The sequence below is a fragment of the Nuphar pumila genome, chromosome 12, assembly GCF_984573655.1.
Source record: "Nuphar pumila chromosome 12, dmNupPumi1.hap1.1, whole genome shotgun sequence".
Classification (NCBI taxonomy): domain Eukaryota; kingdom Viridiplantae; phylum Streptophyta; class Magnoliopsida; order Nymphaeales; family Nymphaeaceae; genus Nuphar; species Nuphar pumila.
Window position 1 is genome coordinate 16,072,654 of NC_143260.1, and position 72,089 is coordinate 16,144,742.

At 36.7% G+C, this 72,089-nt stretch overlaps 3 protein-coding genes and 2 pseudogenes across 4 annotated transcripts in view; 4 read left to right on the plus strand and 1 right to left on the minus strand.

Annotated features, from left to right (window-relative positions):
- Window positions 1-7,635, minus strand: part of LOC149820120 (Phosphoglycerate mutase family protein) — an 11,000-nt gene extending 3,365 nt beyond the window's left edge. The window contains exons 1-3 of the mRNA XM_089983121.1: window positions 7,197-7,635; window positions 6,841-7,086; window positions 6,466-6,547 (exon numbers count right to left, since the gene is read on the minus strand). Coding sequence (XP_089839247.1) covers window positions 6,466-6,547; window positions 6,841-7,086; window positions 7,197-7,498 — 630 coding nt within the window. The 5' untranslated portion in view covers window positions 7,499-7,635. The remainder of the gene's footprint in view (window positions 1-6,465; window positions 6,548-6,840; window positions 7,087-7,196) is intronic.
- A 10,075-nt stretch (window positions 7,636-17,710) lies between these two features.
- On the plus strand, window positions 17,711-18,106 carry LOC149820121 (xanthotoxin 5-hydroxylase CYP82C2 pseudogene; annotated as a pseudogene).
- An 8,742-nt stretch (window positions 18,107-26,848) lies between these two features.
- Window positions 26,849-27,352, plus strand: LOC149820122 (xanthotoxin 5-hydroxylase CYP82C2 pseudogene; annotated as a pseudogene).
- A 10,837-nt stretch (window positions 27,353-38,189) lies between these two features.
- LOC149820123 (xanthotoxin 5-hydroxylase CYP82C4-like) lies at window positions 38,190-40,205 on the plus strand. 2 transcript variants are annotated; one of them, XM_089983355.1, is made up of 2 exons: window positions 38,190-39,126; window positions 39,493-40,205. In XM_089983355.1, the coding sequence occupies exons 1-2, from the start codon at window positions 38,197-38,199 to the stop codon at window positions 40,114-40,116; spliced, it is 1,554 nt and encodes a 517-aa protein (XP_089839481.1). In that variant the 5' UTR covers window positions 38,190-38,196; the 3' UTR covers window positions 40,117-40,205. The 2 variants fall into 2 exon arrangements, with proteins under 2 accessions (XP_089839481.1, XP_089839482.1); XM_089983356.1 differs by having other exon boundaries at window positions 39,664-40,205.
- A 10,304-nt stretch (window positions 40,206-50,509) lies between these two features.
- On the plus strand, window positions 50,510-53,436 carry LOC149820124 (xanthotoxin 5-hydroxylase CYP82C4-like). The gene is made up of 2 exons (XM_089982895.1): window positions 50,510-51,497; window positions 52,479-53,436. Exons 1-2 carry the CDS (start codon window positions 50,568-50,570, stop codon window positions 53,100-53,102), a joined length of 1,554 nt encoding a protein of 517 aa, XP_089839021.1. The 5' UTR covers window positions 50,510-50,567; the 3' UTR covers window positions 53,103-53,436.
- Window positions 53,437-72,089: the final 18,653 nt, after the last annotated feature.

Consider the following 72,089-nt stretch of genomic DNA (forward strand, 5'->3'; position numbering starts at 1 on the left):
AATGGTGGGTTGATAGAGTTATGGTGTGTTCGGAGCTCCTCGTTTTCTATGATTATTAATGGTAAAGTGGGGAATAAATTTCTCAGTAGCAGAGGGATCAAACAAGATGATCCTATTTTCTCATATCTTCTTATTATTATGGAGCAGTCTTTGAGAAGGCTTTTTCTGGAAGAGAAGATGGGTCAGATTATCCCTAGTGCAGTCTGTTATTTCAAGTGGGGTCACTCATTTTTCGTAGATAATGCTTTATACAAGAAGTCGGTTCAGCAATTTCTTGAGGTTATGAAAGATTTTGAGAGCAAATCAAGCCTTCTTGTTAGTCAAGATAAATCTGTATTTCTTCCTTTCAATCTCTGTAACAGTAGTGTAGAGGAAGTGGCTCGGTTCTCAGGCTGGACCAAAGGAGTTCTTCCCTTGAAATATTTGGGATTACCTCTATTTAATAGATCATTTGAGTACCATATGTGTGAACCTTTATTACTTGAGTTCAGGAGGTCAGTGGAAGGTTGAGACGGTTTCAAGCTTTCAAGGGCTGGTAGAATTACAACAACAACAACTACGCCTTCATCCCAAAACAATTGGGGTCGGCGATATGAACCAACAAAGAAAATCATTCTGGGTCTTCCACATGAATCCTTCTCCTCCAATCATTTCTATCCAATGCCATGTCCTCGGTGAGGTTCAAAGCATTCATATCCTTTCCTATCATCTCCATCCAAATCTTCCTAGGCCTACCCCGACCTCTTTTAACTAATATATTTTTTCATTTCTCCATCCTTCTGACTGGAGCATCATTAGGCCTTCGCCGAATATGTCCAAACCACCGTAAACGATTTTCTCTCATCTTATTTTCAATGGGTGCAACGCCTACCTTCTTACACATCTCCTCGTTCCGAATCTTATCTTTTATTGTATTTCCACACATCCATCTAAGCATACGCATCTCAGCTACACTCATTTTTTGAATATGATGTCTTTTGGCAGTCCAACATTCCGTACCATATAGTAAAGCGGGCCTAATAGTCGTCCTATAAAACTTTCCCTTCAACCGCAATGGCATTCTACGATCGCACAACACTCCAGTTGCACTTTTCCATTTCATCCACCCAACCTTTATCCTATGATTTACATATCCATCAATTTCTCCATACTTTTGAATGATAGATCTCAAATATTTGAAACAATCATCCACCGGTATTTCTTGCTCACCAAGCTTCACTACACTCCCATCACTACTTCGTTGCTTACTAAACCGACATTCCATATATTATGTCTTACTCTTACTCAACTTAAAACCTCTTGCTTCCAATGTCTGTCTCCATAATTCTAACTTAGCATTAACCTCAACTCTAGATTCATCAATCAAAACAATATCATCAGCAAACAACATGCACCACGGCACATTTTCTTGAATTGATCTCGTAAGCTCATCCATCACTATAGCAAATAGGAAAGGGCTTAAAGCAGATCCTTGATGTAACCCAACCGTTATAGGAAAATTGGTTGTCACCCCTCCACAAGTGCGGACATTGGTTACTACTCCTTTATACATATCCTTAATTATACTAATGTACTTGAGAGAAACACCTTTCTTCATCATTGTCCACCAGAGAACGTCCCTAGGTACTCTATCGTATGCTTTCTCCAAATCAATAAAAACCATATGCAAATCTTTGTTCCTCTCTCTATTTCTCTCAATAAGTTGTCTAAGAAGATGTATAGCTTCCATAGTTGATCTTCCAGGCATAAAACCAAATTGATTCTCCGATATCATGACAACCTTCCTCAACCTAGACTCAATCACCCTCTCCCAAAGTTTCATAGTATGACTCATGAGTTTTATACCACGATAGTTTGTGCAATCTTGTATATCATCCTTATTCTTATATAGAGGCACCAAAGTACTCGTCCTCCACTCATTAGGCATCTTATTTGTCCGTCAAATCTTGTTAAAAAGATTTGTCAACCATTCTAAACCTTTCTCTCCCAAGCATTTCCAAGCCTCGATAGGTATACCATCTGGGCCAACTGCCCTTCTTGATTTCATTTTTTTCAAAGCCTCTGCAATTTCTTTCTTTTGAATCTTGAGCATGAAGTCATGATTCATCTCATGAAAGGAATGGACAAGTCTCCAAGATCTTGGGCATGACTTTCATTAAATAGCTTATCAAAATAATCTTTTCATCTCTCCTTAATCTCCTCATCTTTGACTAAAACCCTTTGTGTTTCATCTTTGATACATCTAATCATACCTAGATCCCTTGATTTCCTATCTCTCATCTTTGCAAGCCTATAAATATCCTTCTCGCCCTCTTTGGTATCCAACTTGTCATAAACCTCCTTATATACCTTATCCCTCGCGTTTCGAACTACTTTTTTAGCTTCTTTCTTTGTTATCATATACTTCTCCAAATTCTCATTATCACGACTCTTACTTAGATTTCTGTAACAATCTCTTTTAACCTTAATAGCTAATTTGACATCCTCGCTCCACCATGATGTATCCTTACCTAGCGGTGCACTGCCTTTAGACTCACCCAATACCTCCTTAGCCACCTTTCTCATGCCACCCGCTATCTTATTCCACATTGATTCTGAATCCTCCTCGAGACACCAATCAACTTCCTTAACTACCTGCTCTACAAACATTCTTTGTTTAGCTCCTTTGAGTGCCCACCACTTAATTCTAGGATGTATCCTATGTCTATCCATTTTACGGCATTGTCTAATTCTAAGATCTAAAATTAAGACTCTATGTTGTGTAGCTACACTTTCTCCCGATATAACCTTACAATCGATGCAACAACCCCTATCTTTCTTTCTAAGTAGGAAAAAATCTATCTGACTCGTATTAACCCCACTTTTAAATGTTACTAGGTGAGACTCCCTCTTCCTAAACTAAGTGTTTGCTAAAATCATATCATAGGACAAACCAAAATCTAAAATCCTTTCTCCACTTTCGTTTCTTTCTCCTATACCATAGCCTCTATGGATACTCTCAAATCCATCCCTACTAATGCCTACATGTCCATTAAGGTCACCGCCGATGAAAAGCCTTTCACCATAAGATATCCCTTGTACTACTCCATCTAAATCTTCCCAAAATTGACGCTTAATGGAATCATCTAAACCTACTTGAGGTGCATAAACACTAATAATATTAATAATATCCGTACCTAATACTAATTTAATAAGTAAAATCCTATCACCCCTTCCTACAGACCTCAACTACATTATCTATAAACTCACGACTCATAATAATCCCTACTCCATTCTTATTTCTATTTATTCTTGTATACCAAATCTTATATCCCCGAGGTTCTATCACTTTTGCCTTCTCACCTACCCATTTAGTCTCTTGTAGACATAAAATATCAATCTTTCTCTTACACATAACATCTACTAACTCTACCAACTTACCAGTTAAAGACCCTATGTTCCAAGTGGCTAACCTAATTTTATGGTCTTGGACTAACTTCTTTACCCCCACCCGTCCAACAAAGTGAGGGAACCCTTGCCTATTTGACACCACACCCGGGCGCCGGTGTGACGCGTCGCTTTCGGGCGACGACCTAGCAACCCTTGCCCATTTATCACTGCCTCCGGGCCTATAGAGTACAACGCGTCGCTCAGTAGGGAACGCCCCAACGAAATTCTCATATTGGTTCACATTCATAGGGTATGACTAAGTTTTTTATGTTGGCTGTCACTGGCCTACCGCAACCCTCCTCCTCCTTTATCTGGGCTTGGGACCGGCAGTGTATAACTAAACAGTTATACACAGGCGGAGTTAAGGGCTGGTAGAATTACATTGGCTAAATCGGTTCTTTCTTCATTCTCTCTTTTTTTGGATGATGTGTTTCCATCTCCCAGTTAAAGTGGTTAAGGAATGCAAACCAATTATGCAAAAGTTTATTTGGAGAGATGACTCTCGAATCAAGTCTGCACCATCTTTTGGATAGACAGTGAGAGAAGAGAAAGAGTGAAGGAAGGGAGGAAGTCCACTCTAATGGAATTTGCAAAAGGTTAATTTCATCCTTGTTGTGAGAAAGTGGGAGAGTGGATAATCCTATTTGTGACTGGGTTTTACAAATCACCTGCTAAACCATTTGTTCACATCTGGTATCCTGAAATAGGTCATATCTGACCATGGGTATGCCAGCTTCATTAGATATCGCATCTGTGTGGGTTTTACAAAACTCCTGCTAAATGACTTGAAAGGTACCCTTTGCCAAAACCTACAATCTGGTGTTTTGACCTTCCAGAGAGAGAGAGAGAGATAGAGAGAGAGAGAGAGAGAGAGAGAGAGAGAGGCAGCCTGAATGAGAAGTGTTGATTATGGCATGGGCATCCCTAAAAGGAAAATGTTTTATATGAAAATTTTCTCCATCACCTGAGATGAAGAAAAAAATTCATATCAAAATTAACTAATCAAGGTGCTTTAGAAAACTTTTAAATAAAAAAATTTCTCTCATTTGGAACGATGGAAAAAGGTGACACTTTTTCTTTCCTACCTCCAATTTTCCTATCATTTCCCACTTCCAAACGTGCCCTTTGAGGGCATCCCTCGAATTTCTGCCAGATCATTTTGATCTTCCCCTTTTTATAAGATATCATAGATGATTCTAAAGGTGGGTAATTCATCTGTGACAACAATGTTTGTTTTGATTGTTTCATACTCAAGGTTTAGCCCAAAAAGGAAGTTAAACACTTTCTCTCCTCAATAGGATGACTGACTCCTTCATAATCATTTAATTTGTCTACTAAGTTTATAACATTGTAGTCAATAAGTGGTCCTTCACCTTGTTTACTCAATATTTTTGTGTGAAATAGGACTAGAAGGGAGTTAAGTTGTATCCATATAAATTCTACAAGTTTCAGTTTTTTCCTATCATTTGTCTAACATATTATTCAAAATTATTAGTGTTGTGGCTAGGGATGGGGAAAAAACCGAGCTGCTCGTGGCTCGACTCATGTTCGGCTCATAAAGTACTTGTTAGAACTCATAAAATAGGCTTAGAAAGCTTAATATGAACAATTGGCACTCGACTCAGCTCGACTCGTATAAGCTCGTTAGGTAGTAGGAAATAAATTTTAGATATATTTTACATGTATTTTTTTTGTAATTCTATTTCTTCCTGCTCTAAAAAAATGTAATTTCTTTTAAACAAGCCAGCTCTAACTCTTCTCATTTAACTCAGGCTGATTATGAGCTTGAACTTGGCTTGGCTCGCCACAAGAATGAGCCAAGCTTGGTAATTCAGCTCGTTTGCCAGCCCTAGTTGTGGCAGGATAATAAAATAAGTCATGTAACTGCCTCCCATATAATTTAATAGGATGTCCCTAATGACCTAGGGACTCCTATACCAGCCATGCGATCTGCCTGCTGCTCCTTTCTTCTCCTCTATCTTCGTCACAAGAGACATAGAACTCTGATCATTTTCATCAAATGTCCTGCCACCTTATTCTCCTTAGAGATACACACCCACAATGGCAATAGTGACAACTGGAACCATTTCTTGGTTTAAAATATATTTTGAATGAAAACTTCCATCAGTCTGCAATTTGCAATTATAGGATTTTTCCATGAGCCAAACAACCTTCTGATTGGAAACTTTCAGACCATGTTAATTTATCAGAACCATGAAGAAAAAATAGAACTGCGAAGAAAAGAAGCTGTGGAGTATTTATAAAAAAAAAAAGACGAGAATAGAAAGAGATAGAGCTATAGTATGGAGAGATTTATTTTGTTCATAATGTGTGCAAAGAGTTTATGAGGAGAGATATGGCATCCTAATGACAGGGGAAAACAAAGAATGACGTGTAAAAGGTCAACACAACAGTAGGACAAGACTAGACATAAATATGTGTTTTCATGAATGGATTTGTACAAGCGGGTTCCAGCAAGCATTCTTTGTTGGATATGGTGGACTATTGTGCCAGTAACGCATGAACGATGATGCAAAGTTTCATTTTGGGGAACCATTTTTTGGTTTAAAGTGGATTTTGAATGAAAACTTGTGTCAATCTGTAAATTGCAATCATCGGATTTTTCCAAGAGGCTAACAACCTTTGGATTTCCAACTTAATCTAGAGGCGCAGTTTCACTTGGGTGAAGTAAAGTAAAGGCAGAGAGACAGCACAAGCAATGAAAAATGAAAATCAAACACCGTACCAGTTGAAACAGTGGAAAATAAAAAAGGGAATGTATTGCAATTCAAATTATGAGTGCATAATATGTCCAAATACTATTCTTCATTTAGAACGATTTTGTAAATGTAGCCCGTATTTCATCTGTAGTTGAGTACATGATACCAATTCCTATCAATGCAAGTTCTTGAATGATACAGCCAAAACAAGTATTTGAATCAACATAATTCAGTTTTAGATAACAAAATGCAGATCCAACGGGGAGAAACCATGGATACACGTCCATAATTAGATCAAATTCCATCAACATTTTACCTCATTGACAGCATCCAGCTTCTTTCCCTCGTACACACCCAAGCCGCGAGCATCCAAGAAGCTATATTCTGGGACAATATAGCTGAGAAAGTACATGAAAGTCGAATATCTTCGTTACAAAAGATCAAAATTGGAGATACGCACATAGAATCCACTATGGTACTGAATTAGGATACTCTGCATAGTCAATTATAGAAAGATGGATGTTATCAGCATGGCATAGTTTGCTATTTTTGGGTAGTAAGGCTAAATCAGACAAGATAATTTCAGCCATTTGCTGGCCATAGTTGTCTCAATGCAATACAGATCGGTTGGGCAGAAGCGCGAGCGAAAAAGAAAAGGAAAAAAAAACACGAAGGAATTAAAAAGCATTACCTGCGAGTAATGCCATTCACTGCGGCGATAATCTCTGCAGCTTGGTAAGAACGCTGGGTGATGGACGGCCAGATCCAGCAATTCCCATCACAAGCCCCCAACCTCTTGAGCTCGAAAGCCGATTCGACCGTCTGCCTCTTCCCTTCTTCCGACAATCCGCTGTCCACGGAGGTCTTCTCCACGGGGTTCGTCCTGATGAACCCTTGGCTCTCGGTCTCCGACTCTCCCGCCCTAACCAGAAAATACCTGAACCAGGAGACCAAACAACGCGAGATGATCCCAATTCCACAAATTCAGCACTATATTACATTCAGTTTTATGGAGTGGAGGAAAGAAAGAAGAGGAGGGATCCAAACCTGTTGACGAGGCGAGGAGGAGGCATCTGAAAGAGGCCCCGAGCGTCGGCGATCGAAACGCTTGCGAGGGAAAACGGAGATGGGATTGTTGGAATTGGGTCGCGCAGCGGTGAGAAGAGAAGGAAGGTAGTGGTGGTGAGGATGGTGAGGAATTTGGAAGCCTGGTGGTGCTGGTTGGGGTTTCGGGGAGCAGTCCTGCTGGAAGGGAAGAGGGCTGGTCTCCCTCTCGGAGGGGGAGATGCGGGAGACGCGCAGCAGAACGCTGCTGCCGCTACCGAACAGAACGCCGCGCAGACGCTCATTTCCTCCTCCTCCACGCCGCCTTGTTAAAGACTTAAAGAGGCGTCGTCGCCATGCAACCTGAGCTTCAGCTTTGCCTCTCAGGTTTCAACAATGTTTGGTGGTTTGCAAACGGGATAGAGAGCTTTTGGATGTATGAAAATATCTTGCTTGACGCATCGAAGGAGAAGCGAGCGTTTGTTTGAAGACAAAGGTTGTGCAAGCAATCATATGAGCAATATGCTAAAAACAAAGGCGCCTATTCAAAAAATTTAAAACACAAGCAGCAGCTAAACATAAATTTAAAAAAAAAATCACTTATTTTGGCTGCATTTTCAGTCTGAAAGTATTAAAAAAATATTTTATGTCAATCATTACCGTGATACGTGTTAAAACCAATGTTATCAGTATCGGTAGCTGCCCTAAATCTTTGGGCCACTGATTCAGCTGTATAGGTCGATACCGATACTCAGCTGAATCATTCTAAGCCCAAAAATAATACAAATTTATTACTTATGACACCTGCTACAATCATTAAAATAATATTAAAAATACTTTTGGTATTTGTTATATTTATTAATTTGTTTATTTATTTTTTACATTTATTTTAAAAATAGCTGATTGCCTATAGTTAGATACACGCCCATACTGATAACATTGCATGGAGCACACCCTCCTACAATGAGAAGCATGAGGGTCGTTGGGGATTGAGCCCATCAAGTTTTATGTCAACGGAATGCATAGCATAGGTATATCACATCCTAGATCAAATAACATATTGATATTTGACCTCAATAAGTTTACTCTTAAAGGTTCTCTTGTATGTATCAATTGTATAGCAGTCTTGTTATCACAATAAATTTGAATTGGATCTTTTAGAATATCCAATTTCAAATTTATTAGAAAGTCATTTATCCATACACCAAAGTTGACAATCATATTACAGGCTATATATTCAACTTCTTGGATATATTGTGTCACGCACCCTTGCTTTTTGTATAATCATGCAACTACCCTACCTCTTACCATAATTTTGACCTTTATCTGCTTGATAGTATAGATCGAGTTCCTTAGTTCTTCTTAGATACAAAAATATTATTCTCACTGCTTCCCAATGAGGGAGCTCAAAATTGCTTTGATATATACTTACTAGACTTACAACAAAATTTAGATTGGGTCTAGTACAAAGCATAACATATATCAGGTTTTTAATTGCTTGAGTATAAGAAACATCTAGTTATTCTTGTCCATCTTTTGGACAATCATTTTTGCTTAGTTTTAAGCCTTTAACTACAAGAATATATTTTGTCTTGGTACTTTTCATTCTAATTTTTTTTAGAATATGATCAAAATATTTTTCTTAACTTAGACATACCAACCTTGATTTTTCATTTATTTGTATTTTAATTTCAAGAATACATGAGGCTTCACCCATATCCTTTATTTTAAATCGAGAATATAACCAAGACTTAGTTTCAGTTATCATGTTTTTATCATTCTCTTTAATTAGTATGTCATCAACATAGAGGGATAATATAGTAAAGTGATGTATGTAGACTTAGGCATGGTTTGATAGGACCGATTCAGGAGGTCTATTCATGCTCACTTAGACATAGGTCAAATACTATATACAAGTATATGCTTCATATGTTTTTCAAAATTCTATCTCTTTAGGTCTTAGAGCCCTCTGATTTCTTACATGATGAATCATATTTACAAAACATCCCCTACCTATGTTGTCCCGACCACCACGTTGCTGAGTTTTCTCCCTGAACCATAGTTCGAGACAAAGCCTCACAACTGGACCACTTATTTGGGCTAATAACCTCCTGTCATGTACCGAGGGCCATATTCCAAAGTATATCGGCAGATACTCAAGGATGTTGAAAAACCATAACCTTAGAATCAAAGATATATTTTATGACACGTACATTGAGCCTCGGCTCGAGTATATAGGCATAACATGATTGGACATAGATGATATGAACCTTAGAGTCAGGTTAGGGTCCTATGAGCATTTTCAAAATGCTCGCATGATAGAGTCAACTTTTAGGGAGTGTTGTATGCACATCCTTGTTTGTGCAACTCTGTTGTGATGTGAATGTGATCCTGCAATTCTTGTTTTCTATATTTTCTCACATTCTTTCAGAATAATTTTCTGAAACCCTAGAAGTCTTTTCAAAAATTCTTTTATTTTCCAAAAATCCAGGTGTCCCTTTTTCCTTCCCCTGGATCTTAAATTCTTCAATCTAATATGGTTCTGCCTATTATTTTCTTTAAAAATCATGTGTCTTCCTCGATTCTGTCAATATTTTAATCCTCTCTATTTTTCAATTTATCTCGATGACATCCAACCACATCGGTAGTGTCTTTTCTGAGGGTCATATCTCATACAAGATGAGGCAAGATCTCTCTGAACATCAGATCCTGAACATCGATCATTTCCTTCCCCGATGGTACTATTCTTGACTCACCAATTTTTTATGTATGTTTTCAGACCATCTGAGCAATTGCGGATTGGAACTGACATCAGCAGTGGGCAAGCAGATTGTCAACGACAATCTTATTCAAGCCCTAGCTGAGCGATAAAATCTGTGCACCTGCACCTTCTAGTTTCCGTGGGGAGAGATGACACTGCTCTTGGACAAATTTTCAGATATCATGGGTCTACCCAAGTCAGCTGGTCAGCCAGATGATCCTCTAGAGCAATAATTTTTTATCAATGTCAAACAACTTGATCCTCGAGATGCTCTGGCTCGGATGACAAGACACAGGTCTTAGCCACTGATGGAAGCATATAGAAACCAACACATTGATTTGTTTGAGCTCTACCACCAGTATGGGGCATATGAAGATGCCATCACTTTGTCTAGAGCAGCTCAAGAAAGAATACAACATGCTATGATCTTGTGCACCATAGGATTGGTCTTCTTCTAGGACAGACAAAATTATGTGGACATAAGAATTGTTCAACTTTTGCGAAGGTGGGGAAGTCAGCTCACCAACCGCCTCTCTATCATTATAGTCGCCCTAGCCTTCTTGTATCATGGTTTGACCCGCTTCACACTCAGAGATGTAGTCTTAGTGGAAGGGTGCACGTACGCCTTACAGTCATGGTTTCTCCAGTATGTGTCGAAAAGAGCTAGCTCCTTCAGATACAATGGCAAAGCGCCAGAGCCTACTCCCCAATACTAAGCCCTGATCGAGAATCTACATCAAGATGAGATCATTTGATACTACATCAACTGGCAGGAGTCACCTTCTCGCTATACCTATGTGTGTGGCAAGTGCTACAGACTACTCAGACCATTCTTTTGTGTCAACTACCAGCCAGAGAGGTGTGTTAGACTGTTCTTGCATAGGCAGAAGCATATTGATACCCGACTGTTATCAGACATTGTGTAAGAATTTGATCTAAAGTCTGCTTAGTGGTTTGGAGCATACCATTATGCCAAATATAGTTGGGGTTCCTTCGTCATTCTTTCCATTTTTTTTAGGCCTAAAGTGTCCTCTGACTATCTCGAGTGGTGGAAGATTGTCTACTCGCCCTCTTTTTGCCTATTATCTTATTAATAAAATTATCTTCTTTTGGCATCTTCAATTCGTTCCACTACAAGAAATCTATGGATTAGCGACGAACGTAATCCATCACTGAACAGTTTAGCGACGGATAACTTTTATCGTAATTTTCTAGTCGCTAATTAGTGGCATAACATATCTATCGCTACTTTTGTCACTAATTTATGATGGATTAGCGAATGCCATGATCCGTCGTGAAGCCATCACTAATCCATAGAGATTTGGTTTTGTGATAGATACACATCCATTGCTAATTTCATCGCTATTGTAGCGATGAATTTGCAACGGATTACAACCCATCGCAAAACATCGATCGATTCAGTTTTGTAATGGATAAATATTGGTCCCAAATCCGTCGGTAAATTGGAGGCTAATACTAATTAGCGACGGATATTATCCGTCATAAACATTAAAAAAATATAAAAAAAATTATTTGAAATATAAATATCAAGAAAAATTTTCTCGTTATACAATTTATATATCCTATGTATAAAAAACAAAGTACACATAAAAAATACATATACAAAGCAGGTGAAACAAATTTAACATAAGTTACAAGAGAAAAAAATTTATCGATCCACTATAATCCTCGCCAAGTTCTAATTATTTACAAGTGAACATATACAAAGAGTTTCGTTTGAAATGACAAGAATATGCAACAAATTCAACACATGAATTTAATCATCACCAAGATTCGGAGCATCATCCTCTTCATTGTCTCGATTTGCCCCTTCATCCATGCCTCCATCAGCTCCTCTATGCTGATTATCTCTAGCATCCTACAAGAGAACTGAAAGGTTAGTATTGATAAACAAAATATAATGAAATAAATTATATGTGATGCACCTAATCTAAGGCAATCAAAGTAACATAGATGAATGACATATAGACTAGTAATAAAGTGAAGGACATTGACAGAATTCAAATATGTGTTCTAAGGCTAACAAAAAAAATTATAGTGATTCAATCACGCAGATATGTGTTCTAAGGTGGTCAAAAAAATGTTATAGTGATTCAAGCATGCATATATGGTTTATAAGGCTGTCAAATAAATGTGTTATGTATCACATTCATGCATGTATGTGTTATAAGGCAGTCAAAAACTTTCATAGTGATGAAATCATGCTTATATATGTTCTAAGGTTGTCAAGATTTTTTTATAGTGATTCAATCATGCATATATGTGTTATAAGGCAGTCAAACAATTTCATAGTGATGAAATCATGCTTATATATGTGTTCTAAGACTGTCAAACAACTTTCATAGTGATTCAATCATGCATATATGTGTTCTAAGGTTGTCAAAAAACTTTCATAGTCATTCAATCATGCATATATATGTTATAAGGCAGTAAAAAAACTTTCATAGTGATGAAATCATGCTTATATGTGTTCTAAGGTTGTCAAAAAACTTTCATAGTGATTCAATCATGCATATATGTGTTATAAGGTAGTCAAACAATTTCATAGTGATGAAATCATGCTTATATATGTGTTTTAAGGTTGTCAAAAAACTTTCATAGTTATTCAATCATGCATATATGTGTTCTAAGGTTGTCAAAAAACTTTCATAGTGATTCAATCATGCATATATGTGTTATAAGGCAGTAAAAAAAACTTTCATAGGGATGAAATCATGCTTATATGTGTTCTAAGGTTGTCAAAAAACTCTCATAGTGATTGAATCATACATATATGTGTTATAAGGCAGTCAAACAATTTCATAGTGATGAAATCATGCTCATATGTGATGAAATCATACATATACTAGCTTGAAATCTAATGACATGAAACTTTCATACCTGACGGGCACTAGCAGACGAAGTTTCTCTGTCCTGAAAAAAATTGCACAACTCATTACAGACAATGTCAGAAATAGCTTTATGTAAAAAGTCACGCACTGTGTCCTTAACAAGCTGACAGACACCATCCAAGAATTAGCAGGGTCAATCGGACGTTGGGAGTTGATGTTGGCGGGAGAACTCTGAGAGCCCTGGCTGGAGGAGGCAACGACTGGTGTGGTGTTCATATTACTCCCAAATCTGAACACACGACCCTTTTTTGGTTCACCGGTTGCAGTCACCCATGCTGCAGGATCAAAAGGCGGATGCTGAGTGGAGTCATCGTCATATCGCTCTACCATCTACTGCTCGTATGACTCCTACAAAGTAATGGTTACAATATAGATTAATAATTAAGAATTATAATATTCATGGTAACTTTTCTACTACAATATTTATTAATACAATAAATACATACCATTATCGCTCTCGTCTTCTTTGATACAAACTCTCTCATGCTTTTACGTTTATGTGTTTCAATAAACACATCCTCGTAAGGCACAATGCCTCTTTTTTCTGCTTCCTACGAGATTAAATGATAAAAAAATCAATTAAAAAGTATGCAACAATACTTATAAATTTGACAATATATATTGATGAGTTACTATTTTTTTCCGGTGGCTCCCAAAAGTCCTAGATCCACCTGTGTGTAGATGGGCATCGGGCATCTTCGCTCAGTTTTATGCAGCCTTTATTGAGTTGTTTCAAAATTCATGGTTTGCCCACTTGTCGCACATTGCATCCCAATAATCTGACTTGATAGTAGGAGGGTCATGACTCTTTCACTGCAGTGGATCATCTATCCCACCAGATGCTTTTATTGCTGTAGTCTTCATATTGTACAACATGTCGACAAATCGACTGACAACCACTTTCTGCCACACCCACCTCGCATCTTGTTCCTCCTTTACAGTCGTGAAGCGATTCAAAGCTTACAAATAATTTCAGAAAGTTAGTATACATGACTATAACAAAAAATTAAATATGAAACAAATTAGCTATGATAAACAATTATATACCATGAATGAGGACCACAATCTGTCCAACACCTCTTTCGGGTACTCTTTTCATTGAGCGACCGGTCCTAAAAGATGTTGAAGTAGTGACTGCCTAATTTTTTGTATTACTTCTTGTGGCTCGAACCTTGGGTTGTACATGAATGGGTACACATTAATAATCAACTATCGATATATACTATTTATAAGATAAGTATTGGATAAGTGAAAATGAAATACTTACGGTCGACTATCGATATACACTATTTGAATGAGTCATCGTGTGTCAAACTGATCTTTGAAATACAACATGCAGTGATTTGGGCATGATCTGCTATTTTCTTGATCTTTGAAATACAATATTCAGTGATTTGGACAAGCATCTATCTTTAGATACCCCATATCTATAGCGTTGACCATAACCTTCGCATGATAAAAATTTTGTGGCAATTTCTCAGCTTTGGGCAACATAGTCTTCACAATAAAGCACAAACAATCAAAACATGATTGACTCAAATTATACTCTGACTTCAAATTCAGTAGTTGAGGAACTGCAGACAAGATAGTGTGACTCTCGCAACCATTCTACAATGGCTTATCAACATATTTAAGTAAGTCATAAAATCTACTAGCTACATCGTTTGTTGCTTTCTCTACCCCAGTTTGTACATCACTAAGACCCATAGCAGAACCCAGTTCTACTCTTGCAACATCAAATATCAAATCCACATATGGATTATCGTGCACCATATCCACCCGTACGTCAAAATTATTCTAAAATTCTTTACCATGAAACGTCCAATTCTGATAACCACTCACAAAACCCTTCATGTATAGGTGATGTCTAACACCATGAGGTTCTACAAATCGATTGTTCTTACACATCGTGCAGGGGCACCTGATCCGATTAATGGGATCCACTGTACTGACACTTGTCGTTGCAAATTCAATAAAACTGTCAACACCATCCATATATTCAAGCGATACCTCATTATCAACTATCCTACGGTACATTCATTCACGGTTTGTAGCCATTTTATCCTATAATGTTACGGATATTATCTTCATAATAATGCGTCGATAAAAAAATATCAAATTTATCATGCATTGTTGGATATATATCTCACAAAGATATTTAGAAAGATGAAATCATATTCATAAACACGATACATTCAATTTAAACATGATTTCATAATACAATTTCACATGATGGGCATAATTAATTCAAAAATAACTTTATGCACACACACACACACACATATATATATATATATCACAAATATATTTAGAAAGATGAAATCACATTCATAAACACGATATATTCAATTTAAGCATATTTTCATAATACATTTTCACATAGAGGGCATATTTAATTCGAAAATAACTTTATGCAAGCATGGATACACGATACACAATACACACACATAATATATATATATATATATATATATATATATATATATATATATATATATATCACAAAGATATTTAGAAAGATGAAATCATATTCATAAATATGATACATTCAATTTAAGCATATTTTCATAATATAATTTCACATGGAGGGCATAATTAATTCGAAAATAACTTCATGCAAGCATGAATACAGTCATGTCAAATATTGCAATACATTCAATCATTCATATCACAATAATGTCAAACATGTACCTACAACAAACACACTCCAATATCCCGCTAACTACTACCATGACTAGCATGAACTCCGAATTCGCCAGATACCGATACAAATATTATGAAATATAATGACTATCTATCTTACATAGGCCAGATATAACAGATCAAACCGAATGCCAATGGATGCAGAAATTGACTCTGAATCAACTCAAAAGAGATTCGTAAATAACGAGTGTACGAAATCTCCAAATTTGTTTTGAGACTGAGATTAGTCATCGAGAAGACCCTCTCACCTTGAACAACTAGTCATTAAGCCAGGGAGCGAGGAACATTTGGCAATGCATTTTGTCAGCAATCATTTTTTTATCATAGATGACTTCAAACAAGCTAAGGTCAAATATCTTTTGCATTGTTCTCTCAAAAAGTTGATATTTTACGAGTCAAAAAAACTATCTTAAGAACTTGCTTCATGATCATCTTGATTAAAATGGGTCAAATCAAAGCATTTTATCATGCATCATCATGTCATGTCATATGCATTTTTGTACATGTTACTAACCAATTTTCTTATAGTTAACATAGCTCTTAAGAACTCAATTATATTATTAGCTAAGTCTACCTAGTTCTATTTAAAGATCATCCTTTAGATAGATGAACATTAGGTACATAGATTGTCCTACAGATTGATGAAGCAATTTGATACTCATTTGACAAGCGCATTAACCATTTTTATCCCCAAGCATGTCTAGACTAAAAGTATCTTTGTCAAAAAATTTGGTTTTTGTCCTTGTCTCTTCAAGAAGTCTTTATCTTTTAGAAAACTTGTTAGCTATCTTTTGTGCAACATTATGCAACAACAAAGTTGTTTTGTTTTTCGCTTGACCACACTTAACAAAGACTTTTTGCTTATCATACTTAGTTCAAGGGAAAGTCCTTGTGTGAAATAAAAAATTGGCTTAGTCTTTGGTTTTGACCTCACTCGATAAGACCTTTCTGCCTATATAAACATGCATCATATAGAGACCCTCGTGTTGAGCTACGAAAAAGCCTTTAGATATAGAATGCATGATTTGTTGTCATATTATTGTCTTCTCAAAGAACCTTTTCGAAAAAGCTAATATCAGAAGTAATCTTTTATGTTTTCAAAACTGGTGTATCTATACTCAACAACAAAAAAGAGCATTTATAGGCACCTTAATTTTGAACAAATAATTTTTTGAAAAAAAATCTTTTTCAAAACAAATTATTTCAATTTTTTTTAGTCATGATTGTTGGGTTGGCTATTAAAAAACGCATAAAAAGCCGATGGGTTATGTGGTTCAAATCAATGTTGTCGATATCAGCCCTGAATCTTTTGCCCAAAGATTCAGGTGAATTGTTCTAAACCGCCCAAAAAATAATTAAAAATATTATGTGTCAATCCAAATGTGACACATGTTAAAGACATTAAAATATAATTTTAAGTATTTTACTAATGATGCGCTGTTGTCTTTCGCAGAAAAAGTCATGGATCAAGATAAGGTTGGCAATTGGGTATTATTCAACCATTCATTATTGTATGTCTCACACTTGCCCATGTCCCTTGTCCCCTTGTTAGAACCGACTTCTTTGTTTTATTCTAATGATGCATGGTTGTCTTTCACTTAAAAAGTCATGGATCAAGATCAAGTTGGCCATTTAAAGGCTGTCTGGGGTTAGGCAAATCCCTACCAATTATACAGTGATACCAATGGGATCCAAAATTGCAACGTTCCAACACAAGGTGACGTGAACTACTATGTCAAGTTTTGTTACGAATGAAAAGAAAATTAAAAGTAAAATAGATAGGTGATATATACATGATAGATTAACATTTGCCCTCAGCATATGCTACTCACACAACATAATCGGGTAACCACCAACACCACACCATCTCCTTCATCACTAAGGATACCATCCAACTGATAGCGGGCATAACATCTCTCCTTCCTCTTCTCTTCTTCTTTTTCTTCCATATACGACCAAAGAAGACATCAAAAGCCATTCCTGAACCACCAGAATCAGCCGATGCTTGGCCCATTATTGGACACCTCTATCTACTAGAGGGAAATACACCTCTTCATAGAACATTTGCTTCCCTCTCAGATCAATACGACCCCATTTTTGCTCTTAGGCTTGGCCAAAAGCGTACTATAGTAGTGAGCAACATGGAGCTAGCCAAGGAGTGCTTTAACACCAACGATAGAGCCTTTGCCAATCGGCTGCCACTGTTCAGTACCAAGCTCTTCGGCTACGAATGTTCCATGTTCGGCCTTGCTCCATACGACCCTTACTGGAGGGAAGTTCGCAAGATCGCCACCATCGAGCTGATATCAAACCAACGGCTTGAGCTGATCAAGCACATCTGTAGCGAGGAAGTTGACTCCCTCGTGAGAGGCCTATACGCACGATGCGAGTTTAACGAGCCGGTGGAGTTGAAGCGCTGGTTGAGCATCTTGATGATGAATACTGTGGTGAGGATGGTCAGGGGAAAACCATATTTCGATAGAGACAATTTTGAAAAAGATAAGGGAGCGAGAGAGCTCTTCAAGTTGTGTCTTTGAAAAATGATTGGCTACTTAAAAATATTTAATATAGATAAGTTTGATGCAAAGTTTGGAGTGAGAATGTTAAAGTGTATCTGAATAAAAAATCTTGGGCTTTTATTTGCTTAGAGCTCTTATTTTCAGGTCTAGATGGCCAAAGAGTCTTGCTTATTTAGAAGTTTCTACATACTCAATCTTTGCGAGATTATGTAAGACCCGAGATTTTTCTAAGAAAATGCAATGTATACTGTGATTCAGTGATGGTAAATGGTTTGTGTTAATTATGAGGTTTTCATATATAGTTATGCATTATACATATGTATATGCATATAAGTATGGATATACGAGACCGTAAATCACGTAAGTAAAATGTACGAAGTGATATGAGTACGATTCGGGATGAATTAATTTTTGAAAATTCTAAGGTAGATTCATAGCATATATATTTAGTTTGTCCCCAAATTTGGGACTCAAACGGCGAAAAACACCATCAATGCATGTGAATTACGGGAAAATGCATATTGATAGTATAAGAGTCGTAACGAGCGCAATTCTCACAAACGATGGAAAATTTTACAGAGAAGCTTTGAAAAATTAATGGTAATTAGGAAATTTAAAATGAAAAGATGTCATGCTAATTTTAAATTCTATTTAAAGAATTAAATAAGCATTTTATTTTTATCATTTTGGAGTTGGGTTCGACCAGGGGTGACCCAAACCCATGGGGCGACCCAAACACTTGGTCGACCCTCTAGTGGGACGTGTTTGACCTTGGTGGATCAGCTGGTCAAGGGTTGACCAGCTAGGCGGTGGCATTTTTGAAAGGTTTCTAAAAAAAATCAAATGAAATAAGCCTATTGGTGCTGGAAAAGTAGAACTAAAGTATTACAAGTATGCCATCACCTAGAAGGATGTAACATACATCCTAGCTATTCATTTCTAACTTTTAATCTCAGTCATCCACTTAAAACCCTAGCATATTTAACCTTTGAGAAGAGAGAGAAAACCATTCTCTCCTCTTCTTTCTCTCTCCCTCCTCTCTCCCCCCTCTCTCTCTCCCAAAATTGTGGGCTCCCACCATAGCCGACCTTCTTTCTCTCTACCTTGCCAGTGTGTAGGGTTGGGTATCACGTGGGACTCCATCCTACACGCCCAAGCAAGAGAAGATCCCTCCATTGTTTTGGTAGCATCGAGGATGAGTTTTCTTTCCTCTTCTATTTGCAAATCCCTTGTTTTCGTTTCAAAGAAATATGTGATTGTATCTTCTTCCTTCATGAAACCGGATTTCCCAAATGCATGTGTGTGAGTTGCATATGTATTAGATTTGTGTGTTCCTTATATTCAGTTTATAGCACTTGTGTGAGATGCGTCACGTGAACACACACACACTTATGTTTCAAAAAAAATATATATATGTATTTTGTCAAAATAAGTTTTCCGAATCTAGAGTTGTCAAAGATACCTTCGAAGATTCGATCGTATCTTCCTAGATATTGGTCAGATTTTGGTGTTCTTGGACATTCTGGAAAGCCCAGGAAGAGTCCGTCAACTTTGTAGTTGAGGACTTTTTCAGATTTGGAATACAATATTCTATAAAAGCTCCATCAAAAATATTATTTTTGCATGCATTGATTCTTTTTCGAATCCAGAGTTGTCAAATACATTTCTAATAAATCGTCTGTATCGCTCTGGATACAAGTCTGATTTTGGTGTTCTTAGACATTCTGGAAAGCTCAGATGCAGATCTCTAACTTTGTAGTTAAAGGTTTGACTTGATTTGGTACGCATGGTCCTTTAAAATCTCTGTTAAAAATGTTATTTTTGCATACATTGATTCTTTTCCGAATCTAGAGTTGTCAGAGACATCTTTGATAAATTGACTGTATCGCTCTGGATACATGTTCAATTTTGGTGTTCTTAGACGTTCTGGAAAGTTCAGATGTAGATCTCTAACTTTGTAATTAAAGGTTTGGTCTGATTCAGTACACATGATCCTTTAAAATCTCTGTCAAATATATTATTTTTGCATGCATTGGATCTTTCCTGAATCCAGAGTTGTCAGAGACACTTCTGACAAATCGACTGTATTGCTCTGGATACACGTCTGATTTTGGTGTTCTTAGACATTCTGGAAAGCTCAGACGTAGGCCTCTAACTTTTTAGTTAAAGGTTTATCCTGATTCGGTTTGTAAGATCTTCTAAAACTCTGAAAAATATGGTATTTGCATGCATTGATTCTTTCCCGAATCTAGAGTTGTCAGAGACACCTCTGATAAACTAACTGTATCGCCTTGGATACAGGTTAGATTTCCATGTTTTTAGACATTTTAGAAAGCTAAGACACAGTCCTACAACTTTATAGTTGATGACTTATCCTGATTCGGTCTATATAGTCTTTCAAATCTGCTGTTAAAATATTGAACATTCATATTTTTGTCAGTCACTGTTCAGTCCAGAATGCTCTTGACAGTGTCCCGTATTTTTGAGATTTCTCCTGACTCCCTCCATGAAAATTCGATTGGTTTGATTTTGTGGAAAGCTAAGAGATAACTCTAAAACTTTTATGTTTAGAGTCAGGGCTGAATCTTCATTTAAATATTTCAAAAACATCAATATTCCTGTTGTTATCGGAAGTTATTATTTTCTTTTAACTGATTTTAAATCTCTCTCCTTTTGGGGTCAAGTTGGGTGCGACCCAGCTGAGATACCAAGTCATTGAACTCAAACGGCCTGATTAAGCTTGTTTACCATCTAATATGGTCAAAATTGAGATTAGCTAACATGCAATATCATGCTTATATTATTTTGATTTATGTATGTTTACACACTACATGAGAACTATATGACATAAATGCTATTACACGAATAAGTACTTCAACTTGCATATCATATCACCAAACTTAGAGTAATTGCATGAATCATGTTGATAATTCAAGTGTTCTAAAATTTAATGAATATGTGATTATGTTTCGTGTACGTTTGCATTGATCACACGATTCACCTTTGACAGTTGATCTGTCCCGTAAGTATAAAGGGGACTCGAGGCACCTTGTAAGGGTGCATTTGTCTATGAGATTTTATGGAATGTTAAAAACTCTGTGACGAGTTAGTGTGGGCAATGGACCCACCTTGTGAGTTGAGCTCACTTATGTCAAAAATGTGCAGTTACTCATACTTTCTTTCTTATGAATATCTCATGCGATATAATTCTAGAGAGGTCTTCCATTGGTTAGATAATTAATGAAACATTCATTGTTGAATGCTAATGTCAATCATGTTAGTTGATTGATCATGATCGTACTGCTTATCTTTGATCATAATGCTAGAGTTGTATATTTCTTGCTCGCTTGCTAGATATTTGATGTTACTGCCTAAGTATATTAGTGGTTGACATTGTTGTTTATTTCTTGACATTATTCTCTACTTATTGCAATTACACTTATTTAATCACTTCAATTATGTTAATTGTCTCACCATGATGCACATATATGTTCACTTGTATATATGCATTGATTGTGATATTTTACTTGTTCTGTCATGATAAATTCACTTGTGCTATTGCTCTGGTTAATTATGTTATTAGATGCATATCATGTTATAAATGCTATGATTTGTGCAAATGGATTGTCGTGGTCTATTTCTCACCAACTCGCAAGAGTACTGACCCCATTTTATGGGGCTACAGGTGTTTTGACTTCTTGTGGTGCAATGGAGTTCGATGTGCGGCAGATGACTGAACCCACACTTCTAGAACGTCAAAGATCTTGGCAGTTGATTTTTGTAAAAAGGAAAATGTTGTATCATCTTGTAAAATGTGGTTAATAAAATGTTTCACCTTGTTGTTCACCATATAACACACCCAGAATTTCCACTTGTTTTTTCCTTTTGGGTTTTCCGTTTCGCTCAATGTATTTTAAAAAAAAAAATTACCCTGAAAATCTAAAGGATTTTCCAAGCTGGGATTATGGGGCGTTACAGATTAGATTGCCAGATATTGAAACATGAGCTTATATATGCATTTTTATAATTAGTTGCTTTAAAATTTAAGACTTAAACAAAGAATTTATTCTAGTAAAGAAGAGTGAGATTATTATTTTATGATGATTTCAATTAAATACAAAATTTAGAAAGTGAAGTTAGATCAACATTGACAAAAAAATCAACTTGATGTTGAGTAATGCAAGTTGCACACAATCATTTTTCACTCACTCTTTTCATGTTTGTGATACTTTTCAAGGCAAGCATCCAGTCATTTGATAAACATTTTTATACTCATCATTCACTTTTAAAGATTTTAGTAAGGGCGGTTATTTTTTCTTTTAAAAAAAATAACATATCATTTTTGGCTTAGGTCATCATTCACATTGCATTTTATAAGTCCCACCATGACACTTATCATTATGCCATGCACCTTTGTCAGTTATAAATGACATCTTTTTCTTGTCATTTATTTGGTTTTTAGCATTATGATTCATTTATCTCGTCAATAGCATTCATATTATAGCCAATCATTTCATGTTATCTCATTTAACTCACAAAGGTCTATAAGTTGATCTTTGACAAATATTTTGATAAAAAAATTATAATCTTTTATTGATTTATCGAATTGAGTTTTCCGCATTATATGAATCATTGTCAAAGCTTTTGCAAAAAGTATTATTTTGAGCCAATTTTTAAAAATATATCTTTGTCTTACTACATCTCATCTTAAAACTGATGGTTGGTTGTCAATAAGACCTTCAGCCTTGAATGACTACTCATTATCTCGTAGAGACCATTGTGTGAAACAAGATTATAGATTTGTCTTGAGACCGAGGTTACTCATCAAGAAGATCTTCCTGCCTTGAACAACTAGTCATTAAGCCAGGGAGCGAGAAACATTTGGCAACACATTTTATCAGGAATCATTTTTTTTATCATAGATGTCTTCAAGCAAGCTAAGGTCAAATATCCTCTGCATTGGTCTCTCAAAAAGTTGATCTTTCACGAGTCAGAAAATTTGACTTAAGAACTTGCTTCGTGATCACTTTGATCAAAATGGGTCAAATCAAAGTATTTCATCATGTTATGTCATCTGCATTTTTTTTACATGTTACTAACCAATTTTCTTGAAGTTAACACAGTTCTTAAGAACTCAATTATCCCATTAGCTAAGCCTACCCAGTCCTATTTGAAAATCATTCTTAAGATAGATGAACATTAGGTACATAGATTGTCCTATAAATTGATGAAACAATCTTATACCCATTTGACAAGCGCATTAACTATTTTTTTCTTCAAACATGTCTAGACTAAAAGTATCTCTATCATATATGGATATCTTTGTCAAAAACTTTGGTCTTTGTCTTTATCTTTATCTTTGTCTCTATCTTTTGAAAAACTTTTTAACCATCCTTTGTACAACTTTATGCAACAAGACACCTGTTTTATTTTTTACCTCACCTCACTCAACAAAGACGTTTCACTCATCATACTCAGTTCAAGAAAAAGTTCTTAAGTAAAATAAAAAATTGACTTAGCCTTCGATTTGACCCCACTCTATGAGACCTTTCCACCTATATAGACATTCATCATAAATAGACTCTCATGTTGAGCTATGGATAAGCTTTTAGATATAGAATGCACAATTTATTGTCGTATCATTGCCTTCTTACAGGATTTTTTCAAAAAATCTAATATAAGAGCTAATCTTTTGTGTTTTCATAACTGATGTATCTACTTTCTTTGATATCGATCGAGCTTTTAATGCTTGACAATAAAAAGAGAAATTTATAAACACCTTAATTTTAACCAAATAAATTTTTAAAAAAATTTAACAAAATATTTTGATTTTTTGTAATCATGATGGGAGGGGGGGGGGGGGGGGGGTTGAGTATTAAACATATAAAACCTGTGAGTTAAGTTGTTCAAATGAATGTATCGGTATCAGTCCTGAATGATTGAAAGCAGATAAGGTCATGCTGAACATATGAGCATTTTTGCTCATGCTGCCATTCTATTTGCATTTTAAAAAGCCCAAAAGTCAACAAAACCAAGTGGCATTCATCCAAAATGCAAAGAGACGGCCACGATGTCAGTATGAGCAAAAAATACTCATGTTCATGAGCTGATCTTGTACTCAAGTGAATTGTTCTAAATCAGCTAAAAACAATTACAAATATTACATGTCAATCCGACTGTAATACATGTTAAAGCTATTAAAATATAATTTTAAGTATTTTTCCTAATAATGGATGGTTGTCTTTCACTGAAAAAGTCATCAAGATCAGGTTGGCTGCTGGGCAATTATTAAACTATGTAGCCTGCATTATTTTTTTTTTGTCTCTTTCTAGTGACGCGTGGTTGTCTCACGTGCATTATTCATGCATTCGCTACCGATGAAAGAACCTTCACTGAGAACCCAGTCACCAACAGAGCCCACCTCCCTACAAAGTAAAACTCTAGGTTTGAGGCACGACCACTTATCCTTACGTAACAGCAAGCAGCCCCATGTGACGGTGGGGTCAGTTCTGGGCCTTCAGCAGGACACCACATGGGATACCACTTCCATGGTTGGAACCTCCTTCTCTTACCGTTGCAGTAAATCCGCCAGGCATTCAAAGTTTTTTTTAAAGATAAGCTGGGTTAGGCAAAACCCCTACCAGTTATACAGTGATACCATTGGAATTCAAACTTGCAAGGTCCCAACACAAGGTGACGTCAACTATTAAGTCGAGTTTTGTTACGAAAGAAAAGAAAATTAAAAGTAAAACAGATAGGTGATATATATATATATATAAAATAGTGTAACTCACACAACATAATCGGGTAACCATCAATACCACACCATCTCCTTCATCACTATGAATACCATCCAACTGATAAACATGTCATCCATTCAGAAAGTCGAGGATGATGTTGACTTTTCAAAGTCTACACAGCGAAACGTACCTTAGCCGACAATCCGATGGTGATCCGGCAAAATGTACATGAGCCATCAAAAATGTTTGTTTGAACTTTTCATCGTCATCATCTTCTTCTTCCTTCTCCGTAAAACACTGTAAAACCCTCTCTCTCTCTAAAGAATAAATCAAGGGAGGCAAAGAGCCAACAATCCGATAGTGATCACCATCCTCTTTCTACTAGCAGTGGCCGGAATGGTGCTCTCGTCCAGCAGGCAACCAACTATGACAGCTCTTCCTCCGCCTTTGAAGGACACCTACAACAGAATCTTCCTCCAGTACACCTACAACGAAGTACAACCTCTGGCTTCCCCAGCATGACGAAAATCGCAAAGCAAAAAAAATAAAAAAATCGTGGGAAAAGGTGTTACAAAAACCTCAAGCAAGAAACAACCGAAGAAAACATGAGCACCACGATTAAATAAAACACTTTATTGCTCTTTTTTGATATTTACAAGAGGGAAATAAAGAAAAAAATTTATACAAGGCCCCAAAAAAATTTGAGAGTATCTATTTACAGTAGAAATCAGATCAATGAGTAGCGATTTACAGTAAAAATTAGATCAGAGAGTAGCAATTTACAGTAAAAATTAGACCAAAGAGTAACAATTTACAATAGAAATCAGATCAGAGAGTAGCGATTTACAGTAAAAATCAAATCAGAGAGTAGCGATTTACAGTAGAAATCAGATCAGAGAGCAACGATTTACAGTAAAAATCAGATCAGAGAGTAGCGATTTACAGTAAAAATCATATAAGAGAGTAGCGATTTATAGTAGAAATCAAATCAGAGAGTAGCGATTTACAATGAAAATCAAATCAGAGAGTAGCGATTTATAGTGAAAATCATATCAAAGAGTAGCGATTTATAAAAGAGATTATATAAAGGCCCTCAAAAAATATGGTCCGGAGGGCGATACCCCACGAGCCCCCCGCCAGGGGCGGCCTCCCCTGGACCCCTGCCCGCTGACCGTGCAGCGGGACCCACGTCAGGGGAGCCCTCGGACCCCCTCCTGTAAGGGCAAAAACTCTGAATCAGGCTCCATAACTCATCAAGTTGAATGATGCTACCCACGCTGGGAGGAGCCCCCAAACCCCCCTTCTGTAAGGGCAAAAACTCTAAATCAGGCTCCACAACTCATCAAGTTGAATATTGCTACCCACGCTGGAAGGAGCCAAACCCCCTCCTGTAAGGGAAAAAACTATGAATCAGGCTCAACAACTCATCAAGTTGAATGATGCTACCCACGCTGAGAAGAGCCCCCAAACCTTCTTCCTGTAAGGGCAAAAACTATGCTACTCACACTGGGAGGAGCTTCCAAACCCCTCTTCTGTAAGGGCAAAAACTCTGAATCAGGCTACACAACTCATCAAGTTGAACGATGCTACAGTCAGTGTGCAAGTCAGTCGGTGTTTGATGAAGCAATGTAGGATCGTCTACTGGATGTGCATAGAAGCAGAAAAAGAAGGGAGAGAGAGTGAGAGGGTTGATGTTCATGGCCTTTTTCAGAGGGGATTCTTTTCTCGAATAATCCTACAGTGCAGGCACTGAATCTTAAATAACCATCTTCAGGGTACTTAAGTCTTTACAACCACTTTTTTCTAGAATCGTTATTTTTTTGGCACTAGTGGAGGAAAGGATACTTAAGTCTTTGCAATCGCATCAAACTCCAACACTAAGTGATGCTGACAAACATGGGGATACGAGACACATGCTTATATACGTGGTGCTTTTTGGGACCTCGATCATAAGATGCCCTGTTCGGGAGGTGAGGGGGGGACATATAACCTGCTTCGCCATACCATCTCCTTTATCACTATGGATACCATCCAACTGATAGGGGGCGTAGCAGCTCTGCTTCCTCTTCTCTTATTCTTCTTCTTCCATATACGACTAAAGAAGGCATCAAAAGCCGTTCCTGAACCACCAGAACCAGCCGGTGCTTGGCCCATTATTGGCCACCTCCGTCTACTAGCAGGAACCACACCTCTCCACAGAACCTTCGCTGCCCTCTCAGATCAATACGGCCCCATTTTTGCTCTTCGGCTTGGCCAAAAGCATACTATAGTCGTGAGCAGCATGGAGCTAGCCAAGGAGTGCTTTACCACCAACGATAGAGCCCTTGCCAATCGGCCACCACTGCTCACTATCAAGCTCCTCGGCTACAAACACTCCATGTTCGCCTTTGCTCTATACGGCCCTTACTGGAGGGAAGTCCGCAAGATCGCCACCATCGAGGTGCTATCGAACCGACGGCTCGAGCTGCTCAAGCACATTCGGATCAAGGAAGTTGACTCCCTCATGAGAGGCCTATACGCATGATGCGAGGACAACAAGCCGGTGGAGATGAAGCGTTGGTTGCTCCCTACGCACTATACTATAGTTAAGATTTCAGTTCAATTGGGATTAAATTTTGAATTAATGTAAACATTTGATTCTAACTCACATGCATATTTAAATAAATAAAAATCCATATTTAAGATATAAAATTTATCTTTATCTGCTTAAATAATTATTGAAAATTTTATGGGTATTATAACCTAAAGTAAAAAAAAAACCTATTTACCTTTAAAAAAGTATTATTTCATACTTTATCATTGTTATCACATAAAATGGATTTGATTTCAGTAAATCCAAGAAATAAACTGGATTTTTGAGTGAAAAATAACTCAATTTACTCAGAAAATGGGGCCAGAGGCAAAAATCAAATATTTATAAAATTTTGAAAAATTTGGGTTGTTTACAGATGCCTCTCTTTGCTACTAAGTCGGTTGAAAGCCGAGCTTAGTGGCAAAGAAAACACTCCAAATTTTGAAAAATTCCCCAGTCAGCCGATCTGAACTGGGTGTGAAAGAATTTATTTTGAAAGACATGGTTTCTCAGGCTCAAAACCTTATCCTGAATGATTTTGGGGAGACAAAATCTTCGAAATAGATATGACTGAATAACAAAAATGAGGAAATCGTGACGGAACTTTGAGTGAAGATCCCAAAATGGTGAGAAATAAGAATTTTGATCAAGTCTCATGGGTGAGACGAGATCTGCTTTTTGGAATGACTCAGGTTTTACCCTTAACCTGGATGGGACAAAGATATATCAAGATGAATTAAATGGGAAAAGGAATACATGAGGACCTTGATGGGACATTTTTGAGAAAAATGTCTCGTGAGATGAAACTCAAGTATGATTCTTTCTTGGATAGATATGAAAAGCATGGATTCCATGACGAAAAAAACCATGAGGGGACTGGGAGAACTACCTCGTTGAAACGAGTCTCAGGTTTAACCCAAACCTGAATGGAAGATACCTTGTGGCGCGAGGTTCAGGCTTAACCCTTAACCTAAAAGGGACGATACCTCGAGGAGTGAGGTTCAGGCTTAACCCTTAACCTAAAAGGGATGACCATACGAAATCCTCGAACGAAGAAACCATGATGGGACCTTCGGATTTTGGACGAACAAATCCGGAAGGGGTTTGCGAAAGGAGGAAAATGGGCTTCCCTAAAGCTTGGAAAAGGGATGTTCTTGGGCGCCTTATTGTTGAGACTAAATCAGCTTTTAAAAATGGATGACCTCTTGCATAAAGTTCAGGTTTGATTCTTAACCTAAATGGGTGATACCTCAAGGAGCGAGGTAACATGTTTAATCCTTAGCTTGAATAGATGCAGAATCCTCGAGGAGCGTAAAAATTGTGATGGAACCTTTGGATTTTGCACAACAAATCCGAGAGGGTTTGCAAAAGGAGGAAAATGGGGGTCTCTAAAGCTTGAAAAAGGGTTTATATGGGGCGCCTCATTGCTGAGATTGAAATAACTTTTAAAAACATAAGACTTTTTGCAGAAGATTCAGGTTTAACCCTTATCCTGAGTAGGAACTATCTATGGTGGGACAGTGGAGAACACATAAAAGTGTGCAGATCCGAGAGACTCAGATCAAACAAAAGGGAAGGACTTTTCAGTTCTAATGAGGGATGACGTCAGGATACGTCAAAATGAAAATCAATTTCTTGCTTCATATTGGAATAACTAGAAAATATTGACAATAAGATGCCAAAAATTATAGTTAATTCAGAATGATTAAAATGTGCTCATATGTGTGAAAACATCACCTCTTTCTACCTAGAGTATTAACTCCAATTGGGCTAACTCTGTAGAATCAAGAATCAAATTCAAATTTGTTGTTGTTGAGTTTCTTTAAGGAAGATATCAATTTCTTTGATATGAAAAGAGAAAAAATATTCTTAGCTTCATAAAAGCAATCGAATGGAAAGATATTGATAGAAGAATTTTACATAGATAAAGATGATTTCCGGCGGCTTTGGCAATTTGATATCCTGGGGCTTTTTCTCATGATAGTCATGGCACTTTATTGGTTTTTTGGGAGAAGCTTATTACACCATCTTTCATTTTGGAGCTTCATTTTGGAGATGCACTTATCATTATGCCATGCACCTTTGTCAGTTATAAATGACATCTTTGTCTTGTCATTTATTTGGTTTTTAGCATTATGATTTGTTTATCTCGTCAATAGCATTCATATTATAGCTAATCATTTCATGTTATCTCATTTGACTCACAAAGGTCTACAAGTTGATTTTTGACAAATATTTTGATTAAAAAATTTGTAATCTTTTATTGATTTATCGAATTGAGTTTTCTGCATTATACGAATCATTGTCAAAGCTTTTGCAAAAAATATTATTTTGAGCCAATTTTTAAAAATATATCTTTGTCTTACTACATCTCATCTTAAAATTGATGGTTGGTTATCAATAAGACCTTCAACCTTGAATGACTACTCATTATCTTAAAGAGATCCTTGTGTGAAACAAGATTCTAGATTTGTCTTGAGATCGAGGTTAGTCATCGAGAAGACCTTTTTGCCTTGAACAACTAGTCGTTAAGCCAAGGAGCGAGAAACATTTGGCAATGCATTTTGTCAGCAATCATTTTTTTTTATCATAGATGTCTTCAAGCAAGCTAAGGTCAAATATCTTCTGCATTGGTCCCTCAATAAGTTGATCTTTCACGAGTCAGAAAATTTGTCTTAAGAACTTGCTTCATGATCACTTTGATCAAAATGGGTCAAATCAAAGCATTTCATCATGCATCATCATGTCATATATGCATTTTTTTTACATGTTACTAACCAATTTTCTTGAAGTTAACATAGTTCTTAAGAACTCAATTATCCCATTAGCTAAGCCTACCCAGTTCTATTTGAAAATCATTCTTTAGATATGAACATTAGGTACATATATAGATTATCCTATGCATTGATGAAACAATCTTATACCCATTTGACAAGCGCATTAACTATTTTTTTCTTCAAACATGTCTAGACTAAAAGTATCTCTATCATATCTGGATATCTTTGTCAAAAAATTTGATCTTTATCTCATCTTTTGAAAAACTTTTTAGCCATCCTTTGTGCAACTTTATGCAGCAAGACACTTGTTTTGTTTTTCGTCTGACCTCACTCAACAAAGATTTTTCACTCATCATACTCAGTTCATGAAAAAGTTCTGGTATAAAATAAAAAATTAACTTAGTCTTTGGTTTGACCTCACTCGATAAGACCTTTCTACCTATATAGACATTCATCATAAATAGACTTATGTTAAGCTATGGATAAGCTTTTAGATATAGAATGCACAATTTTATTGTCGTATCATTGCCTTCTTACATGATTTTTTTAAAAAATCGAATATAAGAGCTAATCTTTTGTGTTTTCATAATTGATGTATCTACTTTCTTTGTTATCGATCGAGCTTCTCATACTCAACAATAAAAAGAGACATTTATAAACACCTTAATTTTAACCAAATAAATTAAAAATAAATAAATAAAATATTTTGATTTTTTGTAATCATGATGTGGCGGCCGGGGGGGTGACTATTAAGAAAAGCATATAAAACCTGTGAGTACAAGTGAATGTATCGGTATCAGTCCTGAATGATTGAAAGCAGTTAAGGTCATCCTATTTGCATTTTAAAAAGCCCAAAAGTAAACAAAACCACATGGCATTCATCCAAAATGCAAATAGACGGCCACGATGTCAGTATGAGCAAAAATGCTCATGTTCAGCATGACCTGATCTGCTTCCTGAATGGTTTGGCCAATAATTCAGTTGAATAGGCAAGTGTTTTTCTAATAATGGATTGTTGTCTTTCACTGAAAAAATCATCAAGATCAGGTTGGCAGCTGGGCAATTATTAAACTATGTAGCGTACAATAATCAACCATTCATTATAGTGTCACACTTGGCTCATGTCCCTTGGTCCCTTGTTAATCCCTTTTTTTTTTTTGTCTCTTTCTAGTGACGGGTGGTTGTCTCACGTGCATTATTCATGCATTCGCTGCCGACGAAAGAACCTTCACCGAGAACCGAGTCACCAACAGAGCCCACCTCCCTACAAAGTAAAACTCTGCTAATCGGTCCATATACATTTTGAGTGGCTTTGATTGATTGCTTCACATTTGTATTTCAAAGGCCATTGAAGGAGGTTCGTGTGGCGGGTCTCTATCTTGACAGGTTGGAAAGGAATCAACGCATCTTTAAATGAGTGGTGAAGGAAAGCGCCAGCGTAAGTGGCCGGGGGAGGAGCTGGATCGCAACTCGAGGCAGACCAGAGAGAGAGAGAGAGAGAGAGAGAGAGAGAAGGCACGACCACTTATCCTTACGTGCCCCCAACCGTGTAAAAGTAACAGCAAGCAGCCCCATGTGACAGTGGGGTCAGTTCTGGGCCTTCAGTAGGGATACCACTTCCCTGATTGGAACCTCCTTCTCTTACCGTTGCAGTAAATCCGCCAGGCATTCAAAGTTTTTTTTAAAGATAAGCTGGGTTAGGCAAACCCCTACCAGTTATACAGTGATACCATTGGAATTCAAACTTGCAAGGTCCCAACACAAGGTGACGTCAACTATTAAGTCAAGTTTTGTTACGAAAGAAAAGAAAATTAAAAGTAAAACAGATAGGTGATATATATATGATAGAGTAACTCACACAACATAATCGGGTAACCACCAATACCACACCATCTCCTTCATCTATGGATACCATCCAACTGATAGGGGGCGTAGCATCTCTCCTTCCTCTTCTCTTCTTCTTCCATATACTGTCAAAGAAGACATCAAAAGCAGTTCCTGAACCACCAGAACCAGCCGGTGCTTGGTCCATCTACTAGCGGGAACCACACCTCTCCACAGAACCTTCGCTGCCATCTCAGATCAATACGGCCCCATTTTTGCTCTTCGGCTTGGCCAAAAGTGTACTATAGTCATGAGCAGCATGGAGCTAGCCAAGGAGTGCTTTACCACCAACGATAGAGCCCTTGCCAGTCGGCCACCACTGCTCAGTACCAAGCTCCTCGGCTACGAACATTCCATGTTCGCCTTTGCTCTATACGTCCCTTACTGGAGGGAAGTCCGCAAGATCGCCACCATTGAGCTGCTATCGAACCGATGGCTCGAGCTGCTCAAGCACATTCGGATCGAGGAAGTTGACTCCCTCATGAGAGGCCTATACGCATGATGCGAGGACAACAAGCCGGTGGAGATGAAGCGTTGGTTACTCCCTACGCACTATACTATAGTTAAGATTTCAATTCAATTGGGATTAAATTTTGAATTAATGTAAACATTTGATTCTAACTCACATGCATATTTAAATAAATAAAAATCCATATTTAAATATAAAATTTATCTTTATCTGCTTAAATAATTATTGAAAATTTTATGGGTATTATAACCTAAAGTAAAAAAAAAAACCTATTTACCTTTAAAAAAGTATCATTTCATCCTTTACCATGGTTATCACAGTTTATCCTCATTATTCCAAGTCCAATGACCCATGTCATATTGTTATTGGCCACTTAAAATTATTTAATATGGATAACACTACAAGAAAAATGCTAATTAGCGACGGAAATTTACGACGGATTTTTTCCGTCGCAAATTTGTGACAGATCAGCGAGCGAAAACTATTTGTCGCTAACATTTGAAATATTTGCAAAATTAGCAACGAAAATATATCCATCGCTAAATCCGTCGCTAATTAGCGACGGATTAGCGACAATGCTTTTTCGTCGCCAAAACACTACAAAAAATGATAATTAGCGACAAAATTAGCGAGGGAATTTTTCCGTCCCTAATCTGTCGCTAAATAGCGACGGATTAGGGACAGAAAAATTCTCTCATTAATTTCGTCGCTAATTTTCGATTTAAAACCGTCTCGCCTGAGGCGCAACTTTTTCCCTCCCCCCCCGTTCGAAAATTTTCTTCCCTCTATTTTTCCCTCCTCCCGTTCGATTTAAACCATCCCCACCTTCCTCTGACGATGCGCAACGACCTCTCGCACCACGAAGGTCGAACTTCTCAGGCACCTCTCGCACCACGCGCAGCTTCTGCAGCCGCTCTGCAGCGATCCCTCCGTCCCCATCTCATCGTCCAGCCCGACGACACCTCTCGCACCACGCGCAACTTCTGCAGCCACTCTGCAGCGATCCCTCCGTCCCCGTCTCATCGTCCAGCCCGACGGCACCTCCATCCTCCATTCTCAGGCACCTCTCGGTGGAGACTGCTCGGGCACCAATGGCACCTCCATCATCCGCGTCGTTGTCCAGCCCGACGCCTCCTGCAAGTTCTCCCCCGTGAACCCTGGCTATGCCGCCTGCCTTGACCGCTCCTCTCGGCGGTGCCCCTCGGCAGTCTCCACCGCCTCTCCCTCGCCGGATCCCGTCTCCACTACGACCCTCGCTGGATCCCGTCTTCAGTCGTGACTGACTCGCTGCAGAAGAGCGTCCTGACGCTGGTTCTATACAAAAAAATTGCTCACTGCCGAAGAACGTGCCGACAACGAGCATTTTTTTATTTTTTTTTTAAAATTTAACGACGGATTAGCGATGGATATTATCCATCGCTAATTTAAAATAGCGAAGGACTCGCGATGGATCATATCCGTTGCTAATGCGGCGGATAAGTTGTGGCACTACTTAGCGTCGAAAAATTCGCGATAAAAGTTATTCGTCCCTAATCCGTCGCTAAACAGTTTAGCGACGAATTAGCATCGGATTAGCGACGAATTTAGGTTGTCGCTAATCCACAGGTTTCTTGTAGTGTAAGTTTGATGCAAACTTTGGAGTGAGAAGGTTAAAGTGTATAAGAATAAAAAGTCTTAGGCTTTTATCTTTTTTGAGCTCTTATTTTTAGGTCAAGATAGTTAAGAAGTCTTGCTCATTTAGAAGGTTTTGGAGACTTAATCTTTGCAAAATTAGATTATCAGATATTAAAACATGAGCTTATATATGTATTTTTATGATTCGTTGCTTCAAAATTTGATATTTAAACAGAGGATTTATTCTAGTGAAGAAGAGTGAAATTATTATTTTATAAAGACTTCAATTAGGGACAAAAATTAGAAAGTAAAGTTAGATTAACATTGACAAAAAAATCAAATTGATGTTGAGTAATGCAAGTTGCACACAATCATTTTTCACTCTTCTCAAATTTGTGATACTTTTTAAGGCAAGCATCTAGTCATGTGATGAAAATTTTTAAACTCATATTTTACTTTTAAATTTTTTTAGCAAGGGCGGTTCTTTTTATTTTTGAAAAAATGATGCATCATTTTAGGCTTAGGTAATCATTCACATTGCATTTTACAAGTCCCACCATGACACTTATTATTATGCCATGCACCTTTGTCAATTATAAATGTTATCTTTGTCTTGTCATTTGTTTGTTCTTTAGCATTATGATTTATTTACCTTTTCAATAGCATTAATATTGTAGTCTATTATTTCAAGTTATCTCATTTGACCCACAAAGGTCTACAAGTCGATTCTTGAGAAAGATTTTAATAAAAAAATATATAATCTTTTATTGATTTATCAAATTAAATTTTCTATATTGCACAAATCATTGCCATAGTTTTTGAAAAAAGTTTCATTTTGAGCTAAATTTTAAAAATGTCTTTGTCTTACTACATTTCATCTTGAGACTGATGGTTGATAATCAACAAGACCTTCAACCTTGAATGACTACTCATTATGTCGAAGAGACCTTTGTGTAAAACAAGGTTTCAGATTTGTTTTGAGGCCGAGATTAGTCATTGAGAAGACCCTCTCCCCTTGAACAACTGGTCATTAAGCCAGGGAACGATCGAAGAACATTTGGCAATGCATTTTGTTAGCAATTATTTTTTTTATCATAGATGACTTCAAACAATCTAAGGTCAAATATCTTTTGTATTATTCTCTAAATTCATCTAAAGAACTTGCTTCATGATCAACTTGATCAAAATGGGTCAAATCAAAGCATTTTATCATGCATCATCATGTCACGTCATATACATTTTTATACATGTTACTAACCAGTTTTCTTATAGTTAACAAAGTTCTCACAAACTCAATTATATTATTAGCCAAGTCTACCTAGTTTTATTTGAAGATCATCCTATAGATAGATTAACATTAAGTACATAGATTGTCCTACAGATTGATGAAGCAATCTGATACCTATTTGACAACCGCATTAGCCATTTTTATCCCGAAGCATGTCTAGACTGAAAGTATCTTTGTCAAAAAAATTGGTTTTTGTCCTTGTCTCTTCAAGAAGTCTTTATCTTTTAGAAAACTTGTTAGCTATCTTTTCTGCAACATTATGCAACAACACAGTTGTTTTGTTTTTCGCCTGATCACACTTAACAAAGACTTTTCGCTTATCATACTCAGTTCAAGAGAAAGTCCTCGTGTGAAATAAAAAATTGACTTAGTCTTTTGTTTTGACCTCACTCGATAAGACCTTTCTACCTATATAAACATGCATTATAGAGAGACCCTTGTGTTGAGCGACGAACAAGCCTTTAGATATAGAATGCATGATTTGTTGTCATATCATTGTCTTCTTATAGAACCTTTTCAAAACAATAATATCAAAACTAATCTTTTGTGTTTTCAAAACTGGTGTATCTATACTCGACAACAAAAAGGATCATTTATAGGCATCTTAATTTTGACCAAATAATTTTTTGAAAAAGTAACTTTTTTAAAGCAAAGTATTTCATTTTTTTTTAGTCATGATTGTTGGGTTGGCTATTAAAAAAAGCATAAAAAACCGGTGGGTTATGTGGTTCAAATCAATGTTGTCAATATCAGCCCTAAATCTTTTGGCGAAAGATTCAGGTGAATTGTTCTATACTGGCCAAAAAATAATTAAAAATATTATGTGTCAATCTAAATGTGACACCTGCTAAAGCCATTAAAATATAATTTTAAGTATTTTACTAATGATGCCCAATTGTCTTTTGCAGAAAAAGGGAAACAGGTCATATGTGCACCCCTCGAAGACGGTCGTTAGCTACATCTCGTGTTCGGGGGTCTCAATTAGCGCCTTGTATGTAAGCATGTGCGGCTCATATTCCCATGTTTGTCAGCATCACTTAAAGTTGGAGTCCGATGTGGTTGCAAAGACTTAAGTACCCTTTCCTCCATTGGTGCCAAAAAAATGACGATTCTAGAAAAGGAGTGGTTACAAAGACTTAAGTACCTCAAAGATGGTTATTTAAGACCCAGTCCCTACACTGCAGGATTATCTGAGAAAGGAATCTCTCCTAGAGAAGGCCATGAACATCAACCCTCTCTCTCTCCCTTCTCTTTCTATTTTTGTGCACTTCCAACAGACGATCCTACACTGCTCCATCAAGCATCGACTGACCTGCACACTGACTGTAGCATGGTTCAACTTAATGAGTTGTGGAGCCTGATTCAAAGTTTTTGCCCTTATAGAAGGGGGGATCCGGAGGCTCCCCCCGGTGCGGGTACCCCGAAGATGATTTTTTCTTGAGTTTATGTTTGAGACCCGGTTTTATTTGGCGCAGGGTCGTGGGGGGCAACGCCCCCCAGAAGATTTTTTAGGGGGCCTTGTATAAATTCTTTCTTTTCTTTCCCTCTTATAATTATAAAAAAAGAACAATAAAGTGTTTTGTTTGATCGTGGCGCTCATATGTTTTCTTCAGTTGTTTCTTGCTCGAGATTTTTGTAACACCCTTGTTCGTGATTTTCTATTTTTTTTCTCGCTGCGCGATTTTCGTAAATTGCTACTTGATTTAACAATTTTTTGTTTTTGTTTTTTTGCTACGCGATTTTTGTAAATCGCTACTCGATTTAGCAGTTTTCATAAATTGCTACTCAATTTAGTGATTTACAAAAATCGCATAATGATTTGTTATTTATTTTCGCTACGCGATTTTCACAAATCGCTACTCGATATAGCGATGTACGAAAATCATATAGCGATTTGCCATTGATTTGGCAGGGAGGTGGGTCTTATCGGAGATCACGGTACCAAAGGTCGAGATGAGTGCCAGAACCCGATGAATGCCCACCAAGACCTGAGGGTGCGAACGCTCGTGTTGAGCAGCGTCAAGGTAGCCTGGAAGGCATAGCCCGGATCAAAAGTATTGCTGACGTAGAGGTACACGGATTATACTTTGAAAGTCTCTGTTGTAGGTGTACTGGAGGAAGATTCTGTTGTAGGTGTCCCTTGAAGGCGGCGGAGGGGCCGCCGCAGTCGGTTGCCCGCTGGATGAGGGCAGCATTCCGACCACTGCTAGCAGAAAGAGAATGACGATCACCATCGGATCACCGACTCTTTGCCTTCCTTAATTTCATCTTTAGAGAGAGAGAGGGTTTTATAGTGTTTCACGGAGAAGAAAGAAGAAGAAGATGACAACAAAAACTTTAAACAGAAAAGAAAGGGAGAGCGCTTCAGGTTCATTTCTCTGTTTAGACTTTGAAGAGTCAACATCATCCTCGACTTTCTGGATGCAAAACATTTTTGTCCTTTTTTTAAAGTGTTGTTTCCTTTTTTTTTTGAATGAAGGATATTTTTGTCATTTTCTTGAACTATCGTTTCATTACAAGAATAGCAAAAAAGGGTACTTAAGTCTTTGCAACTGCATGGAAATACGAGCCCCATATGCTTACATACGTGGCGCTCATTCGGACCCCGAACACGAGATGTGTGGGATACAATGCATCATCGGGGGAGAGCATACACCACCCTGACCCTGATATATACATGATAGAGTAACATTTGCCCTCCGCACATGCTACTCACACAACATAATCGGGTAACCACCAACACCACACCATCTCCTTCATCACTATGGATACCATCCAACTGATAGGGGGCGTAGCAGCTCTCCTTCCTCTTCTCTTATTCTTCTTCTTCCATATACGGCTAAAGAAGGCATCAAAAGCCGTTCCTGAACCACCAGAACCAGCCGGTGCTTGGCCCATTATTGGCCACCTCCGTCTACTAGCGGGAACCACACCTCTCCACAGAACCTTCGCTGCCCTCTCAGATCAATACGGCCCCATTTTTGCTCTTCGGCTTGGCCAAAACCGTACTATAGTCGTGAGCAGCATGGAGCTAGCCGAGGAGTGCTTTACCACCAACGATAGAGCCCTTGCCAGTCGGCCGCCACTGCTCAGTACCAAGCTCCTCGGCTACGAACGCTCCATGTTCGCCCTTGCTCCCTACGGCCCTTACTGGAGGGAAGTCCGCAAGATCGCCACCATCGAGCTGCTATCGAACCGACGGCTCGAGCTGCTCAAGCACATCCGGATCGAGGAAGTTGACTCACTCGTGAGAGGCTTATACGCACGATGCGAGGACAACGAGCCGGTGGAGATGAAGCGCTGGTTGAGCGTCCTGACCACGAATATCATGGTGAGGATGGTCTGGGGAAAACGGTATTTGGACGGAGACGATGCTGGAAAAGATGAGGGAGCGAGAGAGTTATTCAAGTTGATGGAGGAATTCTTCTATCTACTTGGGGTTTTCACAGTGTCGGATGCGCTCCCTTGGCTGGAGCGCCTCGATGTGGATGGTCACCTCAAGGCCATGAAGAGAGTCCAACGGAAGTTGGTCGAGATCGCCACCGCTTGGTTGGCGGAGCACCGGCAGAGAAAGGATTCCGGCGACGTCGATGTGGGTGGCGGTGACTTCATTGACGTGCTCATCACTCAACTTGACGATGGTCATCTGTCTGACGTATTTCCGACAGACACGATAATCAAAGCCACAGCTTTGGTGAGTTTACAATCTAATTATCATGCCTCGTTAATCAAAGAAAAAAATTTCTTTTTTTCTTTTGACGAGGGAAAGCCCTCGTGGAGAGCGGAGAAGGGAGAGCAGATCAGGTGATCTGTCAAACATCTTCACCGTCCATTGTTTCATTGTGGACGGTGAGGATGCCAAATCACTTATAAAAGTGATTTGGCAGATCACTCGATATGCTGTTAGGTCACTTAACGGTTCCTCCTGCAAGGTAAAACGCCAAATTGGGACACAATTAGGAGTGTTAACAGGCCTGGTTTACCGGGACTTGACCCGAATCAAACCCTATATAGTTTGGGTATGGTGAGAAAATCAACGCTATATAATTAATGCTTACAGATATTGATTTTGGCTGGGATAGACACCACGTCAGATACCTTGGTGTGGACCCTCTCTCTTCTATTGAATAACCGCCACGTTTTGAAAAAGGCTCAAGATGAGTTGGATTTCTACGTAAGCAGAGAAAGACAAGTGGACGAATCAGATATCAAGAAGCTGACATACTTGCAGGCCATACTCAAGGAGGCCATGCGCTTACACCCAGTGGGCCCACTGTTAATCACACATGAGTCAATTGAACCAGTCAACATAGGTGGGTATGACATACCAGTGGGCACGATCCTGTTTATTAATGCATGGAAGATACATAAGGACCCAGTGTTATGGTCAGACCCGGAAGAGTTCATACCAGAGCGGTTCTTGACGAGCCACAAAGACACCGGTTTTGGTGGCCAGAGCTTCGACTTCATCCCATTTGGTTCGGGCCGGCGGTCGTGCCCAGGTTCATCACTAGCAACCCACGTAGCTCACTTGACATTGGCACGTTTAATTCATAGCTTTGAGTGGTCCACGCCCAAGGATGGTCCGATCGACATGACCGAGGGCTTCGGCATTACCATGCCCATGGTAACTCCTCTTCAAGTCCTGTTGCACCCTCGTCTCCCGCTCCATCTTTATCAGTGAGACTCTTTGGTGATGGATGTTGTGCCTTTATGTATGGTTATGTATGAGCGCACAAATAGATATAGTGAATAAAGATGAGAAGAGTCTTGATCATGGAAGGTCTGCTGCAATGTTCAATGATTCTAGATCCAGACCCATACAGGTCCAAATCAGTAATTTGCTGCACAACACACCAAATTGCTAAAATGAATCTTCAGATCCTCCACCAGAGGGTAAAAAGTGAATTCAGCATAGGCCCAATTCCAGCTTTGGGAACAGGATCTCATGTGTTCCAATTATTAATTAGTGTATCCAACTTTGGGATCTCTCATGGACCTCCAATGTTCGATACTAAGTTTCTAGCTGTGGACAAGAATAAGTCAAAGGTGTCGATTGGCTGAGAAGTACACCAACAACCCGCATTCACCTAAGCTTCATCCAAATAATCTATGGCAGCTTCTAATAAGTGACACTTCTGTAAACACCCTTAATTTTCACCCTTATTCAGTGTTTGCATTTCATATGCCATTGCATATCATTGCATGCATTTGGCATATCATTTCATTGCATCGCATTGCATGTCATCACATCTCATTATCGAGATCCAGTACTCCTATTTGCAAAATATTAAATCTAAATTCGAGTTTTAAAACTTTTCTTTCAAGATCAAATTTCATAAACTTGGGTTTTTGCATCGCTATTTTTCATTTATTAACCCTCAGGATCTTATTTTTCTTCAGAAAAACAATCTAGATTCATTTTAAACTCAATTTCAACTGATTTCAATCCTCAGATGAGACTCATTTAGGTAGTGACGCTTCTGGATTCCTTCATTTATCAAATTTTTCAAAAATTTCAGAGTCCTAGTTGGATTAGGACTCTGTCTTTTCATCTTTTTAAACTTTTACAAAACTCCATTTTGATTCTAAACCAGATGTAGTCATATCCCTTGCCCATTCTTATCATTTTTGACCAAAATCTTAGAGAACTAATTGTATCAGGACTCTTTTTTCAGAGTCTCAGTCGGATCAAAACTCTACCTTTTACTACCATTTTACCTGTTTTTGAGAAAATCTTTCAAAATCCTTTGTTTTGGCCAAAATTCTGGAGTCCCAATCAAATTAGGACTCTTTCTCAGAGTCCTAATCGAATCAGGACTCTATCCCTATTTCATCATTTACTCCTGTTCTTCACTTGTTTTCAAAACCTTCTCATCTGATTTTCAAAATCTTCTGTTTTAGCCAAAATTCTAGAGTTCTAATCAGATCAGGACTCTTTTTTCAGAGTTTCAGTCGGATTAAGACTCTATCTTTCATCGCTATTCTGCTTGTTTTTAACCAAATCTTTCAAAGAGAAGTAAAAAATTCAGAGTTTTAGTTGAACCGGGACTCTATTCGAAGAGTCTCAGTTGGATCAGGACTCTGACCCTGATTTCAATTTTTCGAGAATCTTTCTAAAATTTCTTCATTTATCTTTCCAAATTTTCAAATTGTTGCATTTCTATCACAGAGTTTTAAAATTCTGGGATTTTACCCTAGAGTCCTGATCAAATAAAGACACTATCCCAGAATCCTGCTCAAATCAGGACACTGTCCCAGAATCCTGATCGAATCAAGACTCTATTCTGAGTTCATTTTCTTACTTTATTTTCACTGGTTTTCAAAAGTGCCTTTTAAAATCTCTTTATTTGCATTTTAGAAAACAAAATTCTCGGAGTTCTAGTCGAATTAGGACTCTTACTCAGAGTCTTAGTCAAGTCAGGACTCTGAACCAGACTTCAATTTTATCTTATTTTCACCTATTTTTCAAAATTCTTTCATTTGGTTTCTCAAAAAATCTAAAATTCTGAGAGTCCTAGTCCGATTGGGACTCTGTCCCTAGAGTCTCAGTTGGATCAGAACTCTATTTTGATTCCAATATTTGTTGCTATTTTCACTATTTTTACAAGTTCTTTCATCTGTTTTTCAGAAAATACCAAAAAAGAGCTAGAGTTTCAGTCTGATCAGGACTCTATCCCAGAGTCCTAATCCAGTTAGGAGTATTTTGAAGTTTGTTTTTACTTCCATTTTCATTCTTTTCCATTTGTTTTTCAAAAATTAGGTCATTTTGCAGAGTCCCAGTTGATTCAGAACTCCATTTCAGAGTTTTGATTGAGTTAGGATTCTAACCCTGACTACATTTTCTCACTTATTTTACCAGTTCTGATGAAATCTTTCAAAAACTTCCTCATTTGGCTTTCAAAATTCGAAAATCTCAGAGTCCTAACTGGTTCAGGACTCTGATCCAGAGTTTTAATTTGCTTAGAACTCTATTTTCAAACCTTTGAATTTCATCTGTTGATTTTAACCCCTTTTAAAGCCATTTTCAGTCTTTATTTCAAATTTTACAAAACTCTGATGTGAGGCCCACTCAGTTGACACCATATCTAGAGGAGTTCTAACTCAATCAGAACTCAGTGTCATTTAAAAAAAAAAACTTTCAATTCCAAGTTTACTTTTGAATTTCTTTTGAAAAACTTCTCATTTTCAAGTTTTAAAATTATTTTTTGAAAATTCAAGTGGGGCCCACTCGAGGTGGCGCCACATTTGAAAAAGCCAGGGTTAGCTTAGGGTTAGTCAGTGTCCTAGCTAGGTTAGGAATCTAGAAGAGTCCAAACTTGATTTTAAAAGTCATATTTTTACTTTAGATTTTAACCTTGATTTTAAAGTTTTAAATTAGGGTTTTTGAAAAACGCCAAGTGGCGCCACATTTGGGAAGTTCACTAAAGCAAACTTCATCACTGGAGAATAAGTTTCTTCATAATTAATACCCTTACGTCGAGTGTATCCTTTTGCAACTAATCTTGCTTTAAATTTGTCAATAGTCTCATCAGATTTATTTTTCTTTCTTAAGACCCATTTTGAACCAATATTTGTCTTGCGATTATTAGGCAATGTCAATAGTTCCCACACTCCATTCTTTTCTATTAAATCAATTTCATCTTACATAGCTTCAATCTATTTATTGGATTCATGCTAATTGATCATATCTCAAAAGCTAAGATTATCAACAACTTCATCTAAATCAATAGAGTAACGCAACTCCTTTGTCAAATAAACATAATAACCATCCAAATAGTATAGAGGAGCTCTGGACCTTTTATGTCTAGATATACATTATGAAGACTTCTCGTCATCTACAACTGACTATTGATCCTTTGTAACGATACAAACTCTTCTGATTTATTCAATAGCTCACCATTACTATTTAAGATGTCGAATGGAACATCATCTCCTTGAGGTCACATCCTCATTCCCTTTCTTCTAGAAATTCGACATCCCTACTCTATAAAACCTTTCTCAGGGTTTAAAATCTCTCTCTCTGAACCTTCAAGATAACCAATAAAAATACACCTCTATGTTTTATTCTCTAGTTTATCCTTTAGATGTCTAGGAATTAATGCATATGCAACCAACCCCCACTTGCGTAGGTGAGTTAAATCTAGTTTTTGACAAGTTCATAACTCATAAAGTGTTAGCTTAGTAAACTTTGAAGGAACCCTGTTCAAAACATATATGGCAGTATGAATAACCTCTCTCCAAAATATCTTTGAAAGGTTTGCATGTGCCAACATAGACAGAGTCATGTCCATCAGGGTTCAATTACGTCTTTCAGCTACACCATTCTGTTGAGGGGTATCAGACATTATAGTATTATATGTAATATAGTTGTCATAGCAAAATGCTTTAAACTCATTAGAATTGTACTCACTTTCTTGATCAGATTTGATAACCTTGATCTTTCTACCTAACAATCCTTCTACTTTGTATCTATATACCTTAAATATTTTTGAAGCCGATGATTTCCTAAAAATCAAATAATCTTGAATAGTCATATATAAAGTGATAAAGTATGACTTCTTCTCATGGTTAGCAACATATAGTGGGACACAAATATCCAAGTGGACTATAGTCAACAACTCACCGGTCCTACTTCCCTTTGGAAAAGACTTTCTAGTCATCTTCCAACTATACAATATTCACATTTGTCAAAATTTATGTTTTTAAGAGTAGGTAACGTGCCTTGACTTATTATTCTTTACATTTTATTAATATTTATATGGCCTAATCTTAAATATCACATGTGTGCATCAACATTTAAGGCACGATCATAACTAAATTCGTTCACTTTATTCATAGTAAGAGCAACTACATTAAGGCAGAACAAACCATAGTTAAGGTCATACTGTCCAGTGAGTTTCACTTATCCACATTTTTGAAAAGTGATCTTATTTGGTCAGAAATGAATTTCAAAATCCTTCTTCACAAAGTCAACAACACACACTAGATTTTTTTTCATGGAAGACACATACCACATATTAGTCAACAATGGACTATTGCCATTAACCAACAACTTATACAACCCAATCCCCATGATGATGCAGTAGGTATTGTTCCACATAAATATTGTCTGGTCTTATGTTTTCAACTTCTTCATCTCTACAAGGCTCTGTGATCGTTGCAAAAAAATTTCTTTCTTTTTCTTTTTAGAGAAAAGAGAAAAACTCTTGCAAGGTCTCACTTGACCTTTGGAAAAAGATTTTGAAAATTTACTCACCTCTGTTTTTAGAAAAGTTGCAAGAAAATGGAGAGACAGGATTTGCACGTCGGTACGAGGTTCAACCATTCCTGGTGCTTTTACCAAGGGTAATCAAACCAATGATCAAATTTATGCGTTTGCTTTGCCTAAATTTATCTAAGAAATTATTCTAAGTCCTAAATGCATATTGAGTTAGGCTTGTGCTATGATTTTGATCTTTGAAAAAAATATGTATGCTTTTGAAAGGATTTTAGAGATTCAGATTTTTTCAAGTGATTTTGAGATGGATTTGAAAATATCCTTTAAGAAATGACTTTGAAGCTCAGAAATTGATTTTGCATTGAGAAATTAGAATTTAAAATGAATTTGAATTGGAACTTTTAAATTGCAGACTTTGAAATTGAATTCAAAGTTGGTTTTTTGAAATCTGAACTAATTACAAAATCGAAATTGGAGTTTAAGTTTAATTTATGAATTGAGAATTGAATTCAGAAATCAAACTTGAAAATTGAATTTGGAATTGAAAATCAAAATGAAATTGAAATTGGAATTTGGAAATGAAATTGGAATTTAGAATTGAAAATTCGAAATGAATTTTGAATTTTGATTTGAAATTAAAATTGAGGATTGAAATGAAATTCAAAATTTAAAGTTTTAAAATGGAAAATTTGAATTTGAAATGAAAATAGAATTCAAAATTTGAAATTTGGAAATTTGAAAGAAATAGAAAATTGAAATTGAAATTGAAATTGAAATTGAAAATGAAATTAAAATGAAATTGAAATGAAATTGAAATGAAATTGAAATGAAATTCAAAGTTTAAATTTGAAACATGGAAATAGAAAATAAAAATTGATATCTAAAATTGGAATAAAATCAATATTTAAAATTTGGAAATTGAAATCAAGACTTGGAATTGAAAATTCAAAGTTTGAGATTAGAAATTCAAAAATGGAAAGTTGAAATTGAAATTAAAATTAAAACTTAGAATTGAAAATGAAATTCGAAATTTGAGATTAAAAATTCGAAAATGGAAAGTTGAAGTTTAAAACTAGGAATTGAAAATGAAATTCAAAGTTGGAATTTTGAAATTCGAAAATGGGAAATTTAGAAATGATATTTGGATTTGAAGTGAAAATAAAATTTGAATTTTAGAATTTTTAAAAAAAATTGAATTTGATATTTGAAATAGAAGTGAAATTCAAAGTTGAATTTGAATTTTGAAAATGGATAGTTAAAATTGATTTTAAACTTGAAATAAAGATCAAAATTCGAAATTTGAATACAAGATTAATATTTGAAATTGAAATGAGAAGTAAAGTTAAAATTGGAATGTTGAAAAATGGGAAAAGAGAATAAAGATCAAAATTTGGAAATTGAAAATAGAAGTTTGAATTAGGATTTAAAATTGAATGAAATTGGAAATTAACTTTGATTTTGAAAATGGAAATTGAAAAATGTCTTTGAATTTAGAAAGGAAAATTGTTTTTGAAAATCATTTCAAAAATCACTTGGAAATTTGGAAATGACTTGAAACAATTTGGAAAAATGATGTAATTCTATCTTAAATGATGAATATGCTATTTCTTTGAAAAATCATTTGAATTTTAAAGAGAATTTCATAATTTATAGGATTAAAAACAAGATTAATTTCTATATATTCATGACTAGGGCCACAAATATACTTTCAATTAACCTTTATTTAAAATTCTAATAAAGAAAAGGATTTTTGTGCCTTTATAGAATTAAGATAAAATTAATTTTCAACATATTCTTGACTAGGGACACAAATATATTTGAATTAATTTTTATTTTAATTCAAAGAAAAAAAGAGGAATTATGAAAGAAATGATGATTTTCGAAAATGATCTAAAGTGTAATCAATTTTTTTTATTTAATAAAGAACAATAACTTTAAGTATTATTCACATTCTAACTAGGGTCAAAAATATAAATTTTACTTAGTTTTATTTATTCTTTATTAAAATGGTGCACTTGCCATTTGTGTTTTCATAGTGAATTTAAGAAAATATAAAAAAATGCAACAACTTAAAATGAAATTTAAAAATTAACCTAATATGCTCATTCATTCTAACTAAGCATAAAATAAAAAAATTTCATTAATACAATTATTATAACCCTTGAATGAATTACATTAATTAAAAAAAAAGAAAAGGAAAATCCTGAAAAATGAACAAACATGTTAGAAATAAATGTAGGCATTCACTTTTAAAAAATTTAGCAAGGGCGGTTCTTTTTTCTTTTGAAAAAATGATGCATCATTTTAGGCTTAGGTAATCATTCACATTGCATTTTACAAGTTCCACCATGACACTTATCATTATGCCATGCACCTTGGTCAATTATAAATGTTATCTTTGTCTTGTCATTTGTTTGTTCTTTAGCATTATGATTTGTTTATCTTGTCAATAGCATTAATATTGTAGTCTATCATTTCAAGTTATCTCATTTGACCCACAAAGGTCTACAAATCGATTCTTGAGAAAGTTTTTAATAAAAAAATATATAATCTTTTATTGATTTATTGAATTAAATTTTCTGTATTGCACAAATCATTGCCATAGCTTTTGAAAAAAGTTTCATTTTGAGCTAAATTTTAAAAATGTCTTTGTCTTACTACATTTCATCTTGAGACTGATGGTTGGTAATCAACAAGACCTTCAACCTTGAATGACTACTCATTATGTCGAACATACATTTGTGTAAAACAAGGTTCCAAATTTGTTTTGAGACAGAGATTAGTCATCGAGAAGACCCTCTCGCCTTGAACAACTGGTCATTAAGCCAGAGAGCGATCGAGGAACATTTGGCAATGCATTTTGTTAGCAATTATTTTTTTTATTATAGATGACTTCAAACAATCTAAGGTCAAATATCTTTTGTATTGTTCTCTAAATTCATCTTAAGAACTTGCTTCATGATCACCTTGATCAAAATGGGTCAAATCAAAGCATTTCATCATGCATCATCATGTCACATCATATACATTTTTATACATGTTACTAACCAGTTTTCTTATAGTTAACATAGTTCTCACGAAGTCAATTATATTATTAGCTAAGTCTACCTACTTTTATTTGAATATCATCCTATAGATAGATGAACATTAGGTACATAGATTGTCCTACAAAATGATGAAGCAATCTGATACCTATTTGAAAAGCACATTAACCATTTTTATCCCCAAGCATGTCTAGACTAAAAGTATCTTTGTCAAAAAAAATGGTTTTTGTCCTTGTCTCTTCAAGAAGTCTTTATCTTTTGGAAAACTTGTTAGCTATCTTTTCTGCAACATTATGCAACAACACAGTTGTTTTGTTTTTTGCCTGATCGCACTTAACAAAGACTTTTTGCTTATCATACTCAGTTCAAGGGAAAGTCTTCGTGTGAAATAAAAAATTGACTTAGTCTTTGGTTTTGACCTCACTCGATAAGACCTTTCTGCCTATATAAACATGCATTATAGAGAGACCCTTGTGTTGAGCTACGAACAAGCCTTTAGATATAGAATGCATGATTTGTTGTCATATCATTGTCTTCTTAAATAACCTTTTCGAAAAAGCTAATATCAAAACTAATCTTTTGTGTTTTCAAAATTGGTGTATCTATACTCGACAACAAAAAGGTTCATTTATAGGCATCTTAATTTTGACCAAATAATTTTTTGAAAAAGTAACTTTTTTAAAGCAAAGTATTTCATTTTTTTTAGTCATGATTGTTGAGTTGGCTATTAAAAAAAGCATAAAAAACGGTGGGTTATGTGGTTCAAATCAATGTTGTCGATATCAGCCCTAAATCTTTTGGCGAAAGATTCAGGTGAATTGTTCTATACCGGCCAAAAAATAATTAAAAATATTATGTGTCAATCCAAATGTGACACTTGCTAAAGCCATTGAAATATAATTTTAAGTATTTTACTAATATGCCCAGTTGTCTTTTGCAGAAAAAGGAAAGCAGGTTATATGTGCACCCCTCGAAGATGGTCGTTAGCTACATCGCATGTTCGGGGGTCTCAATTAGCGCCTTGTATGTAAGCATGTGCGGCTCATATTCCCATGTTTGTCAGCATCACTTAAAGTTGGAGTCTGATGTGGTTGCAAAGACTTAAGTACCCTTTCCTCCATTGGTGCCAAAAAAATGACGATTCTAGAAAAGGAGTGGTTACAAAGACTTAAGTACCTCAAAGATGGTTATTTAAGACCCAGTCCCTGCACTACAGGATTATCTGAGAAAGGAATCCCTTCTGGAGAAGGCCATGAACATCAACCTGCTCTCTCTCTCCCTTCTCTTTCTGCTTCTATGCATATTCAACAGACGATCCTACATTGCCCCATCAAGCACCGACTGACCTGCACACTGACTGTAGCATGGTTCAACTTGATGAGTTATGGAGCCTGCTTCCGAGTTTTTGCCCTTGCAGGAGGGGGTTCGGGTGCTCCCCCCAACGCGGGTCCCGAGGGGGCCAGGGCGGGGCGCTCCTAGCGGGGGACTCGGAGAGCAGCGCCCCCCGGACCAAATTTTTTCTTGAGCTTATGTTTGAGACCTGGTTTCAGTGAGCAGAGGGTTTCTAGGGGCAACGCCCCCCAGAACAAAATTTTCTTTTGGCCTTGTATAAATTTTTTATTTTCTTTCCCTCTTGTAACTATCAAAAAAGCACAATAAAGTGTTTTGTTTGATCGTGGTGCTCATATGTTTTCTTTGGTTGTTTCTTGCTCGAGGTTTTTGTAACACCCTTTCTCATGATTTTTTTGCTTTTTTTTTTGCTATGCGATTTTCATAAATCGCTACTCGATTTAGCGATTTGCCTTTTTTTTCGCTACACGATTTTCATAAATCGCTACTCGATTTTGTGATTTGCCAATTTTTTTGGAAACGTAATTTTTGTAAATCGCTACTCGATATAGCAATTTACGAAAATCGCATAGCGATTTGCTGGTTTTTTTTTTTCACTACGCGATTTTCATAAATTGTGATGCAATTTTCGTAAATCGCGATGTCGAGCACTGCCCCCTTGAGCACGATCTTCGTCGTGATTAGGCTGTAATCGCCAGCCATCCAGATGGTAGTCTTGAGGTTTATGATGGGGAAGTCGGAGGTTGTACTCCGTTGTAGGTGTTCTGGAGGAAGATTCCATTGTAGGTATCCCTCGAAGGTGGAGGAGAAGCTGTCGCAGTCGGTTGCCCGTTGGATGAGAGCAGCATTCTGGCCACTGCTAGCAGAAAGATGATGATGATCACCATCGGATCGTCGACTCTTTGCCTCCCTTAATTTCTTCTCTCTCTAGAGAGAGAGAGGGGGTTTTACAGTGTTTTACAGAGAAGAAAGAAGAAGAAGATGACAACGAAAAGTTCAAACAAAAAAGAAAGAGAGAGCGCTTCAAGTTCAAACAAAAAAGAAGATGACTTTGAAGAGTTAACATCATCCTAGACTTTCTGGATGGAAGACATTTTTGTTCTTTTTTTTAACAATTGTTTATCTTTTTTTGAATAAACATTTTTGTCATTTTTTTGAACTGTCATTTCGTAGCAATAATAGCAAGAAAGGGTAATTAAGTCTTTGCAACCGCACCAAACTATGATGCTAAGTGATGCCGACATACACGGAAATATGAGCCTCATGTGCTTACATATGTGGCACTCATTAGGACCCTCGAACACGAGATGTGAGATTTGGTGCATCATCGTGGGAGAACATACACCACCCTCTCCAGAAAAAGTCATGGATCAAGATAAGGTTGGCAAATGGGCATTTTTCAACCATTCATTATCCATGATATATACATGATAGAGTAACATTTGCCCTCCGCACATGCTACTCACACAGCATAATCATAATCGGGTAACCACCAACACCACCCCCATCTCCTTCATCACTATGGATACCATCCAACTGATAGGGGGCGTAGCAGCTCTCCTTCCTCTTCTCTTATTCTTCTTCTTCCATATACGGCCAAAGAAGGCATCAAAAGCCGTTCCTGAACCACCAGAACCAGCCGGTGCTTGGCCCATTATTGGCCACCTCCGTCTACTAGCGGGAACCACACCTATCCACAGAACCTTCGCTGCCCTCTCAGATCAATACGGCCCCATTTTTGCTCTTCGGCTCGGCCAAAAGCGTACTATAGTCGTGAGCAGCATGGAGCTAGCCAAGGAGTGCTTTACCACCAACGATAGAGCCCTTGCCAGTCGGCCGCCACTGTTCAGTACCAAGCTCCTCGGCTACGAACGCTCCATGTTCGGCCTTGCTCCCTACGGCCCTTACTGGAGGGAAGTCCGCAAGATCGCCACCATCGAGCTGCTATCGAACCGACGGCTCGAGCTGCTCAAGCACATCCGGATCGAGGAAGTTGACTCCCTCGTGAGAGGCCTATACGCACGATGCGAGGAAAACGAGCCGGTGGAGATGAAGCGCTGGTTGAGCCTCCTGACGATGAATATCGTGGTGAGGATGGTCAGGGGAAAACGGTATTTCGACGGAGACGATGCTGGAAAAGATGAGGGAGCGAGAGAGTTCTTCAAGTTGATGGAGGAATTCTTCTATCTACTTGGGGTTTTCACCGTGTCGGATGCCCTCCCTTGGCTGGAGCGCCTCGATGTGGATGGTCACCTCAAGGCCATGAAGAGGGTCCAACAGAAGATGGACGAGATGGCCACTGCTTGGGTGGCGGAGCACCGGCAGAGAAAGGATTCCGGCGACGTCGATGTGGATGGCGGTGACTTCATTGACGTGCTCATCACTCAACTTGACGATGGTCATCTGTCTGACGTATTTCCCACAGACACGATAATCAAAGCCACCGCTTTGGTGAGTTTACAATCTAATTATCATGCCTAATTTACAATCAAAGAAAAAAAAAATTCTTTTTTACTTATGACGAGGGAAAGCCCTCGTGGAGAATGGAGAGCAGATCAGGTGATGTGTCAAACATCTTCACCGTCCATTGTTTCACTGTGGACGGTGAGGATGCCAAATCACTTTTCTAAAAGTGATTTGGCAGATCACTTGATATGCTGTTAGGTCACTTAACGGATCTTCCTGCAAGGTAAAACGCCAAATTGGGACAAAATTAGTAGTGTTAACGGGCCTGGTTTACCGGGATATTGGACGCGAACCCAACCCTATATAGTTTGGGTATGGTGATAAATAAGAAGACATGAGTCCGGACTTGAAAGTTAGATCATTATATGGATCTTAATATAGTTTGTGAAATTTTATACCAGACGTGAACCCAACCCGGGTTTCAATTAAGACCCACAATTTTTCAATGTAAAAATGATAAAAGAATATAGTTTTTTTGAGTGTGATTCCGGTTTGGTTCATGTAGTTTTTATGATTTTTCTTATAATGAACCTAATTAAATCCAAATCTAGACCTGATACCATACCCAAAATTTTGAGCTAAGTCTGGTTTCACCCTAGTCCCAACCAACCAGATCGATTGATACCCCTAAACACAATCATCCAGCCTTATATGTCACCCCTTCATCTTTATACCCATCTTAAATCTTATGATGATCAAACCTGACCCTGTACATAGTTTCAGCATGGTCAATTTAGTAGTAGGAATCAATCCTAAAATTATGATTTTTTAAATCACAAATTTTAAATAATTGATTTTTGAATCATCAGAAAACCGCACACAAATTTAAATGTCAATATTAACTAAATGGTTAGTGCTAGAGTCTGATTTGATCAAAATAACTTGCATCAAAGAAATCCCAAGTCTTAAGTCTTTAGTCTTTGGTGTAGTGCGAGAAAATCAACGCTATATAATTAATGCTTACAGACATTGATTTCGGCTGGGACAGACACCACGTCAGATACCTTAGTGTGGGCCATCTCTCTTCTATTGAATAACCGCCATGTGTTGAAGAAGTCTCAAGACGAGTTGGATTTCTACGTAAGCAGAGAAAGACAAGTGGACGAATCAGATATCAAGAAGCTGACATACTTGCAGGCCATACTCAAGGAGGCCATGCGCTTACACCCAGTGGCCCCACTGCTAATCTCACATGAGTCAATTGAACCAGTCAACATAGGTGGGTATGACATACCAGTGGGCACAATCCTGTTTATTAACGCATGGAAGATACATAGGGACCCAGTGTTATGGTCAGACCCGGAAGAGTTCATACCAGAGCGGTTCTTGACGAGCCACAAAGACACCGGTTTTGGTGGCCAGAGCTTCGACTTCATCCCATTTGGTTCGGGCCGGCGGTCATGCCCAGGTTCATCACTAGCAATCCAGGTAGCTCACTTGACATTGGCACGTTTAATTCATAGCTTTGAGTGGTCCACGCCCAAGGATGGTCCGATCGACATGACCGAGGGCTTCGGCGGTACCACGCCCAAGGTAACTCCTCTTCAAGTCCTGTTGCACCCTCGTCTCCCGCCCCATCTTTATCAGTGACACTCTTTGGTGATGGATGTTGTGCCTTTTATGTATGGTTATGTATGAGCGCACAAATAGATATAGTGAATAAAGATGAGAAGAGGCTTGGTCATGGAAGGTCTGCTGCAAATGTTCAATGATTCCAGATCCAGACCCATACAGGTCCAAATCAGTAATTTGCTGAACAACACACCAAATTGCTAAAATGAATCTTGAGATCCTCCACCAGATCTCTCATGGACCTCCAATGTTCGATACTAAGTTTTCTGCTGTGGACAAAAATAAGTCATTTTTTATTCGCTACTTTTTTCTTTGTCGAGTGGATTATAAATTGTGTTACATCAGTTCTCAACCTTTGGACTATTATTAGGAAAATAACTTTTCATGTGGACGTATAAATTTACTTTAAATTAAATCAAAACCATCAAAGCTCATTTGTTTCATTCCGTTTTCATGGAAAATTGGGAAGCTGTCATCCTTTGCCTCCCTTTCCTACTATGGGTGAAACAAACATTCAAGCATTATAGTGGAAAGGTGTCATGTTAGCTAGGGGTGGCAATCGGGTCGGGTTGGCGGGTCAGCATACCTCAACCCAAACCCGACCCGTTTATTAAACGGGTAACCCGACACGACCCGCCAACCTGTTTAATAAACGGGTTGGGTCGGGTAAACGGGTTGGCGGGTTAGCGGGCGGGTTGGCAGGTTGACCCGCCCGCCTAACCCGTTTATTAAACGGGTCAGCCGGGTTGGCGGGTTGGCATACCCCTAACACGAACCCGACCTGTTTATTAAACGGGTTAGTTTAAGCCCAACCCGAACCCGCCTAAGAGGCGGGTTGGTGGATTGGGTTGGCGGGTGTGTCAGGTTTTGCCACCCCTAATGTTAGCCCCAGTTTTTCTCACCACCTTAAACTCCACATGTGTAACTCCTTTGGAATCTCTCTACAAGAAAAAAATGTTGGATTATGCATTGAATTCAACCCGATGTAACCCATATTGACCTGAGAACATCAAAGGGTTGCTCAGATCATGAGGGTTACAATGGTAGGACAATTATGTAAATATGAAGAGCTCACATAATTGTCCATCAATGTGGTAATCATTGCTTACAACTATATTTGCAACTGTTATTAAAATATTATTTTTGTATAAAATGTAAATCAATATCATATTGTAAATCGATTTGCATTTATAAAGTTACCTCAATTTATATCATTGAAGTTACCTCGATTTGTACTTTACTAAGTCTAAACATCATATCGATTTGTTTATTGTTTTTCTTTTCCGCCTTTTATTAATCATTTGGCTCTCATGTGGTTGGTTGTGTGACCCATTTAGCTCTCATAGTACACTAAGAAGATTCATTTAGATAATAAGTGAATTCAAATCTTGTTTTCTTAAGTAGGATCTATTTGTGTCTCTCATAATTTCTTTAATTAAACATTAAATAACTTGAATAAATGTTGGAATATTATCCATAATGAATTTATACTACTAAATCGGGTCGATGGGCTACATGATATAGAGCTTTTACTATAAACCTCAATAAGTTAAATTGTTATTTGCAGCAATTGCAAATCGTTGTCTCTGACATAGACGTCATTGCGTAAATCGCTATAAGACAATGTATGGTATAACGATTTATATAACATATTTGTAGGAAAAAAGTGTTATGTATTTACAATGATTTGTACATGTGAAGGTTAGATGAGACAACGATTTTTACTTTAAATACAGTTTATTTACATAATTTTTACGCAATGATTCAAATATAGTATATGTACAACGATATGTATACATGAAGTTTAGATGAGACAACGATTTATACTTAAACTTTTACCGTGATTTATAATAATACACAGTGTAATTTTCATTCAGTTTTTGGCCAAAATAGACGTCATTGTGTAAATCACAATAGGACATTATATGGTACCACAATTTATATACCAAATAAATTGCCATAAAGGCAATTTACTAATGGTATAAAAATTAAGCTACGACGATTTAACAACGATAATGCACAGGTAGTAAATTGAACTCATCAGTGTGGTTTACAACCATAAATGTATCAGCGTTAGAGATTTAATACTTGCGATTTATCAAATGGTATCTACAAAAATGTGTACATGTGAAGGCTACACGAGACAACAATTTTTACTAATGGTATAAGCTCTAAACAACAACAATTTACCAATGGTATCAAAACTGTAGCTTTGTAGGCTAGATGAGATGATGATTTATACATGTGAAGGATACATATTATAATGATCGAACATGTAAATATAATCAAATATAATTATGTAGCTAAAGAATTCATATGTGATTCCTATGTTTCATTGCTCACTTTTGAATTAAAATTGAACTAAGCCTGTCATGAAATAAAATAATATAAGACACTACATTAAGTTTCACAAGAAATGCAAACATCCTCCCAACATTGATTACATACCAAATGACTTGTGAAACTGATGTCATCGTTTCACTCAAACTGGTCGGGAGGATTGAAGGTTCAAACATTGTAGTACATGTATGTAGGGTATTGATGAACGTTGAAAATTACACAAGTTAGATATTAATACGTTGCACGTAATGCAATTTACATGAGAAGCAATATAACGTATTACATACTTGTACCTGCGAAGGGTTTGGTTGCTTTTGTTTATGGGTTGGTTATTTCTTAGACCTTTTATTATTTACCTCTATATGCACGCACAAATTATATGTCTTCCTTGGTGCAATGTCAGCGCTATCAACTATTTCAGTAATTGCAGCATGCGCTTCAGTTATTTTACAATGTGACCTTAATATATGAGTCATAAATAAAGCTGCTAATTCATGGTTATGATCATTGATTAAAGTACAAACTACATATTTTCCATTTGAAAGTCTTCTTAACACCATTCTCGCTAAACAACTATATCTAGAATTTGGCTTTCTCCTTGTTGGATTTTCGCTTGACTTCTTCCAACCTTCCTTAGAACAAATATATGTCTTTCTCACCACGACACTCTGTGCATTTTTTGACCAAGAATACCTTCTAACACCGAAGTCAAGTTTTAAGGCATAATCATTGTAAAATTTATATGCAGCTTCATCATTATTAAACTGCATTCCGTCTACGGGAACAAAGTGAAGTGTACTATCATGTACATTCTCAGTGCCTGCATCTTTATCAAGTGTACTGTCATGATTGTCTACCTCATTATCGAATTGCATTTGTTCTGCTGGAACATTCAAGTCAAGAGTGAATCCAATGCTTGCACCCTTCTTATCATATGCATCATTAGTGCACATGTTCACTTCTCCGAGTATGTCATTAGTATAAATGTTCACTTCTCCATAACTTTCCAATGATTAAGATACATTATCTTCACTGCAACCAGATGATAAGCTCACCACTGCCATAGGCAAGATATCAATTTGTGTTAGCCAACACATATGTTTTACTCAAGATGCATATAACAACAGATACTGATTAGTTAAGCAAGTCAAAGAAACAATTGAATGAATCACAGTATAAAAGCAACAGTGATTTATTATTTGCTTATACTATGCATCGAGTTGTTATTTACCATGCCAATAAAAGAAACATTTTAGCGTATATATGTGTTGATGATAGCGATTCACGTGACGATGATTTAATTATATCTACAACGTTGTGAAGCAATTTCAATAGAAATCGCTAAATGAGCAGCAATTTGAATACACAAATCACCACCGCAAGCGCACAATAATGTATTTCTGCGCGAACACGTTTTAAAATCACACTACAAATATCTTACAAATCAATACTAGAAAATACATAATATTTTATAAATCGATATACATATCACATAATATATTACAAATCGATACAACAATTCAGCATAATAGCTTACAAATCGACACTACAAAACACATAATATCTTACAAATCGATATACATATCGCATAATATATTACAAATTGATACAAAAATTCAACATAATAGCTTACAAATCGATATTAACAAACAAAATAATATTTCACAAATCGATAGTATGTTACTACAATTGCGATTTGTGTTACATTGCATATACTGAGTGAATGAATGATACCGGATAGGGTAAAGGCGCTTTCTTGCATCTGTAAACAAGCATTCTTGTCAATAGATCTTAGCGTCTTACAAATATCTTTAATTTTCTAATCGTCAAAAAGACAACATCCACATGCAATAACAAAACAATGCCTTAATGACACTCACGATGACATACGTTCTTCAGCAATAGCATGATGGCATAGAAATGTACTCATGATGCCTTAATGAAACATGTTGGAATGTTTGTGCATCATTATTTTTTTTATACTGCCTAACGAAAATGAAGAAGAAGAGAAGACTGTAAAAAGAGATGGCTGACAAATGCCCCTATGACGCCCACGAATGATCGAACCAGTCGATTAATTTATATTTATCTCCACGAGGTAAGAACAAACCCGAGAATGTTTTGCAACATAAGGCACGGACGAGAATGCAACAATGTGTTGTAACACAAGCTAAAAACCAAGGCGGGAACCTGGACTTGAGATGACGACAAAGGGTGCTCCAGCAACAACAGACGACGGTAAACGGTGCATCGTACAAGGGATCTCTTGTTACAACAGATGGTACGTCGTCAAAGGGTGATCCGCTGGAAGCATAGGAGTTTACAAAAAAAATGTTGTTTTGTTTTTATTCGATTGCCACAGTTTCATGGGAGGCACAGAGCAGTGGCAGACACCAAATAAGAGTCCGACAGAAAGTCACTTGATGTGTCCCACGAAGGGGATTCAAACGCTAAATTCATTTATTTTGTTGAGATTTATTTGGACATTGTTAAGGGCGCATGTTTTCAATTCGAGTTTATGAGTCGTGCATCTGAATGATGGACAATATGTACGGGGTTCCTGATGGCATGTTGAAATTCTTTGTATTGACGATCAATGATTGTCGTGACACATGAGAATGGAACCTCGATCTCCCATCTCGGTTCTCTCCCACTGCGCCAAACCTGTGTGGGGCCTCAAGTTCAATCCCTACTGGTTTTTGTGAACGTGGGATTGTATTAGGAATTCAAATCCTACTCTGAATATGACCCAATTCATTGATCGGATTCAACTTTTCTTGAAACTAGTTCAAGTTAATCTGATATCCAACCTACACCCACAGGATTTGATCCAAATCATGATATGAATCCTAAAGAAAGTGATGTTCCAATTTTTTTCCTAAATTTGAAAAAGTCCAATCATGTAATGCATGAATCCGATTCAATAGTCGAAGTCCAAACAAATTGAAATATCCATATCCAGGAATAATTTGTTGTATGTTGGATCAAAGGTCTGACTGAATCCAAATAATTTGCACTGCTAACCTTTTATTTTTTTGTTTTTGTTTTTCTTTTTCTTGCTTCATAGCCACTCTGGGTCCATCCAAGTCCATCAATTGCTCGGACTCAAGCTGTTTTAGTAGGATTTGACTAAAGGTGGACAACTGGCCCTCATACCCGTCGGGCACTTCTGTACCCGGCATAGAATGTAGCCGGGTTTGGGCTGCCAGAGCATAATGAGTATTGGGCCCAATCCAGACCGAGTAGTAAATGACCAGGTTCAGGTAGGGCCAAAACATGACTACAATAGAGCCCCGACTCATCCTGGCCCATTAACTGACGGGTTTAAAAGGCATGGCCTGACCCACCTGAAATTCAACCCAATAAGTCTTGGGTCTGATCTGAACGCTGCAAGATTCAGGTTGGACTTTGAGTCTCCTGGGTTTGGCTTGGGCATTTTGGTCCTTCACAGGCATCCAATCATGCTGGTCTCACCCTTTGGATCAAAGTCTGGTCCATCAGGGCCAGTTCGGTAGCCCCGCAGGCTGACCAAAACTCGGCTCACGTATGTAACAAGCTAGGTTTCAGCCCAATAATTAATGGATCAAGCCTAAAACCTTGTCTCAAACCCGACTCATGATGGATGAATTTTCTTGGCCCGTTGTTGTGATGTGATGTCACCTCATCCCCTCGTCCATCACCAAGTTAAACGACACCCACAAGCCACAAGTTGTCAAAAAAGGATGGTATTCACTTAGAAGAGTCCCACAAAAATTTTGATTGTCATTCACTTTCTAGATTAACGACATCAGTGGTTGGTTGAAAAATTAACAGTTGTGATTTGTTCAAAACATGGAGCTTTTAATTATTCTTAGGTGCCACTGATTTTGAAGATGGATGACTGTGATCATCACAAAGTTTTTCCTCTTGTATCCTTCTTCCCCCTCTCTTTGCCTTTCTAACCTTTGTTCCCTTTTTGACGGGGAATAAAAGATAGAAAAGAAGAGAGAGAAGAAAAAGAAAAGAAAGAGAGAGAGAAACTCTTTTGCGAAGGTCTCACTTGACCTTAATTTTAAAGAGATTTTGAAAATTACTCACCTCCATTTTGAAATATTTGCGGAAAAATGGAGAGACATGATTCGCTCGTCGGTACGAGGTTCGACCGTTCCTAGTGTCTTTACCAGGGGTAATCGAACCAAGGATCAGATTTATGCCCTTTTGATTTGCCTAAATATTGTCTAAGAATTTATTTTAAGTCTAAAAAATGCACAAAGAATCATGCTTGTGAAATGCAAATGCAAGGATGTATGATTTTAAGAAAATAATTTAGAAATTTTGGGATTTTCCTAGTGATCCTAAAATAAATTTGATAAATGGAGTGAAGAAATGATTCAAAGATTTGAAATTGATTTGAAAAGGTTAGATTTTGAATCTAACTTAGAATTTAAAGTAGATCTGAAAGAAGAGACTTGAAAAATCCAAGTCTTGGAAAAATCAGAGTTTGGAAGATGGATTTTGATTTGAAAAAATAAGGAGAAAAGGAGATTTTGAAATTGAGATAGAATTTTTTAAGTGAAGATGAATTTTCAAAGTTAGAATGAACTTTGAATTCTGATTTTGAATCTAGGATTCGAATTTGAGATGGAATCTTGAAAGGGAATTGAATTCCGGATTTAAGGTCTGAAATTAGAATGGATCTTGGATCTAGGTGGAATTTGAAAACAGAATTGGATTTAAAATCTGGATTTTCAGGATGGATTTGAATCTGAAATTTGAAATCTGAAATCCTAAATGGAATTGGATCCAAAGTCTGCAATCCTAGATGGAGTTGAATCTGAAATCTGGAATCCTAAATGGAATTAGATCCGAAGTCTGGAATCCAAGATGGAATTGAATTCGAAATCTGGAATCCTAAATGGAATTGGATCCGGAGTCTGCAATCCAAGATAGAATTGAATTTGAAATATGGAATCCTAAATGGAATTGGATCCGAAGACTGGAATCCAAGACAAAAATTGGGCTCTAAATCTAGAACCCAAGATGGAATTGGATTTTGAAAATCCAAATGGGATTTTAAAGATAGATCTGAATTTTGGAAATCCAGATTTGAATTTAAAAGTGGGCTTCAAACTTTGAAAAAAAAATCAAATTTTGAGATTCAGAATCAATCTAAAAAAAACCTTGATTTTGAATTTGAGAATCGAGACTCATTCTTTAGATGGAACTTTGGAGATTTTGAAAAATAAAGAATAAATTTGATGTTAAACTTGGAAAAAAATCAGAAGATGAATATGGGAATTTCAAAGTTAAATTGAACTTTGAAATTTGATCTGAGATGTTAAATTGAATTTGAAATTGAATCCTAAAATTGAATTTGTAATTTCAAAGTTGAATTGAACTTTGAAATTTGATTTGAATTTAAAATTGAATTTTGAATATAAAAATGAATTTGGAATTTCAAAGTCAAATTGGACTTCGAAATTGAATTTTGAATTTTGAAATGAAATAGAATTGAGAAGATGAGTTTGAATTTATAAATAAGAATTGATTTGAGAAATGAAGAAGGTATTTGAAGGATTATCTCAAAATCACTTGGATTTTTAAAATAATATGAAAAAGAATTTTAAAAATATGATGTAATTATATCCTAAATGATGAATGAATTTAAAAGAAATTTGAAAAACATATTTCATTCTTTAAATGAATTGAAATAAGATTGAAGATATAATACATTTCTGACTGTGGTCATAAAATGTATTATATAATAATCGTATTAAAATTCAAATGAAGAATAAAACACATTTTTGGTGCCTTTATAGAGTTTAAAACGAAATTAACTCTCAATATATCCTGACTATGGCCATTGATATATATTTTGAGTTATTTTTAAGTTAAACTCTGATAACGAAGGAAAATGTTTACAAAAAATATGATGATTTTTGAAAAAGATTCAGTGTGGATCCAGTATTATTCCATAAAAGATGAAAATCCTAATCATTGTTCGCATTTTGACTATGGCCATTAATGTGGGTCGTTTGCTTAGGATTAATTACCTCTTATTAGAATGGTGTACGTGCCATTTGTGTTCCCATTCATGATTTTTTGAAAAATAAAGAAAAAATGATATGAAACAAGCAATTTATGATATTTACATGCTCATACATCCTAATCTAATTCAAGAAATGTAAAATTCTCATTATAATCTAGCCATTACAATTCTGAAATTGAAATTACAATCTCTAAGCTAAAAAAATGACATTTTCCATACATTTTCGTAATTCTGCAGGGGTCCCGAGGGAGAGAACCGAGGTTTCTTCAGCCGCTCTTGGCTTGCTTGTATCGCTGGAACTGAAGATCCCTCGATCGATCAGAGGAGAAGTTTTAGGGAGAAAGTAAAGGAAAAAGGGAGAAGAGGGATTCTGGAGGATTCCTTCATAAGTGGGAGGAGGCTAAGAGGGAAAACTCAGGGAGGAGAGGATGGTCGATGGTTCTAATGAATCGCTAGATCGAAGATAGATGTTGCTAACCAAAAAAATGGAAAAGATGAGGGAGCGAGAGAGTTATTCAAGTTGATGGAGGAATTCTTCTATCTACTTGGGGTTTTCACAGTGTCGGATGCGCTCCCTTGCCTGGAGCGCCTCGATGTGGATGGTCACCTCAAGGCCATGAAGAGAGTCCAACGGAAGTTGGTCGAGATCGCCACCGCTTGGTTGGCGGAGCACCGGCAGAGAAAGGATTCCGGCGACGTCTTTGTGGGTGGCGGTGACTTCATTGACGTGCTCATCACTCAACTTGACGATGGTCATCTGTCTGACGTATTTCCGACAGACACGATAATCAAAGCCATAACTTTGGTGAGTTTACAATCTAATTATCATGCCTCGTTAATCAAAGAAAAAAATTTCTTTTTTTCTTTTGACGAGGGAAAACCCTCGTGGAGAGCGGAGAAGGGAGAGCAGATCAGGTGATCTGTCAAACATCTTCATCGTCCATTGTTTCATTGTGGACGGTGAGGATGCCAAATCACTTTTAAAAGTGATTTTGCAGATCACTTGATATGCTGTTAGGTCACTTAACGGTTCCTCCTGCAAGGTAAAACGCCAAATTGGGACACAATTAGGAGTGTTAACAGGCCTGGTTTACCGGGACTTGACCCGAATCAAACCCTATATAGTTTGGGTATGGGGATAAATAAGAAGACATGAGTCCTGATCTGACCCTAATTTCAATTTTTCTAGAATCTTTCTAAAATTTCTTCATTTATCTTTCCAAATTTTCAAATTGTTGCATTGCTATCACAGTGTTTTAAAATTCTGGGATTTTACCCTAGAGTCCTGATCAAATCAAGACACTATCCCAGAATCCTGCTCAAATCAGGACACTGTCCCAGAATCCTGATCGAATCAGGACTCTATTCTGAGTTCATTTTCTTACTTCATTTTCACTGGTTTTCAAAAGTGCCTTTTAAAATCTCTTTATTTGCATTTTAGAAAACAAAATTCTCGGAGTTCTAGTCGAATTAGGACTCTTACTCAGAGTCCTAGTCAGGTCAGGACTCTGAACCAGACTTCAATTTTATCTTATTTTCACCTATTTTTCAAAATCCTTTCATTTGGTTTCTCAAAAAATCTAAAATTCTGAGAGTCCTAGTCCGATTGGGACTCTGTCCCTAGAGTCTCAGTTGGATCAGAACTCTATTTTGATTCCAATATTTGTTGCTATTTTCACTATTTTTACAAGTTCTTTCATCTGTTTTTCAGAAAATACCAAAAAAGAGCTAGAGTTTCAGTCCGATCAGGACTCTATACCAGAGTCCTAATCCAGTTAGGAGTATTTTGAAGTTTGTTTTTACTTCCATTTTCATTTTTTTCCATTTGTTTTTCAAAAATTAGGTCACTTTGTAGAGTCCCAGTTGATTCAGAACTCCATTTCAGAGTTTTGATTGAGTTAGGATTCTAACCCTAACTACATTTTCTGACTTATTTTACCAGTTCTGATGAAATCTTTCAAAAACTTCCTCATTTGGCTTTCAAAATTCTAAAATCTCAGAGTCCTAACTGGTTCAGGACTCTGATCCAGAGTTTTAGTTTGCTTAGAACTCTATTTTCAAACCTTTGAATTTCATCTGTTGATTTTAACCTTTTTTAAAGCCATTTTCAGTCTTTATTTCAAATTTTACAAAACTCTGATGTGAGGCCCACTCAGTTCGCACCATATCTAGAGAAGTTCTGACTCAATCAGAACTCAGTGTCATTTTAAAAAAAAAACTTTCAATTCCAAGTTTACTTTTGAATCTCTTTTGAAAAACTTCTCATTTTCCAGTTTTAAAATCATTTTTTGAAAATTCAAGTGGGGCCCACTCGAGGTGGCACCACATTTGAAAAATCCAGGGTTAGCTTAGGGTTAGTCACTGTCCTAGCTAGGTTAGGAATCTAGAAGTGTCCAAACTTGATTTTAAAAGTCATATTTTTACTTTAGATTTTAACCTTGATTTTAAAGTTTTAAATTAGGTTTTTTTGAAAAACGCCAAGTGGTGCCACATTTGGGAAGTTCACTAAAGCATTTAGATGTTTAATTAGGGTTAGTTAGAGTCCCTTTAGAGTTAGGAAGCCACCAAAAATCATCCTCTCCATTTAGCTTATATTGATAAACTCCAAAAAATTTAAAACTCTCCAAATTAGCCCTAATTACATGGATTTTCAAAAATCTATAAAAACGGGTCTTTAGAGGGGTCAAAGAGGGCTCTTTTTCTCTCCCAATTTTGTGGACTCTCTCTCCTCTTCAGCACCTCCTCCTTCCTCCATTGCAGCTGCAGCCCCCAAGGTAATTTTTTATACTTTATTTTATACTTTTTTATTAGTTTTTTATGATTTTTTAATAGATTTCACCATGGAAACTCTTGTGTTCATGGATTTAACCGTGGATTTCATCCAAGAACCCCAAAGTCAACCCAAGAAGATGATCTAACTCAGTTTGAGGGTGTTTTCCAGGATTCTAATTCGTTAAAATCGATGAGAGGTATGTTTTCTACATTCTTAACCAATGAAATATGAGATTTACTCGTTAAATGGGCTAAATCCATATTTTCAAAGGTAAAATCAATTTCAGCCATAGATTCCCTATATATTTTTTTATTTTCTTGTTATAATGATGTTTGTTTTACATGTTCTAGCATTAAATTAAATTTCGATATGCTGTTTATGTGTTTTTTTTGTTATTTTCCATATTTAAGTCATAGTTTTTATTGCTTTATTAGATTTTATGTGTTTTGATTCTAGGTTTGTAGAAATCATGCTATTTCATGTTTAAATCTCTGTTAGAAGATTCTAATTTTTTTATATTTAGTTCATGAATTTGTCAGTAAGTCTCTGGAAAAAAATCAAAGGTTTTGGAATTCGAGAACCTTGTTAGAAAAATACAAAGTCAAATCGTGATTCCTATTAATTAAAATTGTTATTCATATTGAAGTATAACTTGCAGTTGCGTTATTTTTGTCATCTGAGATCCGATTCAAGATCCATAAATTGCAGTAGCTTCATATTAGATTCTATTATTTACTGTAATTTTCTATCACTGTTTGCTATTTTTCCTTTGTCAGAGAGTCAGATCAACTTTTTAGAACTCATTATGTTCTATTTAAACCCTAATTCAACTTGTGTTGATCGTATCTCCCTAACCAGAGATTTAATCAACAATCCGTAGAAAGGGAAATTATTTATCTGTCTATTTTATATTTACTGCCAAAATTTCAGAATTGTTTGATGAAGTCTGCTATTTTTTCTTGTATTTGAAACCAGAAGTATTTTTTTTGATAAGTTTTATATTCATTAAATTCAAGTACAGATTGTCAGAATGACATCTCCCTAACCAGAAATGATTTTTTCAATATGCAAAAAAGCAGAATCTCTATGTTTATATCTATTATGCCTCTATAAAATTGTATGAATTTCCATGATAGATTGACCCCTGATCCAGGTCTGACACTGAAACAGGTACGTGCCCGTAGGCAAAAATAGCATATTTTAAAGTTTTATGCAATTTTCGTATTAAAATTATGTCAAAATTTGATCTTTCTATTTTCAATTTAATTTTAGGATTATAAGAAGTACAAATTTCGATTTTTATTGATTTTGAATCTCATTTGATGATTGAATGAGTTAAATGGCAAAACAGGGTACCCGTAGGATCCTGAGACACTGACAAAATCATGATTTTCATGATATTTTTGATTTTTTGTGTATAAGTTCAGGTTTTTAAGGTTTGTGTATGTTTTTAATCATATTAGAGTATTTCATACCCGATTTTATGTTTATTTGACTTTATTTCAACCTCAAATTCCAAGTTTTTACCAAAATATTTTCTGAAAATCCTGATTTCAAGGCCATAGTCTTGCTATCAGGGGAAATTTGGTCATCTGTCCTCATTTTCAAAATTTCTAACTTGGATTTTCTTATTTTTAATCATATCATATCAACTTGTGTTTGATTTATTCTCATTTGAATTTCAAAATTTGCATTTTACAAAATATCTTTCTGAAAAACCCTGGTTTCAAGGCCGTAGTCTTGCTATCAGGGGCATTTTGGTTATTTTGACCCCAATTTCAAATTTTCAAATCTCATATTCTCAATGCAATTTCATCATTTATGTTTATATCAGGGAAGTATGAACTGAGTTTATATTTGGATAATATCTGATAATTTTCCAATATTTTCAGATAAATCCAAATAAACCTACATTTTTGTGCTAACATATTTTCTAGTTTTGCAGGATTATTCAAGTGGAGGGCTTAGCTTTTCATTTTATTTCTCTTTTATTCAATTCAATGTAAATACCAAATATAATATTTGGAATAAGATTTACATTTTCTGCTTAGAATAGGGAGCATTGCATATAGTTTAATTCTGCAAATATCAATATCTGATGTATGTCAATTCATGCATATTTTTATAAATCCTCCATGGTCTACATGACTGGCACGTGCACTAGCTTCTAGGGAGTTGGTGAATTCGATCGAGTTTGTATTTTTGGCCATACTCAGAATATGAACAAAATCCAGATTTACCATCTTCTTTTAAGCCACATTCAACCTACACTCTTAGGCTAACTTCAAAATGCACAACATTTCTCAAAAATACAAATAAAAATTCTCAATTCTTCAAAACAATGTCTTTCAAATTCATATTATTCATTTCATTCAATTTGCAAATTCCAATTCCAATTCAGAGAAATCGATTTTCTCAAAATTTTCTAAGCCTTGTTCAGAAATTGATTTTCTTAAAACTTTGAGCTTTCAAGTGGTGTTTCAAATATTCCTGAAGTTCAAATCATGATTTTCCAAGTCATAATATCTTCAATTTCAAAGTCTGAATTCAGAGAAATCAAGTTTTTCCCAAATTCATTTGAAATTTCTCATAAATCGATTTTCACAAAACACTTGTATTTCTTCAGAAATTGATTTTCTTTTCTTCAGAAACTCTCTCCCAATCATGATTCACGATTTTCAAAGTGTTATATTTTTCAAGAGTTCTCCAAGTATTTCAAATATTCAAGGCAAACATCATGTTTTCAATCTGCATTTTCAAAAAATTTATAGCACATGCCTGATTCTTTGTGCATTTAGGAATAGAACATGATTTAAATAAGTTGAGCAAAGCAAAGCACTAGATTGATCCTTGGTTCAATTACCCCTGGTAAAGGCACCAGGAACGGTTGAACCTCGTACTAACAGGAGAGTCTCATTCCATAGAATTTTTCCATATTTTAAACGGAGGCGAGTTATTTTTAAAATCTTTTTCAAAGGTCAGTTTGACTTGCAAAAGTAAAATTTTGCAATGATAACAACTTCCTGATCCATTTTTTGACAACATTGTGTTATGGGCCCACATCACGCTTTTGTTACATGTGTTATGTGTGTGGGTGTGCCAACGTCCATTTGACACTCTCCAAAATATATGTCGATAGTTTTTCTTCTCCCTCGCCAGACTCCCATTCAATTTTGTGAATTCAACGGTGAGGGAGGAGGCATTGACCGATGTCCCACCCCCTGTGGGTTGATAGTAGTCATTGTCTAGGCCTCGTGGAGGCTGGTGGTGGTTGTTGCTGATGAGTAGAGTCACTGAAAATTAGGTGTCCCTTGGGTAACCAGAGCCTGCCCAGTGACCATAAAATGGTCATTGCAGGTGTCTGGAGGCCAAGTTAGGCCTTGTGGTGCGGTGGTTAGCCGCCTAAGGTCGGGCATCATCAACGACTGCCTAAGACCAGCCTTCCTGCTGGTTGTCCATAGTCGGCTAGTGGCCGTGGACGACAGCGTCTGCTTGAGGCCAGCCGCCCATGGCGACCACAAGCAGCTGCCGACGACTATGGTTGTGGTTGTGAACAACCATAGTCGTCTCATCCAGCCATCTTGCTAGCTATCATCGGTGGTGGATGGTCAAGAATGATGACAGCTGGCCACCGGTGGTAGCCGCTGTCAGCAATAGATGAAAGAGCTGAGGGGGGGGGGACCCTAACCTAAATTGGTGGGGAGGGGTGCGGGTTTCACTGTAGCTATTGTAGATACACTAAATCCTGACCTAGTGGACCTGATTCGGCCAAGATGCATTAGTGGGTTTTCGAGTGGATTGGGTTTGAACCTGACCCGATCCTGGACTTGAAAATGATACTAGGGTTTCAAGAGGATTGAGTTTGCGCCAAACCCCATATAGACATGATCCAGACCCGGATCCATTACCTGGTTCTCCAGATGGATCAAGTCTGGCCGTGACCCAATAGATTTGGTCTAGGACCCGAACCTAGTTCATGGGTTATAGTTTGACTGGGTCTGAGACCTACCTAGTGGGGGTGGTCTAGGACCCAAACCCATTTCAGGGTTTTTGGATGGACCGGGTCTTGGGTCTGATCCAAAATCGATCGAACCTGGACCCGTTTCGACATTTTTGGGTGGATCGATATGGTCGAACCTGGTCCTACAACCAGACCTGTAAGTCTAATGCCAAAACTATCAACAGTGGAGTTGTTCCTAATGAACTCCTCTATCTTTTTTCAGAATTTCAGGATTTTTAGGGTCCAGATTCTTAGTTTTCCAGATTTTATTAATTCATTAGTTAAATCCCTGTTAGATCGATTTTATCAGAATTAGAGGTCTGATAAACCTCAATGTCCATCCAATCCGTAGATCCAATGCAGAAACAGTCAAAAGAAGAATTGTTTCTCCCTGTGTCAGGATCATCCTCTTAAAATTTTAGAGGTTTTGGTTTCTGTTTACCATTTTCCTTGAATTTTTGTGAAAACCTATCAGTCTACCCTAGATCCCAGAGTCGTTGGATTTTGATCCGACTTGCCGGAGCTGTATAGATTCGACCATAGGTCAAATCTAAAATCTGTAAAAGGAAAAAATCTTTGCCTAACTATCCTCTGTCACCCCATGAAATTTGGTGAACTACTATGGTAGGTTAGTACCTCAAATTTAGTTTTCATTAGGTTAGGTTTAAAATTTTAGGCAAAATCTTGATTTTTAGGGTTTTTAATTAATTCTTATATTTAAAAAAAATCAAAAAGATAGATTTTTGGATTCCATTATGTTTTTAGGGCTAGTTTAGGTGTCTATGCCAAATTTGAATCAATTCTAAGCACATTTGCCTTTTGTGTTAGTTGATTTTTAAAATCAAAGGCGAAATTCAGGCAAAATTTAGTGTCTTTAGTATATTTTTGCAATTTTAGAGTTTAAATATGCATATCATTATCCTACATCATAGTATAGTTGATTTCCATATCATTTTCATTCATTGGAATTTCAAAACTTGCATTTTTATAAAATTTATTTCAAAAAACCCTGATTTCAAGGCCAAAGTCTTGCTATCAAGGGCATTTTGGTCATTTTTACCTTAATTTCAAAATTTTAGACTTTAATTTTTCATATTTTCATCATGACATATCATCTTGTGTTTGATTTATTTTCATTTAGATTTTAAAATTCCAATTTTGCAAACTATCTTTCTGAAAAACCCTGATTTCAAGTCCATGGTCTTGTTATTGGGGGCATTTTGGTCATTTCATCCCAATTTCGAATTTATAAATCTTATTTTTGAATTTTCATTATATGTTTCTCATGTTTATATCAGGAAGGTATGAATCAGGGTTTACATCTAGATAATATCTGATAATTTCTTAATATTTTCGGATAAATCCAGATAAACCTATAATTCTGTGCTAACTTTTTCCTAGTTTTGCAGGGATATTCAGAAGAAAGATTTTTCATTTATTTTTCTTTTATTCAATTCAATGTAATATCAAGATGTAATATTTGGAATAAGAGTTACATTTTCCACTTAGAATAGGATGCATTGCATATAGTTTATTTTTTGCAATTTCAATATCTGATGTATGATGTTGTACACACCCCAAATTTTCTTCGTACATTCTCAAATAATCCTTCTCTTACAATGACAACCCTGTTAGGTCAGTGTAGGAGTCAAACCGAGAGTCTGTTTCAGAAAATCACCATTTACCTATTTTTATTAGGAAAATTACCATTTTGCCCCTAGGTCATCCCGGACCCCAGTCAGTCGGAGTCAACCAAGCTCATTGGTCAGTTCAGAACAGTTAGAATATCAGTCATTTCAAGCTCATTTGAGCTCAGAGTGAGAAGACCATTTTCATTTCTGAAAAATTCCTGCCAAAATGGGATCATTTCTTCAGAAATGAGCTCATTTCTCACTCAAATCCCAGCCAATTGTCTCCGAGTTAGTCATTCCCAATCAGTCATATTCCCTAGAGTCTAGCTTGAGCTCACCAGGAGTTCAAGTGCTCCAGTTTCAGTTCAAAACCATTTCCAAGTGTCCAGGAGCCCATTTTAGTCCATTTCAGCTCTTTCAGCTGAAATTGAGCAGAGTTCAGTCAATTGAGCTAGTGTTCGAGCTTTAATTTTAGTTCATGTCAGTATTACTGACCTTTGTTCCAGCTCAGATTCATAATTCACTTCATTTCAGTGACCATTCTATACCATTTCTCTAAAAATGACAGCTTTTCTTGAAAATTTAGTCTGAAAGGTCAGTTGAGTCAGTATCTGGTCAGTTCAGTTGAGTTTTGAAACTCTAAAACCCAGTTCAATCCAGCTCATTTCAGTTCAATCCAGCTCAAACCCCAATTTTCAGTGTCACTTTAACCCAATAGAGTCCAAAAACCATTTCTTGAACCATTTTGCAAATTTTATCAATTTTAATGCTTTTTAAAATGGTGCAACTGCCAATCAGGGTCTAACATCCAAATTTCTTCATTCAGGGTCTGCATTTCGCATGTCATTTCTCATCATTTCATAACATTTCTCAGCATTTCATAACATTTCATTTCATTTTCGAAGTCCAGAACTCCAGTTTTGTAAATTTCAATCCAGATCGAGTTTCAAAAGCTTTCAGAAATCAATTTCAAACCCTGGGTTTCCAAAATTGACATTTTTACCCCTGGGATTCTAAATTTGAAAATATTTTCTCGAGAAAAACAATCTGGATTTATTTCAAACTCAATTTTTCAAAATCTATGTTGGATTTGCTTCACAACGGGGTATTGAACTTCAAAATCCGAGCTCGTTTCAAAAACTGCCAAAAATAACTCGTTTCGTCTGAAATTTTTTTGAAAAGATTGTTTTACTCCTCTAATCATCAAAATGAATTTCAAAAGTGGAATTTGGACCCGCTCTGAGATGGTCCATCCATTTGCATTTCTTGTTTTAATTTATATAAAAAAAAGAAAAAAAATCACATTTTCTTTATTTTCTTTATTTTCTTTATTTTTTATTATTATTATTTTATTTTACCTAAGGTGGGACCCACAAGGGGGGGTCGACCACCCTAGCCCCTCTCTTCCTCTCCATTTCCTTTCTTTCCTCTTCTCCCTTTCCTTTTCCTCTTTCTTTTCTTTCCTTCTTTCTTCGTTTCCTTCTTTCTTTCTTTTCTTCTTCCTTTTTCTTTTCTTTCTTTCTTTCCTTTTCTTCTTTCTTTCCTCCTTTCTTTCTTCTCCAGCCCACTTACGTAAGGCCTTTTTTCCCCTCTTCTTTTCTTTTCCTTCCCTTCCTTCTTTCCCCTTTCTTCCTTACTCCATTTCTATTTCCTCCAAAGCATATGGCTGCATTCATTCACGTATATTCATTCATGAAATATTATTAGAAACTTAGGTTTTGAGTTAATCAAAACCTAAGTTATGATAAAAAAGAGAAAGAACGACTGCTATCCCTCTCTTCTAGAGAACTCACGTCTCTCTCTCTCTCTCCCTTAAGCTCTTTACTCTCATTACATAGCATCCCATCTCTGATTGCAGCAAGGTAGCCAGCTCTTCCAGCCTCTCTACAACAGCCATCACTACCAGCCGGCGCCTTCATCTCCTTGCCTTCTCCCTAGTCGATCTGCTATTAGCTGCAACTCTCAGCTGCATCGCCATTATAGCTTCAGCAACACCTCCAGCCACGCCTTTTTGCAGCAAGGCAGCCTCCTTGGCAACGCCACCTTCAACTCCTTCCAGCCGGCAGCCACTTTGTAGCATCCCAACTCCTTCCTTGGTCCAGCCAGCAGGTACCAGCCACGTTGTGGTAGCAGCTGGTGCTACCTCAACTTCCAACAACCGTTCCAACCCCCTTCAAGCATAACTCCAAGGTACAACCCTCTCAACGGTGGAAGCATCAAGTCCATCCTTGCA

Coding starts and splice junctions, on each gene's coding strand:
- LOC149820123 (XM_089983355.1), top strand. CDS start 38,197: ATGGATACCATCCAACTGATAGGGGGCGTAGCAGCTCTCCTTCCTCTT. Junction 39,127..39,492: donor TAATCAAAGCCACAGCTTTG/GTGAGTTTACAA, acceptor TAATGCTTACAG/ATATTGATTTTGGCTGGGAT.
- LOC149820124 (XM_089982895.1), top strand. CDS start 50,568: ATGGATACCATCCAACTGATAGGGGGCGTAGCAGCTCTCCTTCCTCTT. Junction 51,498..52,478: donor TAATCAAAGCCACCGCTTTG/GTGAGTTTACAA, acceptor TAATGCTTACAG/ACATTGATTTCGGCTGGGAC.